This window comes from Mercenaria mercenaria, chromosome 7 (genome assembly GCF_021730395.1).
Source record: "Mercenaria mercenaria strain notata chromosome 7, MADL_Memer_1, whole genome shotgun sequence".
In the NCBI taxonomy this organism is placed as follows: Eukaryota; Metazoa; Mollusca; class Bivalvia; order Venerida; family Veneridae; genus Mercenaria; species Mercenaria mercenaria.
Genome location: NC_069367.1, coordinates 60,292,230 through 60,364,318, shown reverse-complemented (window position 1 = coordinate 60,364,318; position 72,089 = coordinate 60,292,230). Strand labels below are relative to the sequence as shown.

Here is a 72,089-nt window from a genome sequence, read left to right as displayed (position 1 = left end):
CTTTTTCAAAATGCAGTTTCGGAAGCACACATCCTTTATCAAAGGTTCAAAGGTAACGACTACTTGTTGCAAGTCTTCTTACTTTAAGAGCATTGATGGTAAAAAATGCGTTTTTAAAATACGCTGAAATTGTTACAAAATGCGTTTTATGATCGACACCTATGTTCAATATTTATTAAAATGCTAAACAATATTCGCTAAAGTTAATCAGGGGCGGAGGAGAGTGGGGTGGGCGGGGGTCCTGACCCCGAGTGTCTGTGTATCAAATCACAGTAGTCCGCCAACAGTTTAACAAAGTTTATATAGGTATATAATAAATTTTCTAGTATCTTGCACAAAGGCTTTAAAACTGAACAAGAGGATATTTTATTCCTTCTTATTTCGTTTAGGTTTTCCTAAAGACAAGGCTGAAAACTCATTCTGATATTTTTTGTTTATTTATGAATTTATGTAGCGTGAAGAGACATGGAAGGAAACGATCATTTAGAAGTTTTTTATGCTAATAATAATAATATTGTGCACCGTTATTTCGTTTTAATATGAAGTTAATGTTCCTTTAAGGAGTGTAAATCAGTCGATGAATACCACATATTATGAATTAATTTGATTATCTCATTACCCTTTCATTTCTTCAGTAGGTATAGTTTATTGATTTAATTCCATGAACTTTAGGAAATAACTACATGTGCACACTTGATTACTTCCGATCCATACTGTAGTGCACCGGTAAACCAACCCTACTTTCGTTTTCACAATACATGTTTTACGATACATATGCTATATTTTAGTGTCAAATATTAAGTAACTTATCGGGTTATGTTTTTTTCTATAAATGATTCACTTACTGGCCACAAAATCCATATTTTAAGCCTTAATCATCCATTTTTCCATGTTAAAACATTTCATTTATTTCAAACTCCAACGCAGTGATCCCTATTGCTGCTTCGCTCATTGATCACTGCCAACACAAATTTTTAGCTAAAATTCAGCTAAACGGACTTTTTTATTTATATAATTATTTCGTTATTTTTTCCCAGTGTTTTCGAAGTTTACCCTTCTTTTAGCACAGGCGAATGTTCCATAATAAAAAATAACGATTGTAAAATTTATTTAGTTTTATTCACAGAGTAATTTCTATCCCCGACACCGGTTCGAAAGTAAACTAACATGTCTAACTCGAAGTTAATCTTTGATGCCGTTCATGATTATAATGCTTCTATTGACTCCAAGCCAAAGCAGATAGAGGCTTTTGAATATTTTCTTGCTGGCAAGGATGTTTTTGTGAATCTACTGGTTGGGTATGGTAAAGGTATACCACGTGTTGCCAAAGCTTGTACAGAGAGCTATGCCCGATTTGGAGAAACCAGTGATCCTCACAATATCTCCACTGAATATCATACAGACAGAACAAATTGATGTTCTTAAACGACATAAGTACATGTAGTCTTCCTTATTTGGATAATGAAGAACCTTTGTATTCTAATTTGAACCACTCAGTTATCAGTGGTGATTTTGCTGTAGTGTTTGCCCATCCAGAGGCATTGTTGAATACTTCCAAAGGAAAGGAACTTTTAACCAGCTGCAGTTTTATTCACCGAGTTGCAGCATTAGTTATAGATGAATGCCATATTGTTGAAACTTGGTAAGTTTGATAAATGCAAGCATTGGTGTTGGAATTATTTTTGCTTAAATTTTGTTTATACTCTTTCGTCAGTAATGTCTAATGGTTCATCACTGTGGTAGTGCTTGGCTTTAAATATGCCAAACATTTCAATTATATACTGGAAGACTTTGTTAGAACTTATTTGCCGAAACTGTGCAACAGTTTATCAGTTGGTAGGTTTTGTATATAGATAAACGTCTCACTCAACAACTATGGTTATAATATATGTAGACGAGCCCTTGCCCTGGCCAAGTGATAAAGATACCGGATATCATACTCAAAATTCCTTGTTTGTAAGGCAAGCACTCTACCAACTGAGCTACCCGGGCAGAATAGTTTATCAATTAAAATAATGAAATAAGTAGTATATGCAACTACTCTTGAGTCTGAACGAGGTTTATCATATATGTGGTTGCGTATAAAGTCTTATATTTGTCATCTTGACAACAGCTTTCAATCCAAAAAGCAACATACACTAGCTTGACTGGTATCTGCCCATATAGTTCAGTTGTTTGAGCAAAATACTAGGGTACCAGGTTCGATTCCTGAACGTGTTAAAATTTCTCCTTGATGATTTGATATAAGAGTGTAATAATATATTGAAATTCACTGTATCACGATACATTAGTCTGATGGTATGCATATCGTATCATATGCCCGTTTCACATTATAGCGAAAAGACGAATCAATGAATGAAAACTTTCATAAAATCAGTGTTAAAGATAGTAACTAAACATAAGTTCCATTTATTTAAAGCAAAATTTCAAGTACTTTCCAAGTGTAGCCCGCCCGCTTAGCTCAGTAGGTAGAGCGTTGGTCTACGGATCGCGGGGTCGTGAGTTCGATCGGAGGCGTATGTTCTCCGTGACTATTTGATAAACGACATTGTGTCTGAAATCAGCAGTCCTCCACCTCTGATTCATGTGGGGAAGTTGACAGTTACTTGCGGAGAACAGGTTTGTACTGGTACAGAATCCAGGAACACTGGTTAGGTTAACTTCCCGCCGTTACATGCCTGAAATACTGTTGAAAAACGGCGTTAAACCCAAAACAAACTTTCCAAGTGTAGAAATATTGATCTTCTTTTTTCATATTGTTTTATGAATGCTTACTTATGAGACTTGGTACATGTGTATCGCAATACGTACCATCTTGGTGCATCTGTATCCCTATATTTATTGTATCGTGAGACTAACTTATCGTTACACCCCTAGTTTGATCTCAGACATTGGGTTAAAAGGTCATTCATCTTTACACTGATTCACTTGTGGTAGTTGCCAGTTACTAGCAGAGAAATGGGTCAGTACTGGTAAAACCAAAGGAACACTGGTTTGGCTAAATGGCCGTCGGTATAAAGCTGAAATATTGCTTGACACGGGCATAAAACACAACAAAGTTTGACAGGACTTCGTGTTTTGAGAAAACTGCATTCTATGCTAGGAAATAAACAAAAACAATTGAAACACATGTATAAAATTTACTAAAAAATCATTTTTATAATTCAAATTGACAGTTTAAAGTATGCATATAATGGTGTATATTCATTGAAACTTAATAATGCTTTGCTTTGCTCAGATAGCTCAACTGGCAAGAGCAACCTATACCTACAGTAGACTGGCTATGGGGAAATGTGGGTTCGAATCCCAGTGTGAATAAGCATCATTATGTTTCTTACATTACTTTTAGTAATCAAAAATTTCAAACTTGTAAGTTAATATAGTATATACAATTTATATGGACTTTAGGGATACACAGTAAAAGTTCATTGATACAATGAAAACATTTAACTTAGATATAATTCATTTTGATATGAATGAAGCAGCAAATGAGCCGCGCCATGAGAAAACCAACACAGTGATTTTGTGACCAAGATTGATCCAGACCAGCCTGCATATCTGAACAGTCTGGTCAGGATCCATGCTGTTCCCTCTCAAAGCCTATAGCAATTAGGGAAACCGTTAGCGAACAGCATGGATCCTGACCAGACTGCGCATGCTGGTCGCAAACACACTGTGTTGGTTTTTCATGGCACGGCTCAAATTGATAACAAGAGCATCACATCTGATTTTTTGTCTCTGTATAAGAAAGATATTGTCCTACCTGTGTGGGCAAAATTCTTTAAAAACACAGAATGGGTTAATGTTCCTACCTGTACAGTTTTTGATGATGAAAAAGTGCTGCAAGTTTTAAAGCAGTAGCTTTCAAAATTGATAGTTTAGGAGAAAAGCTGACCTAAACAAAAAACTAAAGCAAGAAATCTGATTTTTAAGTCTAAAAGGGGCCATAATTCTTGAAAAAATTAGGATAGAGTTAATTCTTTTGCTGTACAGAGTCAGCTAATGATGGTGAACAAGTGTTGCAAGTTTTAAAGCAATAGCTTTGATAGTTTAGGAGAAAAACTAACCTTACAAAACTTAACCAGGCAACGTCAACGCCGGTCAAGTGAAGTGATTACAATAACTCATCACTTTTTTTTCTCAAAAAAAAAAAAAAAAAAAAAAAAATCAGTTGAGCTCAAAATAAAATATATACATAAATCAAATGACAATTGGATGAAATTGTAATTCATTAACCTAGCTAATGAAATTTCATTAATTAATTTTCAGGGAGAAGAATTTCGCACAGCTTTTAAAAAGTTGAAAACACTTCCAGCTGTATTTGAAAACAAGCCCATTCTTGCTCTAAGTGGAACACTAACTGTTGGACAATTGAAAAAAATACTACCAGAAATTTTAGGCATGAAAAATCCTGCTATTGTTCAAGAACGTCCAGACAGACAAAACATTTTTCTACAAAAACTGAAAAGGTAAAAGGTCAGGATATTTGTGAAATATATGACGAGGTGTTTTCGAAAGAATGTTTATAACCTCAAGCAAAGCCCTATGTCATACCCCGTGACACTACTGTTTATGCCACTGTTTTATATCAGCCTGACAGCTGCATATTTACAACCTATATTTGGAAAAGCAGACATAACTAACTCTTACTTTGCAGTTTTATATTCCCAACAAGATAAAGTTGTAATTCAGGCAACTGTGGCTGATTTGCAATCTGATAATCCTAGAATACATTTAGTCCTAACATCATCTGTAGCTGGCATGGGTTTTGATCCCCCCAATTTTACTCGTGTGATTCACGCTAACCCCCCTCCCCCCACCCCCACGGACACTGTCACAGTACCTGCATGCAAGACATTGGGCGAGCTGGCAGACGTGGACAAAAAGCAACAGCTACATTGTGTTATAACAACAGAGATATTGCTAAAACATTCCAGGAATTGGGGATGATATCTTACAGTACTGTAAAACAGATGACAAATGTCTGCGTGAAATACTGCTTGGTAATTTCGGGTTTAGTAAAACCCAGATATCCAATGAAGAGTGTTGCTCTTATTGTGCAACAAAATAACTGGACATTGCTGGTTTATTTGATGATACCTTGTGATTTTCAAATGTAAGTCAATTGAAAAATTCTTTTGTTTAAAAATCACCTATTGATATAAATGGAAATGAAAATGGCCTGTTGATATCAAAATCAATAAAGTAAGAACTGTCTGTTTTATGTATGCAGTTACAAGTTGCACGTTTTAAGGACAAAGTGTATAAACTATTTCAATAAACATAGGCTAAATAATACTATAAGATCATTGCATTTTAATGAGATCAAAATATAATACTGACCCTATATACAAGGTATATTTATATGAAGTTTCATCGAAACAGGTCAAATCATCCATCGGAAACCAAAAGTTGACGCCTGCCTCCCGCCAACATACTTCTTGAAAATGTGGTAAAAAAAAACCCCTGAAGTTACAGGGTTACCAATGTTCCCAACCATTTTTCCCCATTTTTTCACAAGACATATTGCATGCCAATACAACATATTATAAGTAATTGGGCAATATACTAACAATGTATTCAAGTCATAACTGTATATCATATATTTCATAAAGATGAAGTTTAAAAATGTCTGGAAATCTAAAATTGCTGATTGCTTCCTAATGCTAATATCTGTATTTTAAATTTTAGCTGCTGTCGGCAAGTGATTAAGCCTTTGCGACCAGTGCACACCAAGATCAGCCTGTACATCCGTGCAGTCTGATCATGGTCTGCACTGTTCACTATTCTTTCAGTAACGCCCCTTGCCGGCGGGGGGATAGAAAATGCCGGCTGTATCTTGATTCAGAGGGGTACGACTCCTCCGAAAATGGAGCCACCTGTTTGCCGTGGGTGGCGGCCCGTAAGCCGGAGAGGAGGGTCCTGGATGTTGAGGTGCCCCATAGCATCCCGTGGAGATGATGCGTGCTTGTTTGCATGTGCGCGTCCTCTTTCCGGGATGTGGATACCAATACACATCTTTGGCCTGTAATTCGATGTAGACGTTTTGGCGGTCGTATTGGCCCGATACGATCAATCGGCTAGTCATGCCAAGCCCTAGGAAATCTCACTTTAATTACGCTTACATCTTAATATTTTTCACGTTAAACTGCATCTATATGTTTTCTTTTCTACATTGCACAATTTCTGTTATTTTCTTGTCAAATTGACGTTACACATCATCAAATGTTCTTTCCTTCTCATGTAATATTCTACGGCGTTCAGCAAAATTCATGGTATGTTCACATAAATTTATTGAACACTTTATTACAACATACATTTTAATTTCTATTTTCTAGAAGGCGGTGGCTTAGGGTCAATTGGTTGGGTAAAGTAGCAATCCCTCGAGCCCCTTATTGCATTTATGCAGTACAGCTGGTGATATAAAAAGGATTGCAAAATACCTGGCCGAGTATATAACTACAGTATCCCTAACATGTATGAGCTGGATATCCGCTTAGTTTACATGTTCCCTTGTTGGACTCCGCGGCGGGTGGGGGCTGCGAGTGATGAATTTGAATCATTTAAATATGGAAAACATAAATAAAAATAAACGACCGCATACGGAAACAGACTCTGACAGCAAGGAAGGTGAGAATATTTCTCACCGACCATTTGGTACAAACATTGCTTTCCCTAGATTTCTATTGATTTAGTCCACCGATGAAACATTCAAAATGGCAAGTTTCTCTCCTTTTATGATTGAGAAAACACTCCAGAGTGTCGCTGATGCTCCAAAATCAGTAAAAAAGCTGCGTACAGGAGACCTGCTTTTTGAGGTTGAAAAACAAGCACACGCACAGAATCTACTTGGCATGACATCGTTTTTTAATCACCCGTATAAGTGTATACCACACCGTTTTCTGAATTCCTCAAGAGGGGTCATTCGTTGTCCTGATCTTGCAGGGGTATCAGAGACGGAAATTGTGCGAAAACTTACGGCGCAACATGTCACTGCTGCTAGACGCATCAAAATAAAAAAAATTAGGCAAAGAAATCCATACAAACACTATCATTCTAACATCTGGCATTCCATTTCTTCCTTCTGTCATTAACATCGGCTATCTGCGTACAAAGTTACAACTTATATTCCCAATCCTCTTCAATGTTATAATTGTTTCAAGTTTGGCCACAATGAAAACAACTGTAAAGCTAATCACATTTGCCCAAAGTGCTGCCAAAATGGCTATTCTCATGAACATGACACCTGCAGTTATCCATTGCGTTGTGTGAATTGCGGCGAGCCGCATTCAGCCAGGTCTCGAGACTGCAAGACATGGAAGATCGAGAAGCAAGTTCTCCATGTCAAATTCACAAAGGGCATTGGATTTCCCAAAGCTAGACAAATTGCCAATGCTAAATTCGTATCTCCATCACTGGCATCGACATATTCTTCCATAACAAAATCTAACTCAAACATATCAACTCAATGTATTGATGCGTCTACGCAAACTGATTCTGTGCCTGTCTAAAATGTTCAAACCGAAAAGCCAAAAGTTGCAGCAAAACCTGTTCAGACACCAGTAGTTCAAAATGCAGCTGCTAAGCCAAAGCTGCCACCAGCTGTACAAAATGTACCAAAGTACTCAAATTTGCAGTCGTCAAAGCAAAATGCTAAGTTAAATACTAATCAACGTGGGGTGAGTCAAACACCCAGACAAAAAATTGACCTGAAAACTGATGGGTTTGGAAAGGGATCTGATGATCCCATTCAAACCCATAACCGGTTCCCTCTTGATTTGAACCGGTTGACGGGGGAGGATGATGACGATCCGCCATTATCTGCTCCGTCCAGTTTAACAAGCACAAAGAAGGGGAAGATCAAAAGGTTAATGCTTCTTTAAATTTCCAGTCGTCCAATTTTTGTTTACCATTGTAAATGGAAAGTAAAATTATCCAATGGAATTGCCGTGGACTTAAAGCAAATTATAATGAAATTCTCCTTCTCTTATCAAAATATAATCCTACACTTACGTGCCTTTGTGAAACATTTTTAAAAGAAACGTACAAAAAAGATTTCAAAAACTATTCAATGTATAACTTCATTAATACTAACACTGACAGAGCTTCTGGTGGTACATCTATTATTATTAATAGCGCATGTATGCACAGACAAATTGTTCTAAATACAAGTATTCAATCAGTTGCAATAAACGTTACATTGCATCGACCAATTACTATCTGTTCGATTTATATACCTCCCAAATTTAAACTTAATCTCGAAGATCTTGATGACCTTATAAAACAAATACCACAACCATTTTTGCTTATGGGATATTTTAATGGTCATCATGAATTTTGGGGCTGTTCTGACAGCAACACTAGAGGTCAAATTATTGACACTTTTATGGAAAGTAATGCCCTCTGTTTATTAAATGATAAGTCAAAAACGTATCTTCATCCTGCAACAGGCAACTTTTCTTCACTTGATTTGACAATTTGTCAACCGAACATCTTTCTTGATTTTGAATGGAAAGTACTGGATGACTTGCGTTGCAGTGACCATTTTCCAATTATTATTTCAAATACTTCTAATCTGCCTTCAGACCACCCTTCATATTTCAAATTTAATAAAGCTGACTGGAAGCAATTTCAAACGTTATGTAAAAATGATTTTGCTTTGGAGAATTTATCAAATTTTTATGATCCTATTGATCGTTTTCCGGTTCTTCTATCCGATATTGCTGACAAGTCCATTCCTAAAACTTCAAGAAATGGTAAACATAAAACTAAGCCTTGGTATAATGATGATTGTAAGACCGCTGTTCGAAAACGTAGAGCGGCCATTAAAAAATTCAATATACGGCCGACAAAAGACAATCTACAATCAGTTAAGATTCTGAGAACAAAAGCTCGCAGAACTATAAAACAAGCAAAAAATCATGGCATTCATGCGTTTCCAAACTTAATTCTAGTCATCGGTTTAAAAAGGTCTGGAAAATGATTCGTAACATAAGCGGAAAAGGAAAAACATCGAATGTTTCCCATCTAACAAAATCAGACCAGTCTATTGCATCTACTAAGGAGGACATTGCCAATACACTTGGTGAATCTTTTTAACAACTCTTCATCAAACAATTATGATCAAAGGTTTCAAAACATTAAATCGACTAAAGAAAGTAAACCTTTAAATTTTGGTTCAAATAATGATGAAGATTATAATAAACCCTTTTTGCTCACAGAATTGCTTGACTCTTTAGACAAATGTCATGATACTGCAGCTGGTCCAGACCAAATTCATTATCAACTTTTAGAACACTTACCACAAGAATCATTAGACCTCCTCCTTGAAATTTACAATATTACATGGAAAACTGGCATTTTTCTAGATTCCTGGAGGGAGGCTATAGTTATCCTAATACCAAAACCCGGGAAAGATAGTACAAACCCCAGTAATTATAGACCGATTGCCCTTACTAGTTGTTCATGTAAAACTCTAGAACGTATGATCAATTCAAGGCTAGTTTGGTATCTTGAATCTCAAGGCCAAGGTTTTCGCAAGCAGCGCAGCACAACTGATCATCTTGTTCGACTGGAAAATTTTATTCGTGATGCATTTGTTAAAAAAGAGCATCTGGTGTCTGTTTTCGATTTAGAAAAAGCTTATGACACTACATGGAAAAATGGTTTTATGAATGATCTTAACGACTTAGGTTTAAAAGGTCGTCTTCCAACATTTATATCACACTTTTTATCTGATCGCAATTTTGAAGTACGTGTTGGTTCTACCCTTTCTGACTCTTTTGAGCAAGAACAGGGAGTTTCACAAGGTTCTATTTTATCTGTCATACTTTTTAGCATCAAAATTAACAATATAGTGGAATGTTTGTTACCAGGGACAGATTGTTCATTATATGTGGATGATTTTTCGGTGTGCCGTATTAAGCACGATTTTATGACCTCATATTACCTTATGCCGTCTGAATAATGTACCAATCGGATTGCTTGGTAAGGTATTCTCGGTATTTTCAGCCATAACGAGAGATTTTGTAAGAGTGGCGCTGATTGGAGGAAAGTCTGAAAATGCTTCACTCCGAGTCATGTGTGACACTAAGTGAAATGACAACGCGTTCGTCATTTATAACTTCTATAAGTACAGCACCATCGGGTTGTATGCGTACCACTTGAACAGGTGTGCGTAACCAAATGTTTTGTTATGTTTCCTTTCCTTAAGTTCTGTTTTTACAAAAAGGTTATTTGATTCATACAGTCATTAACTCTTACCCTGCATTACAGCAACAATTTCTAACCAGTGCAAATCATTACTAACCTGCAACAACATGTCCGATACTGTTAAATTTTAGACTCTAAATCTTTCCGGTGAAAACAGGACTGTACATATTCTGAATGATAGACAAATTTGATAATAACTTGAAGTAGGGTAAGGGTTTCACCTTGCTTCCCACAATTCCAGAAATAAAGTATAGAATGTATTTTAATATTGTTTGCTTACTGTTACCATCTTTTAAGCACCAAAGGCTCAAAGTGAGCTTCTGTGATTGTTTGTTGTCCGTCGTGTGTCCCTCCACAATTTCTAAACACAGTCTTCTTCAGAACTACTGTCATCATTTATACAAAACTTCACAGAGGCCCCTTTCAACATTGCCAAAAGATTTAAAATACAGGTTTCTGCCCATATATAACTTGTGCTTCAGTTACATCACGCCCACCCTTTTTTTAAAGATATTTCTTGTTTGATCTGTTATCGTTCAAAAAATATGCGTACGATTGAACGCCAATTACAGCAGTGTTTGAATAAAGTTCAAACTTGGGCCATGGAAAATGGCTTTAAATTTTCCCGATCAAAAACTCAGTGTGTCCACTTCTGTCAATTACGGAAACAACATTGTGACCCTGAGCTTTTTATAAATGGTACAAAATATCCGTTGTTGACGAAGCAAAATTTCTTGGTGTTATTTTTGATAAAAAGCTTTCTTTTATACCACACATAAAATACTTGAAAGTCAAATGTTTGAAATCGTTGAATCTTTTTAAGGTAATTTTAAATACTGATTGGGGAGCAGATCGCAAGGTTTTGTTAAGACTTTATAGAGCTTTGATTAGATCCAAGCTAGATTACGGTTGTGTTGTTTATGGTTCAGCCAGGAAATCGTATTTACAAATGTTGGATACTATCCATAATCAAGGTCTTCGTATTGCTCTTGGCGCATTTAGAAAATCGTCTGTTGAAAGTTTGTATGTTGAAGCAAAGGAACCCTCCCTTTACACGAGACGTGAAAAACTGTCATTACAATATGCTCTGAGGGCAGCTGCCAACAAATCCAATCCTGCTCATAAAATCATATTTAAACCCAAGTAACACGATTCGTATGACAGAAAACCGAAACAAATTAAAACTTTTGGATTTCGCATCAACAATTCTATGAAGGAAACTGATTTTGAATTTGATGATATAAAAGAAAACTTAGTTTTGAATACACCACCATGGACTCTTAATTCTCCAACAGTTCTTTGTAATATGAAAACCGCCTTAAAAAAGTCTGAAACAAACCCTGAAATATTCAAATAGAAGAAAGTGGAAACTTCACAGGTCGCCCAACACGACAAAAACGAAAATGTTGCAGGCTCGGTTTGATTGAGCCTGTTCATGGACGGTAGTGGAAATGCATGCTACCGTCCACGCCCTCTAGCCCCGGGTTGAGCAGAACTCAACATTTACACATGCTAAAAGTACAAAAAGCAATTTAGAGACATCCGCAGATGTATTCAAACGGCGGTGAACATGAAACCTTCAATGATACACGTGTTGAGGCGTGTAATTCCACGAAAAGTGGCGTTTGGTCCCCAGATAAAATAATGGTTTTGCCCCAAACGAGAAAACAATGGGCAGAACTAAACAAACTGGAATTTAGGAAGGGGATCTGAGGTTATGGAGCCTGTGTATCACAGGAACTGTCAAAAAACAAAATTAAAAAGCAGGCACCGAATCCAAGGGGTGATTATACAAAAAAACAAAGAAAAATATCAAACAGGGAGTGCCACGCACCAAAAGCGCAGCCTCCTCAAAACGAACCCCCCAGCACACCCAAGGCTATGAAAGCGGGAGTATTGGAACCACCCAGGCCGAAATGGTCATGTTGAGAAACTAAACAGTACCAATAACACGACATAAAAGTCGTGCTGAACGATCTGAGAAGATCGAAATATAACAGCGACGTCCAAATACAACGAAATCAAGTCAACTTACAAAGAACATTTTCAAATTTATACAGATGGTTCAAAAGATGATTCAAAGGTCGGATGTGCCGCCGTTTCCCATCTGCATCAATCAAAATTACGTTTGCCAAATAACGCTACATTTTTTTTCAGTCGAGGCAAAAGCTATTGATTTGGCCCTTAATTTTATTACAGAATATAGTGAAGAGAAGTTTATCATCTTTTCCGACTCTCGTTCTGTATTACAATCAATACACAACCGCAATACAGAAAATCCTCTCATTCAAAATATTCTTCTCAGAGTTCATGAACTATCTTTTAAGAAGTCCATCATATTCTGTTGGATTCCTAGTCATGTTGGTATTTATGGAAATTAGGATGCTGATACTGCAGCAAAGAAATCACTTTCATTACATCAATCTAAATTTAAATTATCATATACTGTTTTAGGTCAAATATCAACAAATACATTTTAACTAAATGGCAGTCTTCATGGAACAATGTTTCGTTCAATAAACTTCGTGAAATTAAACCTACATTAGGTGAATGGCACCAAAGAAATAGATCTGTTCGCAGGGAGGAAGTTGTTCTTTCTCGTTGTCGAATAGGTCATACTAGGTTGACTCATTCGTATCTTCTGAACAATGAAGACCAACCTGAATGTGTACCATGTCAAACAGCGCTTACTATTCAACATGTTTTAATCGACTGTGTTGACTTCGATCCACAGCGCAATTCATACTATAATGTTGAATCGTTAAAAGAGTTGTTTGAACAAATTCCTGCCGACAAAATTTTGCAATTTTTGAAACAAATATTATAAAATCTGAACCTTACTTGATTTTTATTCACAGCTTTTACATTTTTAATGTTTGCAACTGATTTTTTGCACTGTATATATGTATATACCTTTTTGCTTTAATAGTTTTATATATGCGTTACAATTAACGTAATTCATTTAACCTTTTCTCAGCGATATATGACCTTTTTGTGTCGATTCGCCGTAAAACCCAACTCATTCATTCATTATTCTTTCAGTAAATTTTCAGCGAACACCCCTTCGAATAATTAATGGTACTGCCCAAATCGAATGATAAACCGGTTCATTTAAAAAATTTAGCACGGTAAAGGTTAAAGATTTAATGTGATTTCATTTTTAAACTGGTTAGGAAAAATAAATCAGTGTGCAAGAATGTCACAATATACATTCTGCATACTGACGGGCAGAATGTCGAGCCCGCCAGCTGTCTAAAAAAGTAACATTTATTATACTATTTGGCTGTGATAGAACTGATTTACAGTAGCACCTGTATTTGCATATAATGTTTTTTTTTTGACAAATGACAAAAAAATATATAAATCATATAAGTCTACACAAAACTCCTAACCAGGTAGAGATACTGATAGGTCAAAATACACCAAAAAATTGGATGTAACATGCATGTTGTACCCACATACAGTAATAAGAAATTTACAATATAAGCTATTTACAGTATCAACAAAGGGAAGTAATTCTAAAAACAAGATTGCCACATGGTGTTGAACGTTTGTGCCACGTTACATCAAAATTCCCTTATGCATGAAGAAGACATGCTCCAGACAATGTCATTTTTGTATCTGATATTTGGCCGCTAAGTGTGACCTTGACCTTTGACCTAGGGACCTGGTTCTTGAGCAAGACACTTCGTCTCTTAAAAGTGAACATTCATGCCAAGTTACATCAAAGTCCCACGATGCATGAAGAAAAAAATCCAGACATCTTCAATTTGACTTTTGACCTCCAGCTGTGACCTTGATCTTTGAGATAAGAATATGGGGTTTGCGCATGACACGTCTTCTTATTGAGTTCAACATTTATGCCAAATATGAACAAATTTGGTCCATGCATGTCCAAGTTATGATCTGGAAAAACTTCAATTTGACCTTTCACCGCCAAATGTTACCTTTACCTTTGAGGTAGGAACTTGGGGATTGTGCAGGACACGCCTTCTCATTGAGATTATCATTCATGCCAAATAGAAACAAGATTGGTCTATGCGTGTCAAAGTTCTGGTCTGGACAAAACTGGACGCACGCACGCACATACATTGAAAGTGACGACTATATAGAGCTCACAGCAAGCGGGTTTGATAAAAATTAAAAAAAACATATAAGATATAAAGCCTATCCACTTAACTCAGTATGGAGAACACAGATATACAGGTGGCGGGGTCGTAAGTTCGAGCCCTAGAAGAGGCGTATATTCTCCATGATGACTTTATAATAAAATCTTCTGTCTGAAATTATTCGTCTTCCACCTCTGATTCATGTGGGGAAGTTGGCAGTTACTTGCGGATAACAGGTTTGTGCTGGTACAGAATCAAGGAACACTGGTTAGGTTATTTGCACACCGTTGCATAACTGAAATACTGTAAAAAAAAAAAAACAGTGCTAAACCTATAACAAACAAAATCCAAACAGAACTTCGGGTAGAGACAGGACAAAATACACCTGAAAATTGCAACATACATGTTTTACTCATTCTCATCAGAACACTGATTGACATTGCTACAGCTCTGCCCATAATACAATCTGGAAACTACCTGCATGATCCTGTATTCAAAGTCATTCTTATTTATTTTCTTCAAAGGAGAGCTACACATTTTAGGAAACCCATCACAACTTCTGCCTGGAGTTTTATTAAATGGTCCCAATTGACGTAATGGCCTCTGAACAATTTCATCATCTTTCACAGCCTTTGGAACATGGTGCTTACTAGTTTTTTTTCTGGGAAGCCACTGAATCAACATAACTAGATTTTTTTTCAATAGTATCAGCTGCTTTGGTACACCTTAGGATAGCCTTATCTATCTTATTTGCACCGAGAGACCTTATCAAATCTTTTTGATTACAGACAGAATTTTCTTGTACCAGATCGGACTCAATATATTTTCCCATACCCCCACGAAGGTTAGGGAACGCCCCTTCTAGAGCTCGAACTCTCTGCATGGGACTCAGGAGAAACTCACATTTTAAAATAAAGTCTAACATTTCCTAAAGTACTTTGAGAGTCTCGAATGAGAAAAAAAGAATTGCAGACAGACCATTAAGCAAGGAATAAATCTTGATATATCACCTTCCCTAACAATGTCTTCAAACATTAACAAATGTAACACCCAATGACAAAGGTTATAGCAATAGTTGTATACATAATCATCATCATCGGATACTTTGACATCATGAACAAACTCTAAGTAACCATATTGTCTCATGAAATGTGTTAACATTACTTGCATCTGTGCACGCCTTTCGGAAAGGGATCTTTTACAACTACACGCATTCTTCGTTGGACTGCTTCATGCAGACTCCATCCCAAAATACTCCAGGAATTGTTCTATTATCATTTATTGTCCCACCAACAAGAAGAACTCGTGATGAGTCTTAAATGCACCTTTAATCTTTCCATTCACTTCCTTGCGCAGGAGTTTGGATTTGAAATGGTATAAGGTACCAGACTGTCGAAGACTTTTCCCTGTAAAAAGTTCCTTGTAGCATTTCTGTGAAAATTGTAAAGTCTATGTCAACAGCTAAATATATTTATATGTATACAGTCAAACCTGTGGTAAATACCACCAGTGGGTAGTGACCGCCTTTGAATAAAGACAACTTTTCTGTTTCGCAGGCATTTAAAAGGTAAATTCACCTCTGAACAGAGACCACCTATTTATAAAGAACATGTTCAGGCCATCCCAATGAATGCCTTTATTTACAGGTTTGACGGTACCTAGATTCATATCTCAATCAGAGTAAACTGTTACAGATCAAAGACGTGTGTAGAGAAATTGTTAACTTGTGTTGAATTATTGCATGAACCCATTTTTCATGATTTCAAGCCTCAAAACTGTTATTTGACAAGTAGACTGAATGCCATTACAAACATTCAAAACTTTGTACTTTTGTACAATATTTGTGCAAATTCACATATGGAAGTAAAACATAATGTTTAAATTCTTTATAACTTTAAGTGAATAGAGTATTTATTATGCATGTTATGTTGTTTATGAAATTAGCAGGAGTGACCGTATTTTACTTTATAATTCCAACTTAGTTTTTCTAGGAGTACATTTATTTTGAGATGAACTACAAGAAAGAGAAATGCCCAAAGATACTTGAAATATCAGATGCATTGTATTTTGTAATTCTTTACAATCCAAACAATCATAGCATACTGCTATTAAAAAATACTAACCTCAAGGTAATCTTGTTTTGTATGCCACAGTTCAGTCACAAAAGTCTGTAGTTCTTCAAACCTTTTTCGGGGTGTTGTTGCTAATGTACGAAGATTTTTGGCTTCTTCGAATCTTACCCTTGTCAGCTGATTACCTCATACCGGTACTTGGAACTTGTTCAGTAATTCAGTTGAGCCTATAAAAATTGTATTGACATGGTTTTAGCCCGCTACATATGTTTAATAATACCATCATATAATATTAATAGCATGGATTAGACAACAACATCTTGGAAGATATCTTGGTTTTACAGAGCATATGTTTCATCCCCATCAAACATTAAGGTCTTTTGATGCTTTAAAGGAATACTAAATGTGATTTATTTGTTACCAAATAATAATAGATTTTGAATATAATGAAATGTGCATTATTTTTTATAATATAATTACTCTTAAGATGTGGATATCTGATAACCATTCAAACTGTTAAAAAGTAAACAATGCAAATTCAGATCAATACAAACATCCTTTCTTTATTAAGGCAGTGCAGGATTGGAAAATACTGAAAGTAAATAATCGTGCCTGCAGAAACAGTTGAGAGCTTCAAAGAAGCTCTCACACATTGTTACTGACCGTCACTTGCCCCGAAGCCTTATACCAGAAGTGGTTCTGCGTCGTATACATATAGATAATGTTTGAACTTACTTGTAGAAGTTATCACATATGTAACTGTAACCGACAAACATCAGTAACTGTCCTCCATAAGGCCTGAACTAGAACAAACAAAATTGTCAACTGTAAACAAAACATTGTAACAATGAAAAAACAAACAGCAATTTCAACTGTAAATACATGTAAATGAACACTGCAAGGAAAATGAACTTCCAAAAATGCAGCTAGTTCGCAATTTAGAAAAAAGATCAGCAACTTTAATATAATTGTTGCAGCTAGTTCACAATTTAGAAAAAAATCAGCAACTTTAATATAATGGTTGCAGCTAGTTCACAATTTAGAAAAAAATCAGCAACTTTAATATAATGGTTTCAATACTGAATATTCTGATTTTTCAGACTATGTTGACTGCTTTATACTTATGGTTTCTTTTGGTAAATTAACGTCTTACTCAGCAACTATGGTCATAAGCAGACAGGCTACTAACCCTGACCAAAGAATAGTGAAACCAGGGATCAAACTCACAACACCTGTATAATAAAGCAAGTGCTCTATAAACTGTGCGGTTGATTTCATTCTAATTACTATATGAATGACATATATTTCATATTTTAAGCCTACAGTAAATTTATAAAGAAAGTCTTTTGAAATAACATAATTATTACAAACATATTCTTAATTGGGCTAGCTGCCTAAATGAAAAGAAGGGGCTAATCAGAAATGGCCAGCGAAAATGGTAACAAGGGCTTGAATACCACAAGGCGTAAAAAAGATCAGTAACAAAAATCTTAAACAGGATTTCAAGCCATTGAGTTTTGTGAACTTTTACAAACCAAGGACAATTTCCAAAATTTTAAGTTCTTAAAATCGGATCAATCCAAGCCCTGGTTACCACTATACACTACAAAACTACAAACTGTTAAAAAGGCATGCAAACATCAAACTTTATTACCAAATGCCTTCACATAGATGTCACTCAGGATGGTTTCATTTGTGTCAAGAATGTCGACACAGTCCTCGTGTTTAGCTTCATTTTTCATTATTACAGGCAGCTGAAAAAAAACAAAGACAAATATCAAACAGGGAATGCCACATACCAAAATCGCAGCCTCGCCAAAACGAAACCTACAGCACGCAGACGTGCACACCACAAACACACACACACATACACATACACGTGCACACACACAAAGCCGACACACGAGGACAAAACGAACAAACAAAGGAACACACACACATATACAAAGCCTACACAAGAGGACAAAACGAACAAACAAAGGAACACAGTGGGGCACCGCCTTGGAACGGTCAGTGGCAAAAACACCACTGGGGAGCTTAAACCGGTTTGTGGTGCTACACAGATGGCTTCTGACTCATATGAACCTGGAATGGGTGGTGTATGTGTGCTGGCAACACCGGACAAAGCCATGAAAACTCCTTTAGAGTAACCAGAATTCTACCTGAAAACACAAAACTACTTGTTTTAAATATTCCTTAAATGCTAGTGGTGACTAAATCAGACAGTCTGTATTAAATATTCCCTTTCCTTTTTCTAGTTCCTGTGCTGTCTTTTATGATTATGGCTTTTCATGAACAATTTATTTCTTTTTTTTTTCAAAACTGAAGTAAATCATTTAATTTCAAATATGAATACATGTATGAATGAGTACAGCATAAACTATATATCTGCGATCTTGAACCTGGATTTTCACATTTTTCATTATATGTTTAAAAGATTAAATGTCATAATAACTACCAACCAGACATCCAACATTAAATTACACCCGAAAAAAACCCCCTGAGATATGTAATTTAAAAGTACATGTATGTTCCATACATAGTAAAACACAACTTTTCAGTGTGTATGACAAATAAACTGCTGATACCATTTGAAACACAACCTACCCAGTATAACACAGTAGCTGTTAACCAATGTCTGTCTATAGTGACCAGTTAGAAAGAACATTTCAGGCCTTATTCTCTCAAGAGGAGTATGTATGACAGAAGTACTATAAATGCCTGGCTTAGCTAGTTAAGTGCTGTGTGGCGGCCGTAAAAAGTCGCCTCGACTTCATCTCAGTGTTGTTATATTTTCTGGTCTTTCGGGATCATTGATTTCAACTCATTTAGATTTGAAGATTGAATACCGCTTAATCCGGTGCTAGGGGGCGTGGGCAGTGGTGCATTTTCCATTACTGCCCATGAACAGACTCAATCAAACCGAGTCTGCAATTTTCACTGTTTGCCTTGTTCTCGGTGCTTCCGAGGGATCTACTTTCCAGATTTTATTTACTTCACAACAGCGGGTGTTAAGTGCTGTGTGGCGGCCGTAAAAAGTCGCCCCGACTTCATCTCAGTGTTGTTATATTTTCTGGTCCTTCGGGATCATTGATTTCAACTCATTTAGATTTGAAGATTGAATACCGCTTAAGCCGGTGCTAGGGGACGTGGACAGTGTTGCATTTTCCATTACTGCCCATGAACAGACTCAATCAAACCGAGTCTGCAATTTTCACTGTTTGCCTTGTTCTCGGTGCTTCCGAGGGATCTACTTTCCAGATTTTATTAGCTATCTGAAATGTATTGTAAAATAGCGACAGCTCTTAAAAGATTGCAAAAGTAAGCAATAATTTTACCATTTCACCTAATTGAAATTAAAATATTATAATATTTCTATAAACACTGCCCTTTTGGCAATTTTGCGAAATATTGGTAGTGTCTTTCGCCCTGATGCTACAGTACCAAACAACTATATATAAAATAATATGTATGATTAATGTCATGCTGCCCGGTTAATGAGCAATGTTAAAAATTTACACATGTTCTTGGATACAGAGAAAATCTGTCAACAAATGGGGAAAGAGGCAAATGATAGCTCTATATTGCTCACCTAAGTCAGCAGGCAATACTACCATCAGTAAGGACATTGCTGCCTATTTATAACTGCATCTAGGGAAACTTAAATCTATGCCGTCAATGAGCAATCTACTTTCCAGATTTTATTGTTTTCATCAAAATAAAGAAAAATATCAAACAGGGAGTGTCACGCACCAAAAGCGCAGCCTCCTCAAAACGAACCCCCCAGCACGTAAACGCGTGCACCACACACACACTCAAAGCTTACACATCAGGACAAAAAGAACAACACACACACACACAAACACTCAAAGCCAACACATAAGGACAAGACGAACAATAAGCATACACACGCGCGCACACAAAGTCAACACACAAGGACAAAACGAACAAACAAAGGAACACAGTGGGGCACCGCCTTGGAACGGTCAGTGGCAAAAACACCACTGGGGAGCTTAAACCGGTTTATGGTGCTACACAGATGGCTTCTGACTCATATGAACCTGGAATGGGTGGTATATGTGTGCTGACAACACCAGACAAAGCCATGAAAACTCCTTAAGAGTAACCAGAATTCTACCTGAAAACACAAAACTACTTGTTTTAAATATTCCTTAAATGCTAGTGGTGACTAAATCAGACAGTCTGTATTAAATATTCCCTTTCTCTTTTCTAGTTCTTGTGCTGTCTTTTATGATTATGGCTTTTCATGAACAATTTATTTCTTTTTTTTTCAAAACTGAAGTAAATCATTTAATTTCAAATATGAATACATGTATGAATGAGTACAGCATAAACTATATATCTGCGATCTTGAACCTGGATTTTCACATTTTTCATTATATGTTTAAAAGATTAAATGTCATAATAACTACCAATCAGACATATCCAACATTAAATTACACCCGAAGAAAACCCCCTGAGATATGTAATTTAAAAGTACATGTATGTTCCATACATAGTAAAACACAACTTTTCAGTGTGTATGACAAATAAACTGCTGATACCATTTGAAACACAACCTACCCAGTATAACACAGTAGCTGTTAACCAATGTCTGTCTATAGTGACCAGTTAGAAAGAACATTTCAGGCCTTATTCTCTCAAGAGGAGTATGTATGACAGAAGTACTATAAATGCCTGGCTTAGCTAGTTAAGTGCTGTGTGGCGGCCGTAAAAAGTCGCCCCGACTTCATCTCAGTGTTGTTATATTTTCTGGTCCTTCGGGATCATTGATTTCAATTCATTTAGATTTGAAGATTGAATACCGCTTAAGCCGGTGCTAGGGGGCGTGGGCAGTGTTGCATTTTCCATTACTGCCCATGAACAGACTCAATCAAACCGAGTCTGCAATTTTCACTGTTTGCCTTGTTCTCGATGCTTCCGAGGGATCTACTTTCCAGATTTTATTAGCTATCTGAAATGTATTGTAAAATAGCGACAGCTCTTAAAAGATTGCAAAAGTAAGCAATAATTTTACCATTTCACCTAACTGAAATTAAAATATTATAATATTTCTATAAACACTGCCCTTTTGGCAATTTTGCGAAATATTGGTAGTGTCTTTCGCCCTGATGCTACAGTACCAAACAACTTTATATAAAATAATATGTATGATTAATGTCATGCTATCCGGTTAATGAGCAATGTTAAATATTTACACATGTTCTTGGATACAGAGGAAATCTGTGAACAAATGGGGAAAGAGGCAAATGATAGCTCTATATTGCTCACCTAAGTCAGCAGGCAATACTACCATCAGTAAGGACATTGCTGCCTATTTATAACTGCATCTATGCCGTCAATGAGCAATCTACTTTCCAGATTTTATTGTTTTCATCAAAATAAAGAAAAAATATCAAACAGGGAGTGTCACGCACCAAAAGCGCAGCCTCCTCAAAACGAACCCCCCAGCACGTAAACGCGTGCACCACACACACACTCAAAGCTTACACATCAGGACAAAACGAACAACACACACACACACACACACACAAACATGGTGAACCCAATAATGTTACGAATGAGTCAAAGAATCTATTCGCTGACAAAGTGGTCAGAGTTGGTTATGATTTCTTGGATGCCAGAATTCCCACATGGGATTTCCTGGGAAGTACTCCAAATTTACCAGATGTGAGAAGTAATTGAAAATACTCCAATTTCAATTGATAAAAGACCATGATTTCCAAAATGCAATTGAGCAAATATATTTGAAAAAAAAAAATGAACTAAATTTAAGTTAATTTATCATAATAATTGATTTGAAAATATAATAATAATCACTGAAAGTCTTTTCTATTGCCTGACCCTGACTGCAAATCTAATTACTATGTTAAGATTGAAATTTTGGGTGAGAGACCTGAATAAATACCTATCTACAAAGATTACTCGTGGTAATAAAATAGTGATCACAATTTCATGAACAAAAATTACTGAAATTAGTTTATGTTCTTAACCATTTATGCACTGATTTATTGAACTTTTAAATTAATCTTTAAATCATTTTTAGCAGACTTTTGCTGAGAGTTGCTACATTATTCCACAAGACAGATTTTAAAGTTGACTATTTCCACACTATTCCCACTTAAATGTCAACCTGGATTTGTTTCCAAGCAAGAATGTCAAATCATATCATGTTATGAAGTACTAAGTATATTCCATTTTCTTAAGAATGAAATGTTAAGACTTCAGTTTAAATGCATTTAATTATTTCTAACCTACAAATACTTTTATTTCAAAAAGAAAAACTTCATACTAGCTGAAGTAACTGGTAACCTATTGATACAGCAGTCGATTCGGATACGTTACAAAGCACATCTAGCCTTGGAAATGGCACCAGTGCTAAAGTAGGGCGTCGGAACTGGCTTGGATCTGCCTTACCAGAAAATGTCGCGACATACCAGCGTAATGACCCAGATATCGCGTTTTTCATAACTGCTTTGGAACAAAATAAGAGACCAAATAGCGAAGAAGTTAATATAAAAAGCCATGCTGCCAGGTACTATTGGACTTTATGGGACAATCTTGTGCTGCAAAATGATGTCCTATACAAAAAATTAAGGCTGCTGATAATACTAGCGATAATCTACAACTCATCGTGCCGCACGGGTTAAAAAAGATGTTATGTTTCAAATGCATAGTTCTTTAACTTCAGGGCATTTCGGCACTAAGAAAACAAAAGCAAAGATAGCTCAACATTATCATTGGTACCAAATGCGCCAAGACATTAGTTTATTCATCATGAGCTGTGACACGTGCGCAGGAGACAAGAAACCTGCAAAACCTCCAAGAGCACCCATGGGTACGCTTAGAGCAGGGGCACCTTGGGATGTTTTGGCTTTTGATTATACCGGCCCTTTTCCACTTACGCCTAGAGGCAACCGATACATACTCGTGCTGACAGACCACTTTACCAAATATGTAGAGGTCGTTGCAGTGCCCGACCAGACAGCAGAAACCTGTGCATCTGTCTTACTTAACAACTTCATAGCACGCTGGGGCTGTCCTTCAAGTATAAACCGCGATCAAGGTTCCGTGTTTGAAAGTAGACTTTTTCAGGAACTCTGTCATATGCTTAAAGTAAGGAAAACATGCACGAGTGCACGAAATCCACATGCGAATGGCCAAATAGAGCGCTTTAACCGCAGCCTCTTAAAAATGGTAAGGGCCTATCTAGTAGGTGAACAAGAAGATTGGGACCTTAACCTGGGGTGTCTAGCAGGAGCATATAGGTCGTCTCCAAATGAATCGACAGGCCTCACTCCTAACTTACTGTGCATAGGCCGCGAAATCAAGAGTGCCAGCTGACCTGGTGTTTGGACGTTATGACGCGACTGGTTCAACTGCACCTAAGTATGGTGATTATGTTCAAGGTCTACGTGACAAAATGCTACTAGCTTATGAAGGGGCACGAAAACACCTGTCAGTACATGCGAAACGCAGTAACGACATTTACGACTCGAAACTTAGCTTTCACAAATATCACGTTGGCGATTTAGTATAGTGTCTTCAGGAAACAAAGAAAGTTGGAGTAATGCCGAAATTACAGAAGGCTTTCGACGGTCCTTTTGTTGTAAAGGAAAGAAGATCTGAACTTAACTATGTCCTGCAGTTAGATAAAGAAGGCAAAGAAAGAGTGGTGCATCACAACAAGCTAAAGAAATATGAGGAAACCAGCCCTCCTAAGTGGGCGACCAGAATAAAACTGAAAGAAAGCCTGCTTTCTGTGTAAAAATGTATCTCTATGTTAAACTGGTTGTTGAAATGACAAACTGTGAATAACAAAAAACTTGTGTATAGAACTATGTGTTTGTATAAAATAAAAAATATTGCCTATTGCCAATAAATAAAGAAATGCAATTCAATACAATGTGTGTTGTTATAGAACAGATGCGATACTGTTTTTAATATGTTTACGGCGTTTCCCTTATTACTGCTGTGTGTTTCGAAGAGATGTTTCCTCAAACTCTTCGAAGAAGATAAAAACGCTATACATGTATACTCGGATATGTGGCAATGCTTTCCGGATATTACGTTAGAGTTCTTGGTGTCGGTGGCGAAATCTTGGTATTGTAAGCCTTATAATAAAAGGGGTGGTATTTGGTCGTTTCAGCATTATGGAGAGGAACACTTCTGCTCATGTTAGAGGGACAGCTTACTATTGCCGACATTGTTTTAGTAAAGGGAAGACTGAGATCAACACCGAACAACGCATGGAAGACCAGGTATACAAGTACCATATCCCCAATGATGAGCAGCCATTTTGGTGTAGGCTCTGTCTCTTCCGTTGCAGAAGTAAGGAACTCCTGTTTAAACATGTAACAACCTACACCAGACACAGGAACGTTATGTCTGAAAAGGGGATTACAGAGTCCAGGCAGTTCTTAGTGTGTAACCCAGACTCTCATCTTATAGGGAGCAAGGACATGGAATTGTTATCAAAAGCAGACAGTATGAACTGGTGACTGTTCAAGCAGGACAAGTTGCCACCAAAAGTAGACATACTGCAGGAGGCTGTGCGGGAGGCAGGGATTGGAATGACCAGTTGGGAGAGGAGTCGGAGGACCCTCTTGATCTGGCGACAGGCTCTTTGACAGTATGCAGTCAAAATCTGAGCAAGCCGCGGAGGACCTCAAGATAACAGTTGAGAATGACGTTAATATGGAAAAGGTGGAGGGGGTAGAGGAAGCTGGGACGGAGACCATCGAGACGTACATCGCAACACCAATGTTGGACGAACCTTTAGACCTAAGGGTGGTGAAAGAAAAGGTGGAATCTGGAGTTGAGGTCAAAGATACAGAGGATGAGCTACAGAGAGAAGTAGGGGAAAGTGTAAAAGAGATTGTAGTGAAAGGTGAGAAAGATGAAGATCAACAGCAAGTTCCAGAAGCAAAGGAAGAAGAGTCAGTGGGAGTACAGCAGTTAGATAAAAGAGGGCAGGAGGAGGTTCAGGTTAAAAAGGGCGGTAAAAGGAGGGCACAGAAAAAAAGTGATAGGAGAGACCGAGCGAGAAAAAGGGTACGTCACATCATTAAGAGGTATAAGTCGCCATCTCCTTCATCATCATCATCATCCTCTTCATCAGAGTCAGATACTGATTCCGATTATAATTCAAGAGAGAGAGAGAGCAACGCGAAAAGAGATTTACTGACATTCTTTGGGAGATGGTTAGAAAGACAGGGGAAATCTTTGGACAAAAAGTAATTGCTAATGCAGCATTGATAAATAAGTTACAAAGTACAGTAGATGAACTTAGAAAGGAGGTGAAAGAGTTAAGGGAGGAAAAAAAGGGGCATGATATGTCGAAAGGAAAAAGGAAGGAAGGAGTGGAGAACAGAGACAGTAAAAGGGAACAGCGCAAGAAAGAGTCGTCGCAGAGTAAGGATAAGGGGCATGAGAGAAGACAGGATAAGGGAAAGCAGGATAAAGAATATAAAGCTAGACAGAAGCAACCAAGATTACCGCATCCTAGGTCCCGACCTTTCGGGCGTGATGATTATGGTAAATTTGTTTGTTTGTTTGTTTTGGGTTTAACGCCGTTTTTCAACAGTATTTCAGTCATGTAACGGCGGGCAGTTAACCTAACCAGTGTTCCTGGATTCTGTACCAGTACAAACCTGTTCTCCGCAAGTAACTGCCAACTTCCCCACATGAATCAGAGGTGGAGGACTTATGATTTCAGACACAATGTCGTTCATCAAATAGTCACGGAGAACATACGCCCCGCCCGAGGATCGAACTCACGACCCCGCGATCCGTAGACCGACGCTCTACCTACTGAGCTAAGCGGGCGGGCGATTATGGTAAATTAGGTGGGAAGATAGGTATTGACCTTGAACTCCTGAAAATATAAACAAATGAGTGAATGAGTTGGGTTTTACGGAGAATCGACACAAAATGGTCATATATCGCCGAGAAGAAGTCATATTGCAAACGCCAACTGTAAAGCATAAACATTGATGTAAAAATGTAAAGCATACCCAAAAACATACATGAAAAAATGTAAAGAACGCTATGAGTAATGTAAAACATATCTAAAGACACCCAGGATAGCCTTTGATATCTGGCATGTTTGGTTCAGGAAGTGACCTTTTTTTTAAACACTGTGCAGAGTGGAGACAGTGCATTTTATATGTTTAAATTTACATGAACCACAACCTGAAATTAATTAAAACAGATAAACAGACCAATTTCAATAGTAAAAACATGTTGCTGTCACGCAACCTTATTGTGAATTTTAATATTGGGTATAATTATTATTGCCCTGTTTGGTTTACCGGTGACTCTGAAATTTTAATCAGGTGAATTCTATTTAACTGTTCAATGAACTCCAGTGCTTTACAGAGTTTTATTTACATATAGTAAAACTGCTGATTATGAAATTGTTCACTCCTGGAAGTAACACTAATTGAAATTATTAAAATTGCCATGTCAAATTTAAGTGGATGTTCAGAGACTAGCTTTATAAATTATGCATGAAAGATTGTTCCTTTTGAGACTACAACAAACTAGTAATTGATAACTTTGTTTTTGTATTTAAAGCTGGCACTAAGTGCTAAATATTTAAAGCTGGCACTAAGTGCTAAATACCTTAAAGCTGGTACTAACTGTTAAAAGTAAGTTTGATCACAGATGACTTTTAAATGTTTGCATTTGAATTTAATGTATACTTATGTATTTGATTTATGACTATACTAGAAATGTAGCAAGGCAGTTGGAACATTGCCTCGCTAAGGAGGGGGTAGTGTAGTGCGCCGGTAAACCATCCCTACTTTAGTTTTCACAATACATGTGTTCCGAAGTGTTTTACGTTACATATGCTATATTTTAGTGTCAGATATTAAGTAACTCATCGGTTTATGTATTTTCAATAAATTATTCACTTACTGACTACAAAATCCATATTTTAAGCCTGAATTATCCATTTTCATTGTTAAAACACTTCAGTTATTTGTGTCATCCGCCACTTTGTATGCTGTTTAGGCGTGACGTCATACACGTGAAGGGAGTTATAATTTACATCATCAAGTTTCTTAGATCTAGATCATTTTCCTAGTAAAACATAATTTTATGCATCGCCATATACACAATATAGTGGTTCATCATACTATATACTACACAGGTCGAAGCAGTTCTATATCAACATATATTAACAAGTTTGGTAGTGGGCCACAAAAAAACAACAGTTATTGTGTGTAATTTTCTAGACTCGAAAGAGCAGCAGTTTCAAAGAAAGTAATTTGGTAGTATGTTTCTTTGATTATTTTCAACCAAAACTGTCCACCCAAACCATGAGCGGTCTAAATTTCAATTGAATTTTGTTGGTATAAGTAAATGGTCAGGCCTCCGTCATCAACACTGCCATCTAAACATCTTGTCAGAATTACACCAATTTTTTATGTAGCATGCTAGTAGGATCACACATAACTTTATCAAACTTACTTCGCTTTGTGCATTTTTAAGGGCCGCGAGAGGTAAAATAAAAAGCACCTAAAAATGATATTTTCTCATAAACCACTCTATGGATTTCCATCAAACTTTGTCTGTACGATGTTCTCTCATCTGTTTTCAAAGATTTCGTTTGACCACTTTCCTCTAATTAACCGATTGATGGATCTTCGCCAAATTTTTTCCGTGGCGTCATTGTTTGTCCCATTCTGTTGGTTTTGGTAGAAACAGAGCTACAAAATTTTAATAGAAAACAAACTTTGAAAGACGTTACCTGATAAACCAGTTGCTGGATTATCACTAAGCTTTGTATGTAGCATTCTAGTATGCCCCCTATTAATTTTGTTGAAATAGTTTGACTTGGCCCCTTTTACAGGAAAGCATATTATTCACCAAGCTTGTCCATAGCATTCCTGCTCGGACCTTTATCGAGTGTGTTGAAATGGTTCTTGTTAATCTTGTCTTTTCTTCTCCCAAACATGACCTGAATATGATATTCGTTAATGTAGCCATTTTTTTCTTGATGTGCTGGCAAAACTTAATCGCATATAACATATAATTAACAATGATTTGTACAAACACACGTCCGCCAGTAAGCAGGTTATGTTGTATATTTACCTTAAGCAGAGAAAGTAAGGTATTCGAGTTTTCTGGAGCGCTCATAATCTTGTAAATGTAAACATCTGTCAATTTTCTGTAATTGGTTTGTTAATTATAAGGGTTGTTCTCCTGAATTAACATAAAAATATGAAGTATACGAGAACGAAAACTACTTAACCACCTTTGAAACAGTATTTAGATCAACCTCTTTAAACAGCGAATACGATACGGGGTATAAAGAATTTGTAATACGCCTGAACGTGCGGCGGTGATTGTTTGTGGTATTTGTCTAACTCAAGACGACTGCTTACTGTTACAAAAGTAAAATAAATAATAGAGATACAGTCGCAAAATTTAATACCAGGTCTGGATGACCCACTTGTATTTTTACCTATGGCTCAAACATAAAATCAGACTAAGGTTATATTACAGTTTGTCCTAAAGAGTTCTTTAAAATTCATCAAATCAGTATTTTAGGATTATATTGTCACAGTAAATAGTATAGTTGTTGAATCAGTTGATATGTATGTGGAAAGCCCGTCCTCAAAGTTATGCATTGCTGCTAAAAAAGAAAACAAAGTTTAAATAAACATTACCACTCTTGTGTTGACTGATCTCAAACTGAAAGTATAGCCAGCTCGTGCATCTTGTAAATGCACGGCTACTAAACAGTAGCGCCACCACCAAGTTGTGTAGATTAGGAAAAGAGCTATCGACATTTCCGTGGTGCAGCTATCGCCCGTTTCTATTTGTAAACACGTAAGTAAAATTTATATTTTATCTTATATTCTTATTGATAAAACTTTTTTCGAAAATCGGAGAATGTAGTTCCGTGTAACAACACTTTTACTACAGGTTGGCTGTTATTTCATTAAAATATGCAAATTGCGGTGCCAGGAGCTTTTCTCCCGAATCTGACAGTGGCATATTTTCATATCGGCCAGTATTCGAACACCATTCCGATGAATAGACACACTATAAGAACATACCTGCGCATGCAAATGTTGTAGAAATAAATTACACGTATTCCCATACATCAAAGAATTAAGAAAAACACAGTAAAAAGTTAAAACACGACTATTTTCGAAAGTGGTGGCGCTATCACTCAAGTGGTGGCGCTATACTGTAGTGGTGGCGCTGTTGTATATGATTAATGGCTAATATATTCAATTTTGATATATGAAAATGTCTGTCTGCAAGCCACGGAAATTTCTACAATAATCGATGTTATCAACCTATCCCACACTATACTAAAATTACGTTACTCAACAAAATACATGTAGTAACCTCTACATGATTGTAAAATAATCTACATATATATGGATTCAGATTGTACATCAAAGCTCTATTGATTAATCATATTTAATCGATTGGAATTGAAAATGTACTGTTTTCACTTTTCAGAAAGAATTGTGAATGTAAGGTCTTTTGTTTACAATGACATGCAAACGACGTATAAAAACAAAGGGAAGTAACATTCAGAATATTAATATAAAAATAAATTCTACCCTATCTTCAAATGATTGCCTTGACACAAATCTTCGTTTGAAAAAAAGGTATTGCTACTATTATTCTTGACCCGAATTTAAAGTACACTTACGTTTGTATTTAAGTACAATATTTAAAGGTTAGAAATAATTCTACATTAACATTTTAAACAAAGGAAAATATTTACTTTGACAACAAGAGTCCCACAGGTTTGTATTTTTTTCTAGGGTAGAGAATGTTTCATAAAGGTAAATAAACTATGATCGTGTTTTTCTTTCTTTAATTACATAATTCCTTGCAGGAAAATTATCAATTAGAGAATATTGTGTTTGTTTTGTTCCGGACGCGTCAGCAGTTCGTATTATCAGTAGGGGAAACTTCCTGATCGGGAAATTATTTATGGGTTTTTCCCTACTTCCCTAACAGGAAACTTGTTGCTTATTATAGTAACATGCTTCCCATTCGGGAAGTAAAACCACTATATTTTATGTAGGTTCATTAAAAATGCCCGGTGCATAAGACTATACATGAGATCTAAAAATTGAATATGCCATATTGAAATTAAAAGACATATCTAGATTTCTACCGTTCAGAATTTTCTTAAATGTCTTAGTATTTTTTTAATTTCACATTGAATCTGCCCTTTTTCTGAATGAACTGCAAAAAAGCAGAGTTTCCCGATTTGGAAACCTAACTTCCAAATCAGGAAATTCTTCTTATTTGCGTGGCACATCTTTTTATCATACTAAATGGAATATCAAGCCAGACGAAGTCATAAGAACCAGAGGAAACATTTCAAAGGAAGATCTGAAAAACTTGATAAACTACATAAATATGAAAATCACAAACTAGTGTCATATTGCAAAGGCTGTGTCACCTACATTGAAAACTTTAAAACTATTATACAGAATGCAAAGAAAGTAGATCAAGCAACGCAGACCGATACTATTAAACATATTTCTATAGGTACAATTTTTACCTTATTTGATGCCAAATCTTTTTTTTCAGTAATAAATTCACAGTATCTAGTTTGATACAAAGTGATATTGAGAAATACCAAAAGCAGGACAATTTTTGATGCTAGATGTTTTTCAATGTAAAATTCTGATTTTGTTCATGAGGGATACATAATGCTTTTCCAGATTGTTTGTATTCTTCACATGAATATTTTACAAAAAAATCAATTGTCAAGGTGATACCAAATGTATTTTTCAAATTGAAAATTTTTGGACAAACTTAAGAAATTCGAAACAGTAGCTTTAGTAGTATACTGTCATATGCTAGAACCAGAAATATTATTAATTTATTTCTGTTCTTTAGGTAACTTATTATACATGATATATATATAAACAGTATTACAAAACATAACGATAAAATATGAAAGGGGTTTACTTATAATGACATAGAAATAAAGCAGTGACAAGTCCCTATAAGCTCATGATTTGGTTTCAGAGTATATGTTTTGGAATACTAGTTTATGCTTTGATAGGAACAGAGATATTTGACTTTTAAAAAACTTTAATCAAGGGTGACGCTATCGCCAGCTCTACTTTTTTCTTTTAAAAACCGAGCTAAAAGTTAGAACCAATACTGACAGACAATTAACCTTGTGCTGCTTGATATTGTAAAACATTAAACATAAAGGAAACTGGATATTGTAAAACATTAATCATAAAGAAAATTGGGGCCATAAGATGCATCTACCTGAAACTGTAAATCTGTTCAAATGCAGCACATGCTCTTACAGTATTTTGTGTTTTATATTCACTGTGTCAGATGTGATACCTTCAAGAAAAGATGTAACTACTTTGTTTCTTTCACTTTTATATTTATCAAAATTCAAGTTAATTAAGGATTCTATGTCTCTATTAATAGCTGATACAGATTACAATCTCTTAATATGTCTTCCTTTTCTGCACACCCAAATGCAAAGGCGACAAATGCTCTTTCAGACTGTTTTAAACCTAAAAAGAGAAGTAAACAAAAATATGACTTCAGTCTTAAAAAATGTTATTTACTATCAAAGTCTACACCAATCCACGTAACTCTGATTTGACTTATGATGTAATTATTCTCCTTTTTAACTTAGATTTTTTGTTAAAGTTTTTGATAAAGTCAAATATCTCTGCAACTATCAAAGTTTTTGACTTAAAACTTACAATAGGTATTTACTGTCAAAGTCTACACCAGAAAACAATGCTCATAACTTGATATTTACCAGAGTTAGGCCCCTTTTTAACTTTGATTTTGTAGTGTAGAAATGTTTGATAAAGTCAAATATCTCTATTACTATCAAAGATTAAAATAGTTTTTTACTATTTAAGTCTACACCAGGAGAAACAATCCCCATAACACTGATTTGAATTTTGACAAGAGTTATGCCACTTTTTAACTTAGACTCTTTTTTTTTGGAAAAAGTTTTTGATGAAGTCAAATATCTCTGTTACTATCAAAGATTTTGACTTGAAAATTAAAACAGTTATTTACTATCAAAGTCGTCACTAGAAGAAACAATCCTCATAACTCTGATTTGAATTTTACTGTTAAAATTTGTACTTGTAAAGCTCTAATTCAGAGTCAAGCACTGATAAAAGTTGAGCATTATATAGTACATTTTTAACACATACAAGAGATCTTAAAAAGATATAGTTGGGATTTTCTAAGACTACAAAAATGGCCGTATTCTGACAAAATGCTGATTAGAGTTATGGTTCTTGAACTATATAGTCCCGAATGATCGATGATAAACAAGTGTGCAAAGTTTCAAAACTGTAGCTCTTACAGTTTTTGACCTAAACAAAAAATTTAACCAAGAAACCAAAATTTTCCAAGTACAGTAAAGGGCAATTATTTAATCAAAATGCATATCAGAGTTGTGGTTCTAGGCATACATAGTCCCCTAATGTGCAAAGTTTTTAAGCTGTTACCCTTACAATGTTTGAGAAAAAGTGCACCTAAACAAAATATTTAACAAACGCAGACACATACGCCAACGATCAAGTGACGACAATACCTCATAGATGTTTTTTTTTGTTTTAAAAATCAGACGACCTAAAAGGAGAAAGAAATACATTTACGTCAGAAATTATGCTGGAGTCACACAAGACAAAATCTTGGAATGTGTCTAAAGTAAATATTCAAATAACTGACCCACTGCCTTTGAACCCAAACTCATATGAGTCTGTTAAAATCCTGGGGCACCAAACACATCAAATTACAAGATCACAACTCCCTGAAAACTTGAAATTTGAAATAATTGCTTTTTATAACAAAATAAAAGAATAAATTTTCTGAATGCCTTCAGTTTCCCGATTGTGAAGTAACTAAAAGGCTAGGTTTCCCGATCGGGAAGTCAGGTTTCCAATTCGGGAAGCTCTGATTTTAAGCAATTTCTGAAGAAAATGGTCAATTTCACTGTCAAATAAAAAATTCAATAAGACATTTAAAAAAATTTTGAACGGTAGAAATTTAGATATATCATTCAAGTTTAATGTGGCATATTCAATTTGCAGATCTTGTGTATATTCTTATGCACCGGCTATTTTGAATGAAATGGGTCTTAAACGCTCGATATTGCTTCCCGAACGGGAAGCATGTTACTATAAAAAGTAACAAGTTTCCCGTTCAGGAAGTAGGGAAAAACCCATAAATGATTTCCCGAACGGGAAGTTTCCCCTACTGATTATTGAATGCCAAAACAGCGCCACCACTACTGTATAGCGCCATCACTAGAGTTATAGCGCCACCACTTTCAAAAATCCTGGTATATTTCTTCTGTTATTCATGGTGTGTGCGTATATAATTATTTATCATTTCTGCACCATTTGCATGCGTGCGCAGGTATGTTCTTACAGTGTGTCTATTCATCGGAATGGTGTTCGAATACTGGCCGATATGAAAATGTGCCACTGTCAGATTCGAGAGAAAAGCTCCTGACACCACAATTTGCATAATATTTTATTGAAATAACAGCCAACCTGTAGTAAAAGTGTTGTTACACGGAACTACATTCTCCGATTTTCGAAAAAAAGTTCTATCAATAAAAATATAAGATAAAATATAAATTTTACTCACGTGTTTACAAGTACAAACGGGCGATAGCTGCACCACGGAAATGTCGATAGCTCTTTTCCTTATCACCACAATTTGGTGGTGGCGCTAGCATTTAGTAGCCGTGAAATGCGACCGGAACAGAAATGACACTGCATGTAAAACAAAAACGGATGTTATAAGTGTATTCGCCGTGTCTGTACCATGTAGGCCACCTAAACCAATTAATGTATCGCTTAAGCTGTGTGTTTGTGCCATGAGCCTTCAGTTACACAGCCAAAGGTACAACTGAATCTTTGAGTACGACTATAAATTTCTTTAAAACATTTGCACAATCCTTCATTTGCGTAAAGGACATACTTCGAACGATCTTTTTGCAGAAAATGGCAGAAACACAATGCGGATTTCTTGTAAATGCTAATTTAACTGAAATATTTATCGAAACTATAACCGATGCTTTGCTCAGTCAATAGCATGACATAATGCCTTTCAAGACATGAATAACATTTTATTATAAAATGTAGCTAGTATTAAGATGTTTACCGAATGTCATTTTGTAACCACTACAATAGTGACTACAATATCTCATCTTTACACTTTTGGTGAAAGGAAGGTAAATTGGTACAGCATTAATCAGATTTCGTAAACTGCCTTGAAAAAGGATATGAATGATTAAGTCACCTATTCACCTCTTTATGTGATAAACTAAAATCATAGAACTGCTTCAGCATTATTTATGATTGATAGAGACATAAATACACGAACGTCTTCTGCTATGCACCCATGTTTAAGTATTGATAGTAACATTAAGAGTAAGATTGTCTTCTGAAGAAAAATTGCGCGTTAGATTTTTACAAATTTAATAAATAAAGTATAAACGTTGTACCTTCCGCAATTTTTCAAAGATCACCTTTTTTGATTAAGTAACGATTTTTTAACCTTGATTATACTTTGATAGTGAGTATTCTCCAAGTTCTCCAAGAAAGTAAAGCGTTCTTGGAACATGTTGTCATTTGAAAGGAAACTGATGGAAATGATTTTCTTCATAAATCTCGTAAACTGGTTTTGATTTACAACCACCCATAACTGAGTATTACCCACAGTACATTTTATTCTCTTTTGTTAAACCGTGCAGGCTGATTTTGGTCTGCATTGTTCACAAGAGCAAAAACACTTAACACCAGCAGGCTAAAACGGTAGAACAGTGGTAAATCTATAAAATATACTACTGCTTCTTATTTCTCAACTTATATTATCACCACAATTATAGAGTAATCTTTGCTTGCATATACATGTTCAAAAGAGATTTACAAAAGACATTCTAAGAAAAACGCACAAATACAAATCTGAACTTAGGAACACTGATCAGACAAGACATACGGCGTTACATGCCTAACAAAGACAAGATAAATTATTCAGTTTCGAAAAGTTGTAAAATTGATAAGGTATTGAACATATATCTACATCTTACAAAATATTTAGTTGTTGTATGATTACATGTATAGCAGTTGGAGTTTATTTAAAATCTCACTGCTGGCATCAGCAAACTGTGGTAAGTTCAAGACAAGATTACCACATACATGTCAACGTGGACAAATAAAATTGATTCAACAGAGAACAACGGAAAAAACTCATTAAGTGGTCAGTAAATGCATGGCAACTCTACTAAATGAAGTATAAATCGTCAGTGTATGCATCAGTTTTTTTTATTAAGGTAGTTCTGCACGTTTGGATCGAAATTATTTCTACAATGTAGAATTTGATTAAACACTGATTTTTCAAAACTTCAGAATATACCTAGAAAATTAAGCAAATAAAAAAGATAGGGTCTTGTGCTTGATTTTTTGCTAGACTGATTTGAAAAATAGGGACCTCACGCAATATTTCATAATGGGAGTCTATGGGAAAATCATAACTTTCATAACATTTTCGCGAATAGAAATTTTTCTACAATGTAGATTTTGATGAAACTGCTCACAGTTGTAAATAAAGACATGGCCTATAATTTGATGAAATAAAATATATTGGTCCATGTGCTTATTTTTGAGATATTTGATCATGATTAAAGTAAACCGGACATTTCACGCTAATTTTAAGACGTTATTTTGACTCATTTAACGAGTGATATGTTTTAATATCATATTTTGACTTTACAATATAGCAACAGTGTCACTGTAATAAATTTACTCACAGGTTGCAATTAATTCATAAAATGATTTTCTGTTCCGTACGCCGAATCCAGTCTTTATTCTACGTTTTCCGGAAAAATGGCGTTACGCCATCACTTCCGGTTTATCAAACGTGCAGAACTACCTTAAGCTGTATGGAATTGCCATATTTCTGTTCAATTACTACATATACATATACACACCCCACTGTATGGCTAGGCTTTACAGTGATATTAGCATAAAACGTGTAGTTTTACATTCCATGTCCATATATTTCAAAATGCGAATACGTTATCTATAACAGAAGGTGAATATTTCTGTTTGTGAGCGAATATTTATCGAAATATATGCACCACAATAATGAGCTTTTACGAAGGCTGTTCAAAAGTAACGTAGATTTTTGCTGTCAAAATACGCAATATTTGTGTATTTAGTCATATAATTTTTGTAACATTTATGCTGAAGGTACGGAAGAGCATTAGTGCAAGGTGCGATTTATTTATTAACTCGAAATTTCGAGTTACTATCTCGAAATTTCCACTTACGTAACTCTAAATTTCGACTTAATAACTCAAAATTTCGGGTTAGAACGGACGGACCGACCGACAAGCTCTATCCTATATACCCCAAAACATCGTGTGAGGCTAAAATGATTTCACAGTATGATCTAGCCTATTTGTGAACTTGGCCTTTAGTTTATACTAACTTATTTTAGCTCGATTGTGATGAAAGCTTTCAGCTTATTTGAATCACTCTCTAGTCAGTTTCCTGGAAAAACCAGTACTCGTGTCATGAGAAGTCATGGTCGTGACCCCATTGGGGCTCGTGGGCTCGAACCAACGACCAACGGGTTGAGCAGGCCGCCACGTAAACCACTAGACCACGTAAACCGCTAGACCACCGCACCCCTTAAACTGGGTTTTGACCTCATGACAGCGGAAGTCATCTGCTGAGCACAAAATATCAAACAATTTATCTTTGTTTTTTTTTCGTTGCGTTGAACATCACACACACATTTATAGGTCAGTGGTGACTGTCCAGTTTTTCATGGTTGAGAAAGACCCCAGGTGCCCTTCGTGCATGATTTCAGACACATGGGTAGAACTGCTGACCTTCCTCAAGCCAACAGGATGCTTCCTCACAAAAAAGAATTCTACACCCAGAATAACATTTCAAGTCAACAGCAGTGAGGTGTATCTGAAGCCAGCAACCTGAACAAATGGGTCAAGGATTTTATTTACAGATTCACTTCTGCAAGTCCAAGAAACCTCAAATAACTGACAAAAGAATCACTTTAAACCGAAAGGCCATTGTACGAGTTAGTCGAAATTCCGAATAAGTTAGTCGAATTTCGAGTTACGTAAGTCGAAATTTTGAGATAGTAACTCGAAATTTCGAGTAAGTATCTAGAAATTTTGAGTTAAAATACGGGCGTGCGTGTGTTAAAGTTTGTAGTATGTCTGTCTATGCGTACGCGCGCATATGTCTTCCTGTGTGTCATACTTCAGCTCTGGAATAACTTGCTGTAAAATTAATATATTATCTAACATATATCCATAACTATATCCAAAACAGCTATAAGCTTTTGAAATGTTTCAGTTAAGCGCAGTATGTTAAAATAATGCAGAAATAACCAATCAAAAATGTTTCTTTACAGTACACAATATCATCATATGGACAGACGGGGCTTGGCAAAGAAGAGGAAATAGACTCATTAGAAATAGTTTGTCAGGTATACGGTAGTTTACTTTGATCATTACATGTTTGGTTTATACCTAAAATAACGTTTGTATTTCGGAAAAAAATGTTGAAACTCCTCACAGAGAAGATATCATGATGTGCATGAGCTTTACTCAGTAGTTCACCGCACCGCTCCACTCCCACCACAACGAAGTTGTCGGACCTGCAGTTCAGGTGTTAGACTGACGGTCTTGACGTGTCTTGGCCCAAATCTTGCGAAGCTTTGTTGATTTAGGGTCCCTCGTAGCAAACGATTATGTTACAAACTACAATAACAATTGACTTGTACATGTCTTGAAGTAACGATCTGAAACTTGGTCAGCCTGATTGCCAACAAGTGTAGAAGTGTGTTACTTATTCTTCTTGTGGCAATTTTTTATGTGCATCCACGCGCACTACCGCATTTCTTACAGTAATGGATTGAATTATTGTGAAACATAGACATCATGTGGAGGTGTGTAACCGATTTTCATGTGACACATTTTTGATGCGCATCTCATACGCGCATCCACATTTCTTCGAAAAATAAATTTAAAATGAGCTTTTCTCGCCGGCAAGGATAGAAGTGTATTATAGATATGAAACGAAGGCTATAGTTGTTTAAGCATTTATTTGAGCCGCACCAGGAGAAAACCAACACAGTGGCTTTGCGACAAGCATGGATCCAGAGCAGCCTACGCATCCGCGCCGTCTGGACAGGATCCGTGCAGTTATCTTTCAAAGCCTATTGCAAAAAGAGAAACTGTTAGCAAAGACTAGTCTGTGCGAATGCGCAGGCTGGTCTGGATGCATGCTGGTCGCAAATCCACTATGTTGGTTTTCTCATGGCGCGGCTCATTTGGCGTCCGGTTTCATATTTGCTTTCAATTATATTAGAAATATTGAAGTTTTCTTTGTTTTTCAGGACATGTCACAGTAATCGGTAAGTATTCGAAACAAGAGGGTCATGATGACCCTGGATCGCTCACCTGAGTAATATGAGCTACATGTTTCAAATGTCAATCTGACGATTTTTAGAAATTGTTTGGAAGATTTTCCTATGTACAATCAAGTTACCCCTGGGGCGTGCCAATTTTACCCAGGGGGTCATGATTTGAACAAAGTTTGTAGAAGTCTACTAGGCAATGTTACATATGAAATATCTAAGATCTAGGCCTACTGGTTTATTTTTAGCAAATTTATGAAGATTTCCCTATGTACAATCAAGTAACCCCTGGGCCTGGGTCAATTTGACTCGGGGGGGGGGGGGGTGTCAAGATTTGAAATAAATTTTGTAGAGGTCCACTAGGCAATGCTACATGTCAAATATCTAAGCTCTAGGCCTTCTGGTTTATTTGTAGAAAATTTTGAAGATTTTTCTATGTGCAATCAAGTAACCCTACGGGGCGGGGTCAATTTGACCCCGGGGGTCATGATTTGAACAAATTTTGTAGAAGTCTACTAGGCAATGCTACGTGCCAAATATCTAAGATCTTGGCCTTCTGGTTTATTTTTAGAAAATCCTATGTAAAATCAAGTGACCCTTGGGGCGGGGTCAGTTTTGGCCCCGGGGACATGATTTGAACAAATTTTATAGAGGTCCACTAGGCAATGCTACATGTCAAATATCTAAGCTCTAGACCTTCTGGTTTATTTTTTAGAAATTTTTGAAGATTTTCCTATGTAAAATCAAGTGACCCCTGGGGCGGGGTCAATTTTGACCCCGGGGGTCATGGTTTGAACAAATTTTGTAGAGTTTCACTAGGCAATGCTACATGTCAAATATCTAAGCTCTAGGCCTTCTGGTTTATTCTTTAGAAATTTTTGAAGATTTACCGATGTAAAATCAAGTGACCCCTGGGGCGGGGTCAATTTTGACCCCGGGGTCATGATTTGAACAATTTTAGTAGAGGTCGACTAGGCAATGCTACATGTCAAATATCTAAGCTCTAGGTTTCTGGTATTTGAGAAGAAGAGTTTTTAAGATTTTCCTATGTAAAATAAAGTGACCCCTGGGGCGGGGTCAATTTTGATCCCGGGGTCATGATTTGAACAAATTTGGTAGAGGTCTACTAGGCAATGCTTCACATCAAATATCTAAGCTCTAGGGCTCTGGTTTTTGAGAAGATTTTTAAAGTTTTTCCTTTCGGTTGCCATGGCAATCAGAGTTCTGCATGGAATTCAATTCTTTGAATAATTTTTGTAGAGCTTCACCCAAGGAACAGTCCTGTGAAGTTTGGATGAAATTGGCCTAGCGGTTTATGAGGAGATGTCGTTTAAAGTAAAAGTTTACGGACGGACGCCGGACGGTGAGTGATCAGAATAGCTCACCCTGAGCCTTTGGCTCTGGTGAGCTAAAATGTGTTAGTTACAGTGATGCCAAAAAGAGATGTAGAGATTGTGATAATGCGAGAAAAACGGGGAAAATATCACGTGTACATAACAGTACAAACAAGAGCTGTCTCCATATGATGACACATGCCCCCGATGGCACTTTGAATGAATAGTTATAACCGATGTTAGAGTTTAGGACCTTTGACCTACGGACCTGGGTCTTGCGCGCGACACGTCGTCTTACTGTGCCACACATTCATGCGTAGTTATTTTAAAATCCATGCATGAATGACAACGATATGGACCGGACACGCCCATCAATGCACTATCATGAAATATAACCTTTAACGTCTAAGTGTGACCTTGACCTTTGAGCTAAAGACCTAGGTCTTGCGCGCGACACGTCGACTTACTGTGGAACACATTCATCCCCAATAATTTCAAAATCTATGCATGAATGACAAAGATATGGACCGGACACGCCCATCAATGCACTATCATGAAATATGACCTTTAACGTCTAAGTGTGACCTTGACCTTTGAGCTACGGTGACCTTGACCTTTGAGCTACGGACCTGGGTCTTGTGCGCGACATGTCGTCTTACTGTGGTACACATTCATGCCAAGTTATTTGAAAATCCATCCATGGATGACAAAGATATGGACCGGGCACGCCTATCAATGCACTATCATGAAAAATGACTTAACGACTAAGTGTGACCTTGACCTTTGAGCTACGGACCTGGGTCTTGCGCGCGACGCGTCGTCTTACTGTGATACACATTCATGTCGAGTTATTTGAAAATCCATCAATGGATGACAAAGATATGGACCGGACACGAAAATTGCGGACAGACTGACAGACCGACAGACGGTTTGAAAACTATATGCCTCCCTTCGGGGGCATAAAAAATTGGTCAGGGTCATCCAAAGGTATGGAACCATTCCTTACGATAAAATGTTTAAGACATTTGCAAGACAAAGGACTGCATGTTAAAAAGCTTGTAATGGATGATGACACTACTGCATATGTGAGAGCTAAGAGAATTCTAGGTAATCATATAGAGAAAGCTAGTGACAAAAATCACGTCATGAGAAACATACAAATATAACTCTACAAATTAAAGGACATTCACCATAATGTCAAACAAAGTTGTGAGTCACTTTAAAAAATGTCTGACTTACGCAATATCTCAAAATCAGTCAAACGGAGAAAGTTTAGTTAAAAGTATAAGTGCAATAGTGCCCCACACTTTCGGTGATCACACACATTGTCCAGAAACATGGTGCTGTCAGTCAGAAAAAGGTAAATACACCACAAAGAGATTTGGAAAACTTGATGAAAAAAGAAATAGAATAGCTTCACAAAATGAAACAATTAATTTCAAGCAAAGACAAACAGAGCTCAAGAAAATGAGAAATATAGTGACATGTTTGAACAAGAAGTACAAGAACGGAAAACATACGAGTCCAACATAGATATGAGAGAAGAAAATAGCGACACTGAAGAATTGCCCAGTCCCTTTACATCGCCTAAAGAACAAATCCCTGTTTCACCCGACACAGATGTAATTTTATTTGATTTAGAAACTTCAGGACTTTGTAATTTTTTGCGATAATTACATATCAATCACATATGCTGAAAAAAAATATAATATTTTCATTTTTGTTAACTTTTACTCAAGGTTCAGCAAACGTTTAGTCAGACCCTCACGACTACAGTACACTAAACAGAAATAACCTAAGAAATGTACCCAGAACAGTGGTAACGTAGCTAATTCAATGAAATTTTGAAGCTGAACAGGGCTGAACTGGTGAAGACCCATAGATTGAATCTCTTTTCATAGATTTTAATGACAGTTTAGATCTATGTTTAGAATTTCTAATATCATATATGTTTGCCAGCAGATGATAATGTAACCAATGGAGTAAAATTATAAGTACATTTTGTATTTTATATGTTATCAAAGCTTAACTGACTTTCCTTTCAGACAGCGAGTGTGATATAACCCAAATTGCCGCAAAACACCATGGTACTGAAGACTGTTTCTCGACATTTGTAAGGCTGGCCCGTGGGTATATATCCAGAGGAATTACCAACATTACGGGAATAGAAATACACAAACAAAATATGTATTTCAACTTGGAAAAAGTACCATCTCTTAGTACTTCAGAAGCGCTGTCTGTGTTTTATGAATGGCTTAGTAAATACAACAGTGTTTTACTCGTTGCTCACAATGCACCCTTTGATTCTTGTGTATTAGTAAATACATCTATGAAATACGGTATGTCGGATAAGCTTTTTAACATTGTCGGGTTTGTGGACACTCTAAAGTTATCTAAAATAGCATATCCAGGTAGACGTAAATGAGAATACAGTCAGGCTGCATTGGTCAAAGATCTGCTACCATCAAACATCAAACATGGCACACAATGCTGTCGAAGATGTCAATGCCCTGAGTGATCTATATGTTTTACTCTCAGAAAAATCGAATTATGTTAGTAATGTTGTAAGTGTTGATCACGTTATTTTTAACATAGAAAGATTAAAAAACGAAAGGAGGAACATCGGTACATTCAACACGTTAATTCAGCATAAAGTTCTCAGTAAAAGGCAGGCATTAGTTTTGTCAGGAAAGGGTTACAGCTCCGATCATTTAGAGGTAGCATACCATCGTTCTGGAAAAGAAGGTATTGAGATTATTCTAAAAAAAGCATGCGGCGCGGGTCGCGGCAACTTGTTATGCTTTGAGCGATTATTTCTCCGTGAAGAGTTCACAAAAGGCAACGTAGCTAGTCAAATAGTATATCTTTTAAGTCAGTAGAAAACTAAGGTTTCGAGATTAGCGAATCAAAACATACAGTATTAAATTGTTGGGTGTTCTATGTTTCTGTCTCGAAAATTATCAGAATTTTAACGTTTATACCGTTTGTTTATAATCATGACATAATTGTATTCAATTTAACTTTTTACTGTAACCGACACGTTTAGTGTTAGCTTGCTTTTGTTTTAACCCCTACTCTGCTAAATTTCTTTAATGAACTTATCAATCTTTCAATTTGAACAGTACCATTAAGTGTTAAAAGGGGTGCTTACCAAAAAAGATGTTGACTGAATTTTGAAGTGTAGATCATGATCAGACAGATGTGCAGGCTGATCATGATCTACACTGGCCGCAAAGGCAGAACCAGTCGTGTTCAGCATGATAAGGGTTAAAAGGAAATGGTTATTATTCCGTCAGTCCATTTATCCATATGTTCGTCTGTCCATCCATCTGTAATTCAAAGACGACCCTGTGTTTAACATTATTTACTTGAAGTATGGTAGGTAAATGGATGTTTTAATTTTGAGTTTAAGGATTAAATGTTTGAAATGTACATGTCTAAATGATTATGCATTATGTATATGTAGTTATGAATATCGATGGTATTATTTATATGTGGATTCTATAATTATTATAGATATCCATTATTTTAACATGTTTAATAACGAGTGAATTTCTACACTGTTTTATAAATGGATTTAAATGAAATAAACGAATAAATCTCAGAAACTGCAGGCATTGTATATGTTTTAAATAAATAAATTTTAATAAACTTTGTTACAAACGCCGAAAACTTCCAATTTTTAAAACTGTCATGCTATCCGCTTATAGGTACATGTATGCACAATGATTATGTCTCATGTCCAAATAGGTGATTGCATAATAATAAATTGAAAGTAAAAATGTATCGCATCTGTCATAATAAATTAGTACATGTAGTCATAATGATACAGGGGTTTCACTTTTCATCAGGAAAGAAATCGCCCTAAAGCAACGGAGTAACTAAAAATATATACTGATTTCTTTTTCACGTTTATGAATGTCGAAACACAAAGTCCTATATCGACGTATCAGAAATAATACTAGTTCGGCTGAAAGTCTGTATTTCTGAAAATATAGATTGTTGTATAGTTGAAAAATATATAAAGAATAAGTCGAACAGTTTTATATAAAACAGCAGTTACCCCGTTTATATAGTTTACTTGCTAAATCTTGTAATGTCGTGTCTTGTTAACGGCGGCCAATTCTGTAACGACGTGATATAATATCTTCAGAAACGTCGCGCTTTTCGGCATTTAACTACGACTTTTTAGTTCTTTAGCGAAAAATCGAACGAGAACACATGTCTTTTTTATTTGATAATATCAAAGTGTGGACCCTACAGCAGATTGTTTCAAAAAATAAAAAACGTTATAGGACAAAATGCATAAATTTGCACGTAAAAAACTATAACAATTTCGGCGTGTGCCCGTTTGTTTTCATAAAAACGGCGGTCTTGTAATGCACTAAATACATTTAGATTTTTCCACGTACACTGGAACAGTCAACTCAATGCGAAATCGGAGAAAAATGAAATTGCCAAACTTTTAGTGAAATTATGACATAAAAACGAGTAATTGACGTGAAAAATTGGGTGTCACCAGGTGGCGCTTTAACGTAAACGCATAAGCGTCAAAAGGAAAAAAGATATATATATATATCCTGAAAATATAGAGACTGATCTGTAACTGTGCCAATTTCATTTTTTTCCGTCAAACTTCTGCATTCCGCTCCTAAGGTGTAGATTGACCTTTAATAAGTGTTAATATGATTATTTTCAGTATTTTAACCAAACAACTTTTTATGATTTAATTATTATTTTTATATAATATGATTATTTTCAGTATTTTAACCAAACAACTTACTATGATTTAATTATTATTCACAAGAGTTGATAAAAATGCTCAAATATAAATTGAAAGCATCTCGATGAAGGCCCAACGTCTTTGAAATAGGATTACCGTGCGCCAGGTTCGTTCAGGTAAGTGACTCCTTACAATATGGTCATAATCGCGTCAACTTTGCAGTTAAATTAGTAGAAAGATTACAAATTATGACGGTACTTTCCTTCTCTTCTTTTGCTTTAACAAGTTATATAAAAGAAAGATAAATAGTCTACGTTATTTTTGAACAACCCTCGTACGTTGTTAGATTATGTTTAGATGATTTTTATCGAGTAATGATGTTCCTGTTAAATAACATAAAGCGTAAAAACACAACTTGTTCTGTAAAACTTTGCTTTTCAAATAATACAACAGCAAATCAACTTGTTTGTATAAAGTACAAATTTAATGGCAAAACAGAATTCAGTGTTTCAGTAATCTAACAATGAGTATTTCAATACATGTTTCCGCAAATTAGACATATTTACTTATAATAATGAACAAACAGAAATTGTTAGCAAATTTAAATACCTAGGTGTTCTTTTTACGACAGGTGGTGCTTTTAACGAGATGGACATGTAAGCAGGCCAAGCCCTGAAAGCCACCTTTCAACTTAATAAATATTTGTATAAGTTCACATCTATCTCGCCAAAACATATATTGAATCTTTATGATAAATTAGTTACACCGGTAATGAATTATGCCTCAGAGATAGGGGATTTAACAAGGGTACACATATTGAAAGAGTTCATCTTTGTTTCTGTAAAAAGCTGTTAGGGGTTAAAGTTTGTTGTCAAAATGCTTTTGTATATGGTGAAACTGGAAGAGTGACATATATTTCGCACATATATTTACATATTAAAATACTGGTTAAAATTGTGTCAGTGCGAAGAGGTTAAATATGCACGGCAGATGTATGTTCTATTAAAAATGATATTGAATTACACCCTAATCATATAAACTGGGTACATAATGTTAAAAACTTATTGTCAAGGTTAGGTTTTTATGATGTGTGGTTAAAGCAAGGAGTTGGTGACATTAATCTATTCTTACAAACCTTGAAGGTACGTCTTTATGATATATTTAAACAAAATTGGAACGACAGCTTACAGGGATCCTCTCGTGCCTTATTTTACAGAACAGTACTGTAGCTACTTTTACTTTTCAGAAGTATTTAAATGATGTCATTGTTGAAAAACATAGAATAAGTATGTCTCGACTAAGAATGTCATCACATAGGCTAGAAATAGAAAGTGGCAGATGGAGAAAACCTGTAAGCGTCCCTTTGGATCAAAGAAAATGTTTATTTTGTAATGTATTGGAGGATGAATACCATTTTATTATTGAGTGTTCTCTATATACTGATTTAAGGCATCACTACATTAGAAGATACTATTGGTTTCATCCTAATTATATCAAATTGATGGAACTAACTAGAGATGCTTTTGAGAAAAGCGCATGTCTCCCACAACTACCCCTATGAAAAATGACTAGTTTCTCTGGATGGTCTTGATAAATGGATTCAATTAGATGGTGCCCCTATGAAAAATGACTAGTTTCTCTGGATGGTATGACGAATGGATTAAGTTAGAAGGTCTGGATGAATGGATCCAATCAGTAATTCAAGGGCCATAATTCAAAAGTGCCTGGGCCGATTTGGCTAGTTATCGAACTTGGCCGAGGTCTTATGGTCAAACACATTTTGTTCAAGTTTGGTGATGTTCGGATGAGAAATGTTTGACTTAAGAGTGCGGACAAGCTTTGATATTTTTCTTTGTTTTTTGTGGCAGACACACTGGAGTAAATCAATATGTCTCCCATACTACTGTGTGGTGGGAGACGGTGCGACGTTAAACCCAACAAAATAAAATAAATAAAACATAATTAAAACTGAAAATGTTACTGAATTAATGAAACTTTCAGCGTATGTATACAATGCGTTTGAAAAACGAAACTTGATTTTGAATTCAATGTAGCAGTCAGTAATTAATGTTAAAAAGTCTCTATTATGTTGTAACACTTGATATTCGTGATATTGTTAAATAATGCTCTCACAGTCTCTCCCTCTCTCAAAGATATAGAATGCATTTGGTATAAAGTGTTTATCTATTGATATATTTATTGTCATCTTTCTCACACATCTTGTATATTTGCATTGTTAATTCTCCTGTGATTATGTTATATTGATGCATGTGCATGGGCCAGAATTGGCTTAATACATAATAAAGTTTAACTTATATATCTGCTTCCGGAATAAAAGAGGATCTTCCGGTCTGTCCCTCTTTTTTGCCGCTATATGGCGTTTTTACCTGTGAAAATCACAGCAAAAAAAGAAGAAATCGCAGACCACAGCAACAGAAAATCAAAATTTGTTCGTACGTACGAACAAAATTCCAAATAAAATTTACAAATTCTTGCTCATTTCTCACATTTTTAAATGCAATTTGGAATTTTGTTCGTACGTACGAACAGATCCTGGCTGTTCGTACGTATGAACAATAATCCATATTCCGTATTATTTTTCAGTTCTGTCATGCTGTTCAAACAGCTCAGATTTGTTCGTACGTCCGAACAAAATTCCAAAATAGCTTTAAAATTTCTTTTTCATTTCTCACTATCATTTGTTCCTATGCATGAACAGCCTGGATTTGTTCGTACGTACGAACAATTGAGAAAACTGAAAAAGAATTTATTCTTAAAAAAATGCAATTTGGAATTTTGTTTGTAAGTAAGAACAAATCCTGTCCATAATATTTTTCAATTCTGATATTCTGTTCAAACAGCCCAGATTTGTTCGGACGTACGAACAAAATTCCAAACTGCTTTAAAAATTCTTTTTCATTTCTCACTATCATTTGTTCGTACGTACGAACAAATGAGAGAACTGAAAAAGAATTTTTTCTTAAAAAAATGCAATTTGGAATTTTGTTCGTACGTACGAACAAATCCTGTCCATATTATTTTTCAATTCTGATATTCTGTTCGAACAGCCTAGATTTGTTCGGACGTATGAACAAAATTCCAAAGTGCTTTAAAAATTCTTTTTCATTTCTCACTATCATTTGTTCGTACGTACGAACAGTCTGGATTTGTTCGTACGTACGAACAAATGAGAGAACTGAAAAAGAATTTATTCTTAAAAAAAAAAATGCAATTTGGAATTTTGTTCGGACGTACGAACAAATCCTGTCCATATTATTTTTCAATTCTGATATTCTGTTCGAACAGCCCAGATTTGTTCGGACGTACGAACAAAATTCCAAAGTGCTTTAAAAATTCTTTTTCATTTCTCACTATCATTCGTTCGTACGTACGAACAGTCTGGATTTGTTCGTACGTACGAACAAATGAGAGAACTGAAAAAGAAGTTATTCTTAAAAAAAAATGCAATTTGGAATTTTGTTCGGACGTACGAACAAATCCTGTCCATATTTTTCAATTCTGATATTCTGTTCGAACAGCCCAGATTTGTTCGGACGTACAAACAAAATTCCAAACTGCTTTAAAAATTCTTTTTCATATCTCACTATCATTTGTTCTTACGTACGAACAAATGAGAGAACTGAAAAAGAATTTATTCTTAAAAAAATGCAATTTGGAATTTTGTTCGTACGTACAAACATATCCTGTCCATATTTTTTTTCAATTCTGATATTCTGTTCAAACAGCCCAGATTTGTTCGGACGTACGAACAAAATTCCAAACTGCTTTAAAAATTCTTTTTCATTTCTCACTATCATTTGTTCATACGTACGAACAAATGAGAGAACTGAAAAAGAATTTATTCTTTAAAAAAATGCAATTTGGAATTTTGTTCGTACTTAAGAACAAATCCTGTTCATATTATTTTTCAATTCTGATATACTGTTCGAACAGCCCAGATTTGTTCGGATGTACGAACAAAATTCCAAACTGCTTTAAAAATTCTTTTTCATTCACAATCGTTGTTCGTAATGAGCAGCTTGAATTTGTTCGTACGTACGAACAAATGAGAGAACTGAAAAAGAATTAACTTTTTAAAAAAAATCAATTTGGAATTTTGTTCATACGTACGAACAAATTTCTAAATTGTAATAAATTCTTTTTCACTTCTCATAATCATTTGTTCGTACGTACGAACAAATGAGAGAAAAGAAAAAGAAACTTAATTTAAAACAAAGGCCTGAAGGGCCTGAGTCGGCTAATGATTGATGTATTGACAGTATAGTCTACCAATTTCAGTTTGTTTTTAGTTTTTTTCTTAAAATTTCATAACACAGCTCGATATTTACCCAAAATATTATATCCGGATACGATTACACTTTTCTCCAGTTTCAACAATATATTTTACAAATTGTGATGATACGAAGACATTTAGCAGCAATTGGCAGTATCTGACATTCAAGTTTACGGTTAAATTAGCTCTTATTTAAATCTTTTCATAAAAAAGTTGTTTCGTTTTGTGAAAGCAGCCAAACATAGACGATCTACTTTCGATTTCAAAAACTACAAGAAAATACAATTTAATGTTTCGCCGATTTGTTTATTTCTCGAAAAATAAGAATTAAAATCATTTTTAATATCAGTAGTAACTAAACAAACCAGTAAGAGCTTCTTCTTCCGATAATTTATCCGTTTACTCAGACTGCAAAATTCAACCCACGCAAAGTTTATAGAAATCATACAATGCGTGTTTACGGTCAATGTGGGAGAATTAAGGCTGATCGGCTATGTTACCTAACGCATCCAGACAATTCAGATTTTGTTTTTGAAAAAGCATTGTGTGCGTTTCTGTAATTTTATATACGTTTTTATACGCTTAGAAATTATTAGACATGCGTATTTGCATTATTTCTATACGTAATTTACGCTAATACGCATCTTATCTGGAGCCCTGTGGAACTATTTTTTGTCTTTCGCTGGATGTTACCCAAGCTTTGTAAGCCTGCGCAATTCTTAAAATGCACATTTATGCTTAATGAGTTACGTTTGAGTATTGCACAATTACAAGTCATAAATATGACAGATTACATCGTATATTGGTCATAGCAATGGGAATTGACACAACTTAACTTCATTCATGCAGTGAACTGTTTGAAGTTTGAGAAACCAATGGAACTACATCCCTTCACGTGTTATTCGGTCCATTTAGAGAATCGCTGAACAGCAAGGACTCGTCAAAAGGCTTTCAGCCTTTAGCCGACTCAAAAAAAATACAATTTGGAATTTTTCTGTTTGTCTGGATTTGTTTGTACGCATTTGAAAAATATCCAAATATGAACAAATGTGAGAACTGAATAAGAATCTGTATACATTTGGAATATTGTTCGTATTTATGGACAAATGCCACTTAATATCATTTTGCAAAAAATACAAGTATCACTGAAAATTTCAACACATATTTTAATCTATTTATTTAAAAAAATACCAAAACAAATACTTATGAACATAATAAATATAACACAAAAGTCTAACATAAATAAACAAGAGTGCCAGAATGTCACAATATACGCCCGTCACTGCAAATTTCTTTACACTAGCACCTGTATTTGCAAATGGAATTTTAATTTTGTGGTAGTGATTATTGTAATTCTTTTGTTTTTCTAAATCAACATCAAAACTCCTTACCAGGTAGAGATACCTTAAGGGGACGCATATTGCTACATTCACAGTTCATACAGCAATGCGGAAGGGGTGCATATTCAAGAAATCGATGGTGGGAAAATAAAAAACATATTCCTAAACTGATATAATACTGATGGACACCTGTAATATTCAGTATTTTGTGGATAAGGATGTGGTACTATGAATGTAATAGGAAAACAGAGGTGTTTGTGAAAGTACATTCAACACAAAATATTAAGCTTTTGTATAAGGAAAAAACAGGTTTTTTACAATAACAGTGTTCCAAATAATGTTGAAGGGATGAGATTTTCTTTCTAACACACCAGGTTTGCTTAAACATGTAAAAATTTAATGCCACGTCAGTTCATCTCTGGATGGACGCCATATTTCTCATTGATAAAAAATGTAAACAAAAAAATCAGAGTGGGATTAGCATTGCAAGGGCATAACATGACATTCTACACAATGAATACCTTAGAACAGATATCTAAGATGCTACACAGGTCAGGTGGGTTAAATGCATAATGCCGATCACTTGAAATTCATCTTGAAAAGGTGGTTAATTTTAGTTTGTTTACATGGTTTTTAATTTTCCCACGACTTCTCGGCGATTCACTGCAAATGTATTACTGCGCCGGACGAAAGGTAACTCTAATAAACAACGGGAGACAACTTAGGTGTCAGCACGTGTACGCTTTTTAAAAAAAACATGTCGATGATTATAATTTCTTATCAAATAATGAATCCTATTCAGATATTCGTCTTTAATATTAGAAAATTATTAATTTCTGTGGACATTTGTCAAAAAATATTACCTACAGTGGACTACTTTGCGCATCAAACTGGTTTCCGCTTCAGTTGTGAGGCACTTCCGTTATACTTTTGACAACAATAACAAAACACAAAATGAATCGATAAAGTCACTTATAAACCGACTGCTACTTAAATTAGTGTAAGTAAAGTTGTTGTTACAACATTATACATGTTCGTTACGTTATGAGATAAAGTTTATCTTGAACTGCATAATCCATTAACTACGTTTACATGATATTGCATTTACAACTTATTTGACCCCATTTTTTTACGTGAATGACAGCATTCTCGTGCAACTCGTGCAAACAGAGTTATGAAAAGTATGGTGGAGAATTCATGGACAAATTATAAATGACATTAAAATGAGGATAACTGTATATTCGTCCAGTTTTGATCATTGACATTCCTGCTGTGTATTAGTAACTTTTGTGAACAAGATTAGAATGTTGCTTTTGCACATATACACATTGATCGGACCTCTCAACAAAATTTCATACCTTATTTTAGGGATTTTTAAGACAGTACATTTTCAAAAGTTTGTTGAATGTGTTTTGATATTTAAGTGCATTGCAATTCATGAATACCAAGTTAAAAGTTAATAATGGCAACATTTCTAGGCCTTTATTGTAAGCCACTAGACTTCTGTAATGATAAATGTTTAATGTATTAAGGGGAATATACTCTTTTAGTTTTGTAATGTGGCATTCCTTGACCACCGTATCTTTTCTTATGCACTACTTTGTAAACAAACTAAATAATGTGTTTTAGCTCACATATGCCAAATGAAAAGCAAGACAGTGAACTTATTTCACATTCTTTCTTTAAATTAGAATCTGTAGGACATTGATAAATGTTTGGACAAAGTGAAGCACTATTATTTTTGCACCAAAAAGTCTTAATTGTTGACTTTGAATGTACACAAGAAGTCTTATGTAATTCAACAATAACTTTCTTGTTTCAGTTTTTCTCATTTTTATTTTAGTGAGCAATCCTTTGTGTACTTATAACAGTTGAAACAGTATTCATTTCATTTACCAAAACCTTGTACTTTTTTGCAGGTAAATTTTATAATACCCCACCCACTTTTTTCTAATTTCAAAGTATGCGTCCCCTTAAAATACACCTAAAATTTGAAAGTAGCATCTATGTTGCACCACAGAAAAGTGGTCTTGGTTTTTCCCTACGGTCAATTATAAAAAAGTTACAATATAAGTTATTTATAGTAACAACTAAGGGAAGTTAATCTTTAAAAAAAAAAAAATCCAAAAAAAAAAAAAATCCAAAAAAAAGTTGTAAGTCCACAAAAAAATTTTTACCAGGTAGAGATTGGTCAAAATACACCTCAAAATTGGATGTAGCATGCATGTTGTACTACAGAAAAGTGGTCTCGATTTTTTCTTACGACTAGTAATGAAGAAGTTATAATATAAGCTATTTTTAGTAATAACAAAGGGAAGTAATTCTAAAGAAAGGAACTGCGCATGACACTTCCTCTCATGATGGTGTATAATTGTGCCAAGTAACATCAAAATCCCTCCATGCATGAAGAAGAAATGCTCCGGACAAAGTCATTCTTGTATCTGACCTTTGGCCTGTAAGTGTGACCTTGACCTTAGACCTAGGGACCTGGTTCTTGCGCAAGACACTTCGTCTCGTGGTGGTGAACATTTGTGCCAAGTTATATAAAATCCCTCTATGCATGAAGAAGAAATGCTCTGGACAAGGTTTTCATTCTTGTATCCTTTGACCTCTAAGTGTGACCTTGACCTTAGACCTAGTGACCTGGTTCTTGCACATGACACTCTGGCTCATGGTGGTGAACATTTGTGACAAGTTATATCAAAATCCCTCTATGCATGAAGAAGAAATGCTCCGGACAAAGTTTTCATTCTTGTATCTTTTGACCTCTAAGTGTGACCTTGACCTTAGACCTAGTGGCCTGTTTCTTGCGCATGACACTCCGCCTCATGGTGGTGAACATTTGTGACAAGTTATATCAAAATCCCTCTTTGCATGAAGAAGAAATGCTCTGGACAAAGTTTTCATTCTTGTATCCTTTGACCTCTAAGTGTGACCTTGACCTTAGACCTAGGGACCTGGTTCTTGCGAAAGACACTCCGTCTCATGATGATGAACAATTGTGCCAACTTTCATCAAAATCCCTCCATGAATGAAGAAGATATGCTCCAGACAAAGTCATTCTTGAATTTGACCTTTGACCTCTAAGTGTGACCTTGACCTTAGACCTAGGGACCTGGTTCTTGTGCATGACACTCCGTCTCATGATGGTGAACAACTGTGCCAAGTTTCATCAAAATCCCTCCATGCATGTAGAAGATCTATGGTCCAGACAAAGTCTGTGGACGCCGCCCGCCCACCAGTGGCGTTCCCATAATACGTCTTGTTTTTCAAACGGGCGTATAAAAAGGATTTGCCAAAGAAAAACAAGAGCACCGCAATGCAGGGCAATATAAACAGAAAACAAAGTCACATGACCATTGACCCCTAAGTGTGACCTTGACCTTAAAGAAAGCCATCCGAAACATGTGCTCTGTAACATTGTCTCAATGTGATACAAGTTGTGTGCAAGTTTGGTTAAAATCAAATCATAAATGAAGCTGCTATTGTGCAGACAAGGTCAAAATAGCTAATTTTGGCCCTTTCAGGGGCCATAACTCTGGAACCCATTATGGGATCTGGCCGGTTCAAGAATGGTACCGAGATCTTATGGTGACACAAGTTTTGTGCAAGTTTGATTAAATTCAAATCATAAATGAAGCTGCTATTGTGCAGACAATGTCAAAATAGCTAAATCTGGCCCTTTCAGGGGCCATCACTCTGGAACCCATAATGGAATCTCACCAGTTCATGAAAGGAACCAAGATCTTACGGTGATACAAGTTGTGTGCCAGTTTGGTTAAAATCAAATCATAAGTTCAGACAAGGTCAAAATAGCTAATTTTGGTCCTTTCAGGGGCCATAACTCTGGAACCCATAATGGGATCTGGCCAGTTCAAGAAAGGAACCGTGATCTTATGGTGATGCAAGTTGTGTGCAAGTTTGGTTAAAATAAAATCATAAATGAAACCACTGTCGTGCAGACAAGAAATTGTTGACGCACGTCCGCACTGACGGATGAAGGGTGATCACAAAAGCTCACCTTGTCACTATGTGACAGGTGAGCTAAAAAAGAAAGTGTAAAAAAACTTCAACTAAGGTGGGGACGCGGAAAGACGCCAATGCCAGGTCGGGTAGGATTGCCCTCCTTATTCTTCGTATACTTGAGCTAAAAATTATATACAATATATGCCCATCATGTAAATGTTACAGTAAAACATATTCTGTTTTGTAGACAGTAATATCAAACAATGACATATACAATTCCAAAAATGAAAATGAATTCTTTAAAACAATTTTGGTAGGGGGTCACCTAAGGATAATTCCTGTTAAGTTTGGTGTGAATATGCCCTGCGATTTTGAAGTAAATTTTTTACTAATTGTTGACCGATGGATAACCCACGAAGGAAATAGAGCATTTACAAAAGCTCACCATGAAGTGGTTACAAGAATTTATTAAAAGGTTGCAAAATTTCAGCAATTCAGCTATAATTTGGCAGTTCTCTAAACAAGAGGGTCATGATGACCCTGGATCGCTCACCTGAGTATTATGAGCTCATGTTTCAAATGTCAAACTGATGATTTTTAGAAATGTTTTGGAAGATTTTACGATGTATAATCAAGTAACCCCTGGGGCGGGGCCAATTTTATCCCAGGGGTCACGATTTGAATAAAGTTTGTAGATGTCTACTAGGCAATGTTACATATCAAATATCTAAGATCTAGGCCTTCTGGTTTATTTTTAGCAAATTTTGAATGATTTTTCTTTGTACAATCAAGTAACCCCATGGGGCGGGCTCAATTGGACCCCAGGGGTAATGATTTGAACAAATTTTGTAGAAGTCTACTCTAGGCAATGCTACATGTCAAATATCTAAGATCTAGACCTTCTGGTTTATTTTTAGAATTTTTTTGAAGATTTTCCTATATAAAATCAAGTGACCCCTGGGGCGAGGTCAATTTTGACCTGGGGGGCATGATTTGAACAAATTTTGTAGAGGTCCACTAGGCAATGCTACATGTCAAATATCTAGGCTCTAGGCCTTCTGGTTTATTTTTAGAAAATTTTGAAGATTTTTCTAGGTACAATCAAGTAACCCCATGGGGCGGGGTCAATTTGACCCCGGGGGTCATGATTTGTATAAATTTTGTAGAAGTCTACTAGGCAATGCTTCATGTCAAATATCTAAGATCTAGACCTTCTGGTTTATTTTTAGAAAATTTTTGAAGATTTTCCTATATAAAATCAAGTGACCCCTGGGGCGGTGTCAATTTTGACCCTGGGGGTCATGATTTGAACACATTTTGTAGAGGTTCACTAGGCAATACTACATGTCAAATATCTAAGCTCTAGGCCTTCTGGTTTATTTTTTTAAAAAAATTTGAATATTTTCCTATAGAAATCGATGTAAAATCAAGTGACCCCTGGGGCGGGGTCAATTTTGATCCCGGGGTCATGATTTGAACAACTTTAGTAGAGGTCCACTAGGCAATGCTACATGTCAAATATCTAAGCTCTAGGGCTTCTGGTTTTTGAGAAGAAGATTTTTAAGATTTTCCTATGTAAAATCAAGTGACCCCTGGGACGGGGTCAAGTTTGACCCAAGGGTCATGATTTGAACAAATTTGGTAGAGGTCCACTAGGCAAATGCTTCACACCAAATATCTAAGCTCTAGGGCTTCTTGTTTTTGAAAAGAAGATTTTAAAGTTTTTCCTTTCGTTCTCTGCATGGAATTCAATTCTTCGAACACTTTTTGTACAGCTTCACCCAAGGAACATTCTTGTGAAGTTTTGATGAAATTGGCCTAGCGGTTTAAAGTAAAAGTTTACGGACAGAAGCCGAAGCCGGACGGTGAGTGATCAGAATAGCTCACCCTGAGTCTTCAGCTCTGGTGAGCTAAAAAAAGTGGCTATAACTTTCTGAGGCCCAGTTGAGGCCCTGCTATATAAAGTACACTTTTTTACCTACAAACAGCACTTCACCCAATACTTTTTATGTTAAGTTTACTTAATGGATGAAATGGCTAAAACAATCATACTAATGTAACATTTTTGAATAACCCAATAAAATATTAGAACCGTAAAAAAATTGTTTTCAAGTACCAGTAGAGTTATCATTGTAGTTTGAAAACACTATTTCTCGGAATCTAAAGTCACAATTTATATTTAAATCCCTTGCTTCCTATGTTGTTCGAAACGAAATGACAACCTAGGTTTTCAGGACATGAACATGATGAACTGAATAAAAAATAAATTCACACAAGAAACTTGCATACAGTTAAAATATTTTTCAAGTTAATATAACAAATGCAATATGCTGTTCTTTTCATTGCATCTTCTAGTCTTGCACAGTAAAAACACAATTATGTGATAAGTATTGTAGTAAGCTTAGTACAAACATATATTATACAGTTTCTCAGGTTGCCACTTAGTTGAGAAAATGAATTTCCCAAACTATTTCCTGACTTTTCCCTGACTCAACTGCACTTTTCAATGACCAATACAGGGCTCCAGATAATTTTGTTGCCCTGTGAGTGTTTACTCATCATAATTTTTGTGAATGAGTAAAATGGTAAAATCTGAAATTTTACTAAGAGTAAATTTTACTCTTGAAAATTTGTAATGTAAAAACAAAAAAGAAAACGGTTTTATAACATATAAATTTTATAATTTGGTGTAACACCCATGAATTTGTTTGCAGTTCAGTTTCAATTCAGCATTCAAGTTTTTTGCTTTTGTTCTCCCTTGGTTTTACTTTACTTTGGCTTACAATACGATACTCAATATAGCTTTAAATATGTTTTAACGATCGTTCTTGTTGGTTTAAAGATGCGTAGTGTTTGTTCACTTTTTACAATCTTAGATCGACACCGCTTTAGAATGCTGACCGTGCTTTGTTACGTAAGGACTTTAGATGATTCAGAGTTTGTTTACGCTAGTAAAAAGTCATTGCAGGAGTTTCTGTAATTTCTTATACAGTAAACCTCACTTATAAGGAACTCGGATATAAGGAACACTCGGTTATAAGGAACAGTTTCAATTCCCCGATCTAATTCCTTCTTTATTCATGTAAAATCCTCGGTTATAGGAACTCGGTTATAAGGAACACTCGGTTTTATAAGGAACACTTTCCGGGTCCCAAAGTATGAAATTCATGGAAAACCCCTCGGTTTAGCGAATGGACATAAAGAATAAAAAATTTTTGAAAATGGGAAAATAAATTTGAGAATCGCTGATGATTAATCTCGGCACTTTCCCGCGTTTTCATGCACTTGAATAAAAACAAATGATTTCATGTCTATGATCTTTATTTTGTTAATTCAAGCAAAAATGAAAAGAAAATATATAATATCGTCATTAACATTTCTAAAAATACTACACGATAGCAGACTTGGGATTATAATATTGGTCATTATTAGTCTAGTTTTGTGACGATGGAAATATCCTAATAAATGTGTAATTACGCGTGATTAACAATGGCAAACATTATCCCTAATTCCAATCGTTAAAATTAAAGCAGGTACTAAAAAGACAATAGCAAATTATAGGTATAATTTGCATTTTAAATCCGTAAAATAAGACGCTGTTATCTTGTGTCTGCAAATAAAAAATTAAACATTTATTTTATATTACTGTTGATGCCTTTTCACATAACATGCAGTAGAGAAAGGGTAAGGGGCGAAAGTGCAACATATCTTATAGTCATAATGAAAGCGCTCTCTAAAAAAGAAGATCGAAATAACTGACAAAAAAAAAAACGAAAACTACGGCATTCTATCCGACGTACATTTTGGGTTTAGTTTAGGTTTAAAAGGGCCCGTGTTTAAAACACTTTTACGGTCCATACATGCATGCAGTTTACCTTACCATCTCTCCAGAAAAGGACCGTTACTAGACTCGCATTTTTCTCACATACAGATTTATGGTAGGCCCGGAGTGTGAACACGTAGCCCTTTCAACGTCAGTCAAATAGTGTTCGCATACAAATTGTGTTCGTTATAAAAACCCTCGGTTACAAGGAACTTGTTCGCTATACGGAAAAAGGGAATCTCGGTTATAAAAACAAATTTTATAGGTCCCAAGCTGTTCCTTATAAGCGAGGTTTACTGTACGTTTTTATACGCTTAAAAATGATCGCACATGCGTATATGCATTATTTCAAAGCGTAATTTACACTAATACGCATCTTTAAGACTTATCGGGAGCCCTGCCAATTATTTTTGCGGTTTTTTCCCTTTCCCTCTAACAGTCCACCCCTTGCTTTTATATTTGACCTTGTGACCTAGTTTTTGAAACCAGATTATAAATACAAAATCAAACTCATCCAAGATTTTATTTGGGGTAACATTTCTACCAAGTTTCATTATGATTGGGCCAAAATTAACCTCTAGAGTGTTAACAAGCTTTTCCTTTGATTTGACCTGGTGACCTAGCTTTTGACCCCAGATGACCCATTATCGAACACGTCCAAGTTTTTAAATTGAGGGTAACATTCTGACCAAGTTTTTTTTAAAGATTAGACCAAAATTGTGACTTCTGGAGTGCTAACAGTCAAATTGTTGACGACGAAGGACACAGGGCGATCAAAAAAGCTCACCTTTGAGCACTTGTGCTAAGGTTAGCTAAAAATCTTTCAGTCTAGGTTTGAGTTATAAGGCTCATATATGTCAGAAGGAGACCATTCCTAAAACCCCAAACCCGTGTTTAATGCGAGGACCTTTTAATAATGCTACAGAAAAATCCATGAATCGATTCACAGAAAAAAGTCGATTATATGTTTTTATTTTATTTTAGTCCAAAATTTAGCAGACCCTAAAAAGGGGCCAGTTTTTACATTCAAATCTCAAATATTTCTATAACATCTTTTAGTACCCCTAAAACGTTTTCTTTTCAACTTTTCTCTTTGTTAAACAAAGAATAAATCAACTTATCTGCCTTATCAATGACAAACCCTTCATGAGCACCAAATAAATACAAAAAGTTTCACTTTCCCTCTATTTCCATTAACATTTTCAAGTACATTATTTTTTCTCCCATATCATTGTCGCATTAGAATCGTCTCATATCTTAAATTGTTACTTGATTTAAAAGTGATTGACTTCTCCATATGTTTTGTTTTAATTGGAGGGTGATTCATGACTTAGGGCACAGTTTTGATCGGTAAACAAATTTAAGCCCTTTTTGAACGTCGATATATTGGTGGAGTCAGTTTCCTTGTTGTAGAACTTGCCTTCAGTGGGATATTTTGTCACAATGTGCTGTTTGAATCAAACCCTTCGGAGAAAAATGCTATGCAAGTAATGTTCTCCTTTGAAGTTGTTAGGAGAGGTCCACTTTTCTTTTTCGCTCGAACTCACCATCTGCAATTAATAACGTGTCTGCATATTTTTTAATTCATAGAAGTATAAGAAGCAACAACCTTTTTAGGTTTCAGGTCCCTGTGATCTTGACCTTGATCCAGTGACCTCAAAATCAAATGAGTCATGTACACATTTAAGACCAATAAACCTATTAAGTTTCAAGGTCCTAGGTTAAACCTTCACTAGTTATTGAGCAGAAACCAATTTTAATGTTCAGGTCCCTGTAAACTTGACTTTTGACCCAGTGACCACAAAATCAATAGGACTTAGAGTCATCTACACTTCAAAACCAATAAACCTGTGAAGTTCCAAGGTACTAGGGGGACGCTTCTTTATTTAATGAGAGAAAATCATTTTTAAAGTTCATTCCCTGTGGCCTTGACCTTTTAAATACCCAGTGCTCCCAAATCAATAGGGGCTATCTACTCATCAAGACCAATGTACAGGTCTGTGAAACCCTTCTCCATTATTGACTGAGCGGAAACCTTTTTCAATTTCAGATCCAGTGACCTTGACCTTTGACCTAAGGACCCTAAAATACCAAGTATAACATTCTGACCATATTACGTGAAGTGGTCATAAATGTGAAACCCCTAGAGTGTTAACAGCATTTCATTTGATTTGAACTGGTGACCTGTTTGTGACCCCACATGACCCAGATTCGAAGCTGACCTAATGATCATAAGAAATTTACATTCTGACCAAGTTTTCATGAAGATACAGTCATTTAAAGTGGCCTCTAGAATGTTAACAAGATTTTATCTTTGATTTAACCTATGACCTAGTTTCTGACCACACTGACCAAGATTAAAATAGACAGGCCCTAAAATTACAAGATAACAAGTTTTATTATGATATATTATGGTCATAAATATGGCCTCTAGAGTGTTAACTAGCTTTTCCTTTAATTTATTCAGTGACCCAGATTCGAACTAAAGATCATAAATTAACATTCTGACCAAGTTTCATGAAGATCAGGAAGACTGTTGCAGCTTTTTGGGAAAGCTTCAATATAATTCTACAATGAAAGTTTGTAAATGAGAAAGTGGCGAATGTATCATCAGTCAACGTTCGTACAGTCCCCTTTTTCAAACCCCTTTCACGGCCTCACTCGTGTTTAGTTTGCTTACTAAGTTATAAATTTGAATAAAATAAAGTTTTCAGAAAATGTTAGGCTTTATTTTGATACTGACCATTGATTACAATTTGCAGAAATAAAAAAGTGACAGGTAAAAAACCTCATTTTCTGTCCGGGTTATCATGATCAGTTTCCAGTATGCATGCTAAGTCAAACAGTACCATTCAGAGGTTTTACATAACCTCTAACCAAGCAAAAAATTAAATCAACCCTGAACAGCTGAAGACATATATAAATTCTACAGGCTCAATATTGTAAAGTCTCCAGAGGTGGACAAATATTAGAATGATGCCTCATTTAGTCATTATGAATCTAGCGCAATAAGCAGGCCTTTAGCGAAATACACAAACTGAACTGAAAACTGCCATGGTCAAGGAGTTGTGACCAATTTCCCCCAATCATAGATCGATAGAAGATTTTCAAAAAACCGATGTCCCATTTTCTTTAGTCGAGGTCTTTAAAGTCAAAAACAATGATAATTTGCATTCAGGGTTTCAGAAATCCCATGTCTGGAGCCCGGGGACTACCAGAAATTCTGTCGGGCTACTAAATTTTTCAGAGCGTGCCCGGCGGCTACCTTTAAACTCCGTATCGAGTAGCCCGGAAATCAATAATTTAGTCTTCAATATAATTTTGGGTAGTTGTCTATAATCCCTTGTTTATCAAGGGGTACATGCCCAGCTTTAATTTTCTTAACACCTACTGTCACAATCGGCAACAATTAACCATTTAATCCTACCGCAGGGAAATGTTTACAAAACATGTGCAAGATTGAAAATAGACTGATCCAATAACATCAAAGTTGCTGATAGGTATTGTTTAAAACAATATGCAAACCCTTTTTAAAAAACGTCTTTTAGCGCCACCTGCCAAGTGTACTTTTGGTTTTTGCTGACCTCAATATTTTTCGAGCGATCAGACAGTCTTCACGAAAAACTTTTCAAAGTTTCTAGCCAGCCGGACTACCAACATAGCAGAATTTACTAGCCCGAAAGGAATTTTGGTAGTCCGAACAGTAAATTATTAAAGGTGTATTTTTTATTGGTTTGGTGTCATTTTTAAACTCTGTGTATATTGTTTTTATATTCTTATTGCATTTTTATCATACATATGCAAATATATGAATATATGCAAAACAAGGTTCTTTTCTTTTTATTTTGGGTTTATTATACATTTTAAATTTACGAGAGAACATTTCAAGCATCGAGTTGACATAATCCTCATTCATGCACACTCTGACTCATCTGATGGTAAGTTTTATTATGAAATGTTATTACTTACCCATGATATTTGATTAAACATACATTTGTAAGTTTTTTTTATCTGACCCTTTTATATATAGTTAGATAGAGTGTATATTTTAGTTGAAACATTTGTTTACTTTACTTTTCTATTTTCGTAAAGGTCACGCTAGGTTAAACAGACTGGTTTTCCTTTTGCTTCTCGCTATGGATAATTCACGCAAGGAACGCTTAACCAGTCTATTCCGCGGGGCGCGTAATATCTACACTCGTCAAATACGGGGCGCTAGTAGAAAACTCACGCTATGGATTTTTTTGGTAATTTTATACGTATTCTTTTCGTTTTTTTTTTACTAGCCTCTGGACTATTCCCCTAGAGACAAATCAGTCCGATCTTTTTTTTAACTAGCCCGGGCTTCGGACTAGGGGCCAAATTCGAAGACTGTCAAAGGGAACAAATTTTTTGATTTTGAGGCATTGTATTTCCTCCCACTGATTGTTTTTGTTTTTCCCAAAAATCAAAAAATATTTGCCTAACATCCCAAAAAAAATTGACCGTAAATTTGAAAAATATCAAAAGTAAAAACAGAATTTTTGGACAAACATAAATTGGGATAAGTGAATACCCGTGTCAAAAAACTGAAAACCGCTTTTATAGGGGGGTTTCTAGTTTTTTTTAATTAAACCCGGGAAGATTTTTTAAAATCAAACGGACAATTTAAAAAATTTTTGAGATAAATTACAATTCATACAGCTCAAGTTAGTATTTCTGGGGGTTTTGGGCAAGTTTATAAAAATTGATTTGCATTCCTCTTTTATTCCCAAATTTTTGCTAAAATTTATAAAGGAGTACCCCCTGATGATATTTCTCATTTTTAAAAACTGTAGTTTATTTTTTAAAAAATGAAAAAAATGAGTTTTGATTTTGCAAATTTAAGAGAAAAAAATTTTATAAAAATGTGCTTACGGCAAAAATTATGAAACCCCCCTAAAAATTTTTCTTTCCATCCACTGAATTATAAAGCAATAGTAAAAAAAACCGAAATGGCCATTGCCAAAAAAATTTAAAAATTTTTGGGCCCTACCATAAAAATTTGGTACCCCAAGGGGCCCTACCAAAAATTAGGCAGATTTTTTAAAAACCCTGGCATTAAAATTTATTTTTTATATAAAAAAGAACTTTTATTTTATGCAACAAATTAAAACTAAAAATAAAAAAACCAAACCGGGCTAAATTACGGACAGTTTTTTTTTTGGGTTTTTTTTTCCTTTTATTTCATTATACAGCGGGACAATATCTCGGGTGTATTTTTTTCCCTCTTTTGGAAAAATTTTAATTCTCTAGGTAAAACTTAACACTTAAAAAGGGTCACTGTGTAAATTTTGGTCGCTTTAATTTTTAAAGTCGGGGGGTTGCCCTTTATAAATTGCTAAAACAGTTTCTAAATTTCTCCCCCCTTGGCAAAAAGGACCATCAAAAATTTTCCAACACACAAAGGAAAAAAACAAACCTTTTGCGGAAAATGGTATCCTTTTTTCACTCTTCGAATCATCACGTAAGCTCAGAACCCGGGAAACCAGTCGTTTTAATTTTAATCGACCCCGCCCTTTTTTATAAACCTAAGATTGGGGGTGCCCAGCTTGGTTAATGCATCATTTCAAAATTTAATTTTCAAATCAGGGGTTGTAGGCGTTTAAATTTAAAAAACCATTTCGAAAAATTTTTAAAAAATTGAAAAAAAAGTTTTTTTTAAACCTTTTCTTTTTTAATGTGGGTAGATACTAAAATATTTAAAACTAGCGCGATCACCCCCCACCCCCCGGTGTACAAATAATGAAAAAATTAAAAATTTTTAAAAACCGCGGGGAAATTTTGGTAGTGTGTATAACCGATTTCCCGCAAATATCCATCCCTGGTTTTGGGAATGGAAAGGATTTTACCTAGGGGCATTTTTGGTAAAAAAAAGCATTTACAAAAAATGTATTAATTTAAATCCCCGTGTACCCCATTTTTCTCGATTTTTTCCCCCAAAAAAATTACCGGGACCCGTCCCTGGGGTTTCTAGACGGGAATGGTCCCAAAACGACAAACTAAAAATTTTCAAGGATTTGAAAGAAAATATTGCCGAAACATCAGCATTTTAAACTAAATTTTCAAAAAAATCCTTTTTTTTTTTTTGGTTTGGTGTTAAAAAATTTTGCCATAAATTTTGATTATGCATTTTAATTGTAATATTTCTTCAGAAAATATTTTTTTATAACACTGGAAATTTTAATGTTTTTTTTCTAAAACTTAATTTTTTGCCCCAGGGGAAAAACCGAGAAACCCCTTGGGCCCTTTTTCGGGCGGGGGGAGGAAATCAATACAAAAACCAAAAAAAAAAAAAGGGGGAAATAATTTCAGAAACCATTTTATGCTCCACCCTGAAAGACAAGAAAATTTTTTCTACAAAAAAACCCCAAAAATGCGTTTATAAATTGTTAATCTTTACCCCGGAATAAAAAAAACCCCTTAGGCCCCCGAGAAATGGAAAACAGGATAAAATTTTTAGGGGGGGACAAACTTGGTGTCCCTTTCGAAGAGAATTTCCGTAGGGGATAGCAAGTAGTAGGGAAAAAAAGAGTCGAAATGGTGCTTTTTTGAACGGGGGTTTTGGGGAAAAATTAAGGTTTCTAGTGAAAACGGGCTAAAAAAATGTGCACCCTCGCCCGGGGGATTCGAACCACGGCCCTTTCGGCTTACCGTGCCAACCCCTATTAATTAGCTATCGAGGTGACCCGATCGAGAACCGCTAACCCCCTTTCCCTCTTATTTCAAGACATTGAAAACCCGGCCAATGTCTGCGGAAGACTGTTAACCAAATTTCCCAATGCACACCCTCCCAAAAACTTTTTTCCGCCCCGAAATGGGCCCCAAAGGGGTGATAATCCCGGATACCCCCAGTTTAAACAGTTTGGGGAAAAAATTGCCCTCGACGGGGTTATTCGAACCTGGGCCTTTTGGGCTTACCGTCCCAACCCATTGTTCTGCCCCTTTAGCAGTTTTATTTAATTTTGATTTTTAACCAAACTGGCACAAAAATTTTAATCCCCATAAGATCTCGATTCCTTCTTGAACTGGCAGATTCCTTTTGGGGTTTCCAAGTTAGGGCCCCCTAAAAGGGGCCCAAAGAATTAGCAATTTTGACCTGTCTGCACAATAGCAGCTTCATTATGATTTAAAATTTAATAAAACCCTTGGGCAAAAAACTTGTGTTCATCAAGATCCCCCGGTTTTCCTTTGTTAAACCGCCAACCCCAAAATGGCCCCAAAATTTTAGGGCCCCTAAAGGGGGCCAAAAATTAGCTATTTTGACCCTTGTCTGCACAATAGCAGTTTCTTTTTTGTTTTTGTTTTTTAACCCAAAAATTTTGCCAAAACTTGTATCCCACAAGATTTTGGGTTTCCTTTTCTTGAACTGGCCAGTTTCCCCTTCAGGGTTTTCCAGGTTAGGGCCCCCTTAAAAGGGGCCCCAAAATTTGCTTTTTTTGGTTTTTTGCACCCAAAACAAACTTCATTTATGGTTTTATTTGATAAAAATTTCCAAAAAAACTTCAAACAAAAAATTTTGGATTCCATGCCCAAATCAAAATCCATTGGGGTTTCCAGATTTTTATTTTTATATCTGTTTAAACCCCCGTTTTTAACCAAAAAATTTGATTTATTCATAAGTCTTCGGCCCTTTTTTTGGAAATTTTTTTTGTCATTATTTGGTTTACCCCAAGAGGGTAGATAACAAAAGGACTGTTTTTTTAGCCCAAATTACCTCCCCTTTTTTAAAAATTTAAAAAGGGGTATATCTCCAAAACTAAAAGAATTATCAAAATTTCATTTATTCAACAGATTTATTTGGAAACCCTTCTTTTTTTAAACCCTTACAATCATTTTTTTTTTTTAATTATTTCCCTTTTATTTACTATAAATAGCTTTTTTTTTAGTAATTTTTTTATTTTTTGCCTTTGGGAAAAAAACCGAGCCAAACTTTTTTTGGGAAACATTGAGGGTTAACCCTCCAAATTTTTAAGGGGGAAAATTTTGACAAAACTTTCCCTTGAAAGAAAAATTTTTTTTCCTTAGGGGTTTAAATTTCCCTTCCCCTTTTGTTTTCCTGTCCTTTGGACTTAGAATTTTTTCTGGGGCCTTCTTGTCCCCCAAGTGCAGGGGAAAACAGGTGACGATATGGGGCCATAAAGGCCCTCTTTTTTAAATTGATGTTAAAAAATTTGGGGTCAAAATGACCCTTTGATCCATCTGGGCCCAAAGGTTGAATATTTTTTTCTTGGTCAAAAAGTAGGTCCTAGCATATCAAAAAAAATCTTTTTAAAAAACTCAGGAAAGCACTTTTTTTGGTCTAATCCAAATAAAAAATTGGCCAGAATATTTTTCCCCCCCGTAAAATCACTATTTCAAAAAAGTTTAAAAACCTGTTTTTGGTGTTTTTTTCTCAGGTGGGCGACCTGGGGTCCCCCCGGGGCCCCTCTTGTTTAAAGAACCTTTTTGCACGTTTTAAATTTAAAAAACCGGTTTTTCCTAGTTTTCCCATGATTTTTTTTTTTAATTAAATTTCCCCGGGTATGACATGTGCAAAGCTTTTCTTTTTTGTTTTAACAGAAAATAAAAACTCAGCACTAGAAATTTTATCTTACCAAAGCAGTTGCCGTTTCCACCCAAAGGGTCATAATTTTAAATAAAGGAAAATTTGTCTCTGCCCCTTTAAAAATAAATTAAAAAATGCTGTTTTGGGTTAAAGTTTTTTTTTTAATATAGACTTTTAAAAACCCTTCTGAAAAGCATTCCTGACAGTAACCGCTTTGGGGGCCCTGAAGTCACCAATACTTGGGGGCCCCCTTTAAAATTTTTTTCTCTCTCCCGCCCCCAAACTTTTTAAAGTTGGGTAGGTAGGGGGGAAATTTTTTTTTTTTTTTTTTTTTTTTTGGTGTTGGGATTATACTTTTTACCAGTATATATAATATAAACGTTTCTTACAGAATATTTCTTCTGAAAAATAAAAAACAAATTTTCAATGTAGTATAAAAAGGAAAGAAATCAAATATAAAAAAAAATTTAAAAATTTTTTCTTTATTTATTGTTTGCTTACATGTTTTTAAAAAATATGCGGCACTTGTCATACCCCATTTTAAAAAAAAATTTTTGCCCCCAGCTTGCCCCCAAAAAAAACTTCGGGGGCAGAAATTTTAAGGGGGTAGGTAGGGAGACAGAAAACAAACATTTTTTTAAATTTTGGGCCCTTAACTACAAATAAAATGTTGACTCCTACTTTTAGATTCAGTTTTTATTTTTAAACAGTAAATAGGCTCAATTTAGCAAATACGGGAAAAAAGTACTTGGCAGACAGGTTTGTCTTCCCAAATTTAAATTATTCCAGGGAAAGGGAGAGGAGAGGCCTATAAAATTTTAAGGGACTTGCATTTTTGATTCACTTTTTTCAGTAATCTTTTGGAAAAAAAATTTGGGCCCCCAGCATTTAAAGGCAGGGTTTGTTGGGTGAACCCTCCAGATTTTTAAACTCCCAGACACTTCTTTTAAAAGGGGAGCTTTTTGGGTCGCCCTTTCTGTCGTCTTTTTTTTCGTCGTCAACAATTTTACTGTTTAAAAGAAACCGGAGGGGCACAGTTTTGGCCAATCTAATGAAAAATTGGGCCCGAAAAGTTTCCCCAAAAAAAAAAATTTGGGTGAGTTTTTGATATTGGGGCATCCCGGGGGCAAAAAAATATGCCAACCCGGTCAAATGGGGGGGGAAAAAATTTTTTTAACACTCACTAGTCTCTAAGGGCCAAAAATTTTTGACCCTAACTTTTTTGAAAAATTGGGCGAATTTTTATCTTTGGGCCTCAGGCCAAGTTTTTGAATCTGGGTCATGTTTTTGGGCAAAAACCCAGGTTTCCCCCATCAAAACAAATGAAAAACTCCTATAGGCCACAAATTTTGACCCTATTGTTGTTTAAACTTGGGGCAAATGTTTTCTGGATGACTCTAGGGCCCAAACCCAAATCTAGGGCATGTTGGGTCAAAAAATAGGGGCACCCGGGCAAATCAAAAGGGAAAACTTGTTAACACTCTGGGCCCCCTTTTTAAAATCCTTTTTCATGAACTTGGTCAGAATGTTTTAAACTTGGGTGGTTTTAGGCAAAGTGTGAATCTGGGGGCTGTCAGGTCAAAAACTAGGGCAATTTGGCCAGGTCAAAGGAAAATCTTTTTAACATCTAATACCACCCTTTTAAGGTTTAAAAAAACCCTTAAAATTGTAAAAAGTTTTCTTGATGACCTCAAAGGGCAAATTTCGAAACTGGGTCATGGGGTTTAAAACTAGGGCCCCCTTTTAAATTAAAGGAAATCTTGGTTTCCCCTAAGGGGCCCCATTTTTGACCCTATCGTTATGAAAATTGGTCCCGAATGTTTAACTTTAGGGCCCAAATTTTTTGGGTCTGGGGGCAGAAAAGGGTTCCCAAAAAATAGGTCACTTGGCTAGATCAAAGGAAAAAATTTTTAACACTCTAGAGACCACATTTTTTTAAATTTTAAAATCTTGAAAAATTGGTCAAAATGTTTTGGGTTTATGATTTTTACAAGGGGCAAGTTCGAATCTGGGCATGTGGGGTCAAAAACAAAGGGTCACCCCCCGGGCAAATCAAAGGAAAAGCTTTTTAAAAAAGAGGCCAAAATTTTTTTGACTATAAACTTTTATGGAAAATTTGGGCCAAAAAATTTTTTCTTTATGACTTTAGGCCCGTTTTAATCTTTTGGGGTCAAATACTAGGGGGACTAGGGCAGACAAACAAAAACTTTTTTAACCCCTCTAGGGGCCACAGTTTTTAATTTAAACCCTTTATAGAACTTTTTGGGCAAATGTTTGGTATTATGAAATCTTTTATGATTTCCCACTCTGGGGGGATTAGGATCAGTAACAGGTCCCTTGAAAAAAAACAAATTAAAACTTTTTTATCTTAAGGTCACTTTTTTTCTCCCAAACTCACGAAACCCTTTTTCAAAATTTTTGTTTTTCATATAATCATGGACAATTTTAATCTTGGGTCATTTGGGGTCAAAAACTAGGGCCAAAGGTCAAATGAAAAAAATGCTTGTTTTTCACTTGGCCAAAAATTTTTGGTCCAACTTAATGAAATTGGGCAAAAATTTGGGTTTTATGAAATTTCGGACAGGTTTAAAAAAAAGGGCCGGTTGGGTAAAAAACGAATTTCCTAATCCCCACCCAAAAGCCCTAATTTGGGAACACCCGTTTTGTACGGAAATGGCGGAAAAACCCCTGTCCCATTTTTTTGAAAATAATTAAACAGTTTTTTCTTTTAATCATAAATTCTTTCGAAATATTGGGCCCCTATTTTGTTAAAAAAAAAATAAATAAAAAAATATGCACATATAAAACCTTTAAAATACAAAAAAAGAACTTTTTAACAAGGGGAAATTTTATGTATTGAATTTTATTATATAGTTTCAAAAAATGCCTTTGAATACCTATTTTTTTTTAACATGAGTTGCTTCGTTGATAGAATTTGGGTGTGACAGAAGAGGGCCCTTTAAAGGTTTGCGTGATTTTTGATTCATATAAATGACAGTTCATTTTAATTTTTAAATTAATCAGAAACCTTCTGAAAAAAAACAAAATTTTAGAATAGAAACTTTGTAAATTGAAACCCTTTTTGTCGATTTGCCCAAAAAACCCCAAATCACCTCACTCACCCCCCACTCTTTTTGAGGATCGCCATGAAATCGCTATGAAAACAAAAAACCCAAGTAAAAAACTTTGTGTTTTTTAAACTTTTTTGTTTTCTTTTTCTTTTTTTTCTTTCAGGCCGGTGTTTTTAAAGGGGAATCGAGGAAGTCCAAAATATTGGGAACAGTTTTTTTCTGTTCCCCGTTGTTAAAAATTTAACCCAAAAACTTTTGGCCCGGCTTAAAACCCAAACAACAAGACAAAAAAACACTCATTTCATTCAGCTGCAATACTTCTGTTTTCCCAAAAAGGGTTTTACAGTACCTGTTCGATGTACTGGCAAACATGTTTTTAATTATCTTTTATTTTTGTCGAGCTCGGGTTGCGGAAGCAAAGATAGATGTTTCCCAAAAGGCTGTTCTGTGTATTGGGGGTGGTCGTCCGTCCGTCCGTCAGGGTTTGTTTGTCCGGGCCAAACTTTTTCATCGTGGAGTAATCTCGTTTAATTGGCATGAACACTTTCTGTAGTACCAAAATTTCCTGTTACTCCAATTTTGAGGTGTATTTAGACCTATCTTTTAAAGGTAAGGATTTTTTGTGGAAATTTTTTAAATTTTTTTTAAAAAAAATTTTCCTTCCCTTTTTTGTTTTCTAGAATAACTTATTTTTTTAAAATTTTTGCAAACATTTTTTATTTGGCAAAAAAGTTTTTCCCAATGAGACAGGGGGTCATGGCAAATCCCCAGTCCTTTTGACGCTGGCGGGCTTGACATGTTTCCCCTTGGGGATCTATGTAAAAATTTTTCCTAAAAAACTGACTCTAATTTCAACCAAGTACTGCTGATAAGAATGGGGTTTTTGGCGGATCTCCCCCTCATTAACGTACATATACATTTTGGGCAAAAAACCAAGAACAGGATCTGGGTGGGAAAAACCGCTTTAAAAAAATGAAGGGACCCTTAAAAACTGGTTCCCTTTTCCCCCCCAAAGGGTTTTTCAGACTGTCCCTTTTACTTAAAAAGATAAATCTTTTAGTTTTGGGCTTCCTTTCTTTTTGTGGGTTTTCAAAATTTTCCTTTTAGTTGTTTTTTAGAGTTAAAAAGCTTTTCTTTTGAAAATTGAAAACAAATATTTTTTTAAAGTGATTTTTTTCATATAATGGGGGTTTTTTTTTGATGAAATTTTATTTTTTGAAATTTATTTGTAAGTTAAAAAAATGTTTTTAAAAAATTATAAAATATTTTTTAACCCACTTTTCCCAGCTCAGTAATAAAGGGGAATTCCCAAAAGATTGGGGTTTCGAGTTTTGTCCCCAGGCGGGCCCAAAATTTTTCCTTTACTATTTAAAAAAAAAATTGGGGGGGGGGGTGTAACCCTTTTCCCCCCTCCAAACAGGGTTGGGGAAATTGGCAGTTTTCTTGGGAAAAACAGGTTTTTAACCCGGTACAGCTAGAATCCAAAAGCACTGGTTAATTTTTTTCCCCCCGTTACATAACTGAATATTTTTGAAAAAAAGGGGTTAAAAAACCCAAAAAAATTTAAAAAAATATTGGGGAAAATGCGAAATCAGCTCCCTTTTTGGGGGAGCAGGAAAATTTTTTTGGTTTTTAAAAACCCAAAAAATTATTTCAGGGGGTTAATGAAAGAATTTCAAAGTTTTTACAACTGGAAATTTTTTTTGTTCCTAGGAATTAATTTTTTTGCTTTTAACCAAACCAAAAAATCCCACTAAAATTAAATCCCCGCACAAAAATTAATGATTCCAAAAGAAATTTTTCATAATTAAAGCTAACCCCCACAATTTTTTTAAACTAGTGTTGATGTTGTGTATTTAGTAATTTTTTTCCCCCCCTCTACAAAAAAAACATTTTTTAATATAAAATTTATATTTTTTCTTTAATTTTGGGGCTGTTTGGGTTTTTAGCTTCCTTTATAAAAAGGGGAAATATTGGGAAAAAGGGTTTCTTTTTTATGTGAAACCCTTTAAATATAGGGCAATGGCCATGGGTCGCCCCCCCCCTTGTCCGTCGTCCCCCATTTTACTTTAAAACCTCGAAAACCCACTGTCAGACAATACC

The 72,089-nt window shown here is 35.5% G+C and overlaps 1 protein-coding gene across 1 annotated transcript; it reads left to right on the top strand.

The window, feature by feature from the left end:
- The first annotated feature begins 25,749 nt into the window (after positions 1-25,749).
- On the top strand, positions 25,750-42,628 carry LOC128558299 (uncharacterized). Its single transcript, XM_053547222.1, has 4 exons — positions 25,750-25,951; positions 38,849-38,866; positions 41,647-41,859; positions 42,249-42,628. Exons 1-4 carry the CDS (start codon positions 25,750-25,752, stop codon positions 42,626-42,628), a joined length of 813 nt encoding a protein of 270 aa, XP_053403197.1.
- The last annotated feature ends 29,461 nt before the right edge of the window (positions 42,629-72,089 follow it).

Excerpts from the sequence above, each read along its gene's own strand:
- LOC128558299 (XM_053547222.1), top strand. The coding sequence starts at position 25,750 with ATGTCGAAAGGAAAAAGGAAGGAAGGAGTGGAGAACAGAGACAGTAAA. Across the intron at positions 41,860-42,248 it reads TTTAGAAACTTCAGGACTTT|ACAGCGAGTGTGATATAACC; the intron begins GTAATTTTTTGC and ends CTTTCCTTTCAG.